The 72,089-nt window shown below is 43.9% G+C and overlaps 2 protein-coding genes and 1 long non-coding RNA gene across 3 annotated transcripts; 1 reads left to right on the top strand and 2 right to left on the bottom strand.

Annotated features, from left to right (window-relative positions):
- Positions 1-33,424: 33,424 nt before the first annotated feature.
- On the bottom strand, positions 33,425-34,594 carry LOC125548302 (F-box protein At5g49610-like). Its single transcript, XM_048711950.1, has one exon. It carries the CDS (start codon positions 34,572-34,574, stop codon positions 33,438-33,440), a length of 1,137 nt encoding a protein of 378 aa, XP_048567907.1. The 5' UTR covers positions 34,575-34,594; the 3' UTR covers positions 33,425-33,437.
- Positions 34,595-35,050: 456 nt separating this feature from the next.
- Positions 35,051-36,811, bottom strand: LOC125548301. The gene is made up of 2 exons (XR_007300980.1): positions 36,485-36,811; positions 35,051-35,752 (listed from the first exon to the last, which is right to left on the bottom strand). It is a non-coding gene; the product is annotated as an uncharacterized LOC125548301 (long non-coding RNA).
- Positions 36,812-46,283: 9,472 nt separating this feature from the next.
- On the top strand, positions 46,284-52,940 carry LOC125548300 (26S proteasome non-ATPase regulatory subunit 10-like). The gene is made up of 11 exons (XM_048711949.1): positions 46,284-46,368; positions 46,451-46,516; positions 46,595-46,786; positions 46,915-47,046; positions 47,823-47,962; positions 48,486-48,569; positions 48,957-49,079; positions 50,287-50,388; positions 50,993-51,172; positions 51,257-51,336; positions 52,722-52,940. Exons 1-11 carry the CDS (start codon positions 46,326-46,328, stop codon positions 52,768-52,770), a joined length of 1,191 nt encoding a protein of 396 aa, XP_048567906.1. The 5' UTR covers positions 46,284-46,325; the 3' UTR covers positions 52,771-52,940.
- Positions 52,941-72,089: the final 19,149 nt, after the last annotated feature.

Genomic DNA, 72,089 nt, shown 5'->3' with positions numbered 1-72,089 from the left:
AATCCTCAATCCAGACTCCAGGGTCTGTTGTTCCATCATATGCCTCTATGTTTACGGGTTTGAATCCCGTTGGAAATTCATAATCCAGGACCTCGTCGGTGAAACATAGGGGGTGTGCGGCACCCCTGTATTTGGGTGTGCCGGATTCTGATAATGGCTTTATTGCATTGCTTATGAGAGCTTGCTTTCTAGGCCCGTAAATGGACCTGGCTGGGCCATGATGCGAATCCTTAAGTGGGTCGCATGCTGGCTTAAGTGCGGCACTACTTGCCGCTTTATGCTCGCCATGGGTCATCTATCCGACCGTGTGGCTTTCTCACTTTTGGAATGCGAGGGCTCTAAGGCCTCCGCGTCGAATTCAGGCAGTAGCTTTCTCTTTGGATAGCTTTTAGTGCGGCGACTGTCGCCGTATTTGTCTGCGGTATTGATTACTTTACTCCATCTGATCCTGAGTGAATCTTCTGAAGTTTTTAGCTTCCGCTTCTGCTTTTTCAGGCTGCGTGCGGTTGCAACGAGCCGTTTGTGGAGGTTCCTCTACTTCGTGGGCTTGTCCGGCGTAGGGTCGTCCGGAATGCCATTTTCGCCGGGGGAGGGATGTTCGGTTTCTCTATCCGGGTTGTCCTGTTGGGACGGTTGCTCTAAGGCATGCTCGTCGTCTACCGGCTCATCCTGCTCTATGGCTGGGTCTTTATCGAGGCGGGGCTTGGGTCGGCGTTTACGCCGACGCTTTGATTGTTTTTCGAGAGATCGATCCCTCTTTCCATCCCCGTTTTCCTCGTTGTTGCTTCCTTTAGGGGTATCCACCATGTACACATCGTGAGATGAGGTGGCTGTCCGATGCCCTATAGGCGTTGGTTCTTGGTTGTCTCCTGCATCGTCGTCCATATCGTCGATGTCTTCATAGTCGAAGTCGAGCATGTCGGTTAAGTCGTCGACAGTGGCTACGAAGTGGGTGGTGGGTGGGTTTTGAATTTCTTCATCATCCGAATCCCATCCTTGCTCCGTAGTCCGGCTAGGGCTCTCCTGATAAAGAGAGAGACTTTAGCGAATTCAGGATGTCGCCGAAGGGCGAGTGCTGAAAGATGTCTGCGGCGGTGAACTCCCTTATCGGCGCCCAATCGGATTCGATCGGCAGGGGCGCGGGAGGCTCGGAGTTCGGAAAGGAATCCGGCTCCTCGGAGTCACGGGCCATGCGGAGTGCGGGGCTGGAGTTCGGCTCGATCGCCTCTGAGATCGTAGCCCCTGAGGCAGCGTCCAACCACTGATCCTCGATCGGCGCAGTAGGCTCCGAATCAATGGTCATAACCGATGCGTGTGCGGCCTCCAAGGCACTGTTCGGCGGCAGAGCTATATCATGCCCATCGAGACAGTGCAACGCGCTTGGCTGTGGCTCGAATCCGTCGAAGATCAAGTCCCCGCGGATGTCAGCCGTGTAGTTTAGGCTTCCAAACCTGACCTGATGGCCAGGGGCGTAGCTTTTGATCTGCTCAAGGTGGCCAAGCGAATTGGCCCGCAGTGCGAAGCCGCCGAAGACGAAGATCTGTCCGGGGAGAAAAGTCTCACCCTGGACTGCATCGTTGTTGATGATCAAAGGAGCCATCGGACCTAAAAGCGACGACACAGAGGAACTCTCAATGAAAGCACCAATGTCGGTGTCAAAACCGGCGGATCTCGGGTAGGGGGTCCCGAACTGTGCGTCTAGGCCGGATGGTAACAGGAGGCAAGGAACATGATGTTTTACCCAGGTTTGGGCCCTCTTGATGGAGGTAAAACCCTACGTCCTACTTGATTAATATTGATGATATGGGTAGTACAAGAGTAGATCTACCACGAGATCAAGGAGGCTAAACCCTAGAAGCTAGCCTATGGTATGATTGTTGTATGATGAAGTTGTCCTACGGACTAAAACCCTCCGGTTTATATAGACACCGGAGAGGGTTAGGGTTACACAAAGCCGGTTACAATGGTAGGAGATCTTGAATATCCGCATCGCCAAGCTTGCCTTCCACGCCAAGGAAAGTCCCATCCGGACACGGGACGAACTCTTCAATCTTGTATCTTCATAGTCCTGGAGTCCGGCTGAAGGTATAGTCCGGCTACCCGAACACCCCCTAATCCAGGACTCCCTCAGTTAGCATTACGCACTGAACTACCACGTAGTCATCAAAACATGTATGACAGATGTTTCCCAACATCTACAGACGATGCTCGAGGTTCAGCACACCGAGCGATGCATTAAGGACATAAGCCTTCTGCGCAGCAATGAGGATAATCCTCAGTTGACGGACCCAGTCCGCACAATTTCTACTATCAACTTTCAACTAAATTTTCTCTAGGAACATATCTTAAACAGTAGAACTAAAGTGTAAGCTACGACTTAATTTGCAAAGACCTTTTGACTATGTTCATGATAATTAAGTTCATCTGATTATCTAATGAACTCCCACTTAGATAGACATCCCTCTAGTCATCTAAGTGATACATGATCCGAGTCAACTAGGCCGTGTCCGATCATCACGTGAGACAGACTAGTCATCATCGGTGAACATCTTCATGTTGATCGTATCTACTATACGACTCATGTTCGACCTTTCGGTCTCTTGTGTTCCGAGGCCATGTCTATACATGCTAGGCTCGTCAAGTTAACCTAAGTGTTTCGCATGTGTAAATCTGGCTTACACCCGTTGTATGTGAACGTTAGAATCTATCACACCCGATCATCATGTGGTGCTTCGAAACAATGAACCTTCGCAACGGTGCACAGTTAGGGGGAACACTTTCTTGAAATTTTAGCGAGGGATCATCTTATTTATGCTACCGTCATTCTAAGCAAATAAGATGTAAACATGACAAACATCACATGAAAATCATAAAGTGACATGATATGGCCAATATCATCTTGCGCCTTTTGATCTCCATCTTCGAGGCGCGGCATGAACACCATCGTCACCGGCATGACACCATGATCTCCATCATCGTGTCTTCATGAAGTTGCCTCACCAACTATTACTTCTACTACTATGGCTAACGGTTAGCAATAAAGTAAAGTAATCACATGGCATTTTCATTGACACATAGGTCATAAATAAATTAAGACAACTCCTATGGCTCCTGCCGGTTGTCATATTCATCGACATGCAAGTCGTGATTCCTATTACAAGAACATGATCAATCTCATACATCACATATATTATTCATCACATCCTTTTGGCCATATCACATCACATAGCATACCCTGCAAAAACAAGTTAGACGTCCTCTAATTGTTGTTGCATGTTTTACGTGGCTGCTATGGGTTTCTAGCAAGAACGTTTCTTACCTACGCAAAACCACAACGGTGATATGCCAATTTATATTTACCCTTCATAAGGACCCTTTTCATCGAATCCGATCCGACTAAAGTGGGAGAGACAGACACCCGCTAGCCACCTTATGCATCAAGTGCATGTCAGTCGGTGGAACCTGTCTCACGTAAGTGTACGTGTAAGGTCGGTCCAGGCCGCTTCATCCCACAATGACGCCGAATCAAGATAAGACTAGTAACGGCAAGAAAATTGAACAAATCATCGCCCACAACTACTTTGTGTTCTACTCGTGCATAGAATCTACGCATAGACCTAGCTCATGATGCCACTGTTGGGGAACGTAGCAATAATTCAAAATTTTCCTACGTGTCACCAAGATCAATCTAGGAGGTGCTAGCAACGAGAGAGAGGGAGTGCATCTTCATACCCTTGAAGATCGCTAAGCGGAAGCGTTACAAGAACGCGGTTGATGGAGTCGTACTCGCGCGATTCAAATCGCGGAAGATCCGATCTAGCGCCGAACGGACGGCGCCTCCGCGTTCAACACACGTACAGCCCGGGGACGTCTCCTCCTTCTTGATCCAGCAAGGGGAGAGGAGAAGTTGAGGGAGAACTCCGGCAGCACGATAGCGTGGTGGTGGAGCTCGTGGTATTCCTGCAGGGCTTCGCCAAGCTCTACGGAGGAGAAGGAAGAGTTGGAGGAGGGAGGGGATGCACCAGGGAAGGGGTGCTATCGGTGTCAAAACCGGCGGATCTCGGGCAGGGGGTCCCGAACTATGCGTCTAGGCCGGATGGTAACATGAGACAAGGGACACGAAGTTTTACATAGGTTCGGGCCCTCTTTATGGAGGTAAAACCCTACGTCCTGCTTGATTAATATTGATGATATGGGTAGTACAAGAGTAGATCTACCACGAGATCGGAGAGGCTAAACCCTAGAAGCTAGCCTATGGTATGATTTTTGTTCTGAATGTTGTCCTACGGACTAAAACCCTCCGGTTTATATAGACACCAGAGAGGGTTAGGGTTACACAAAGTCGGTTACAATGGTAGGAGATCTGCATATCCGTATCGCCAAGCTTGCCTTCCACGCCAAGGAAAGTCCCTTCCGGACACGGGACGAAGTATTCAATCTTGTATCTTCATAGTCCAGGAGTCCGGCTGAAGGTATAGTCCGGCCATCCGGACACCCCCTAATCCAGGACTCCCTCAGTAGCCCCCGAACCAGGCTTCAATGACGATGAGTCCGGCGCGCAGATTGTCTTCGGCATTGCAAGGCGGGTTCTCCTCCAAATTCCGTGTACCTGTTGAATAAAGTCCGGTTTCTTGTAAATGTTGCGCTCCTTGGCTTCTACGCCCAATAATGGTCGTCTCCCACGTGTCAAACGAATATGAAAAGTCTGAGTGTTTTTACATCCACACCCCTAGCCGCGTAAATGAGCCGCCCATTTAAAGGGGACGAGGATTTAGATCCAAACCACACCTTCTCCCCTTCGCGAGTGTTCATCAGAGCGCATCCGACAAAGGTCCATTCCACCATGGCCAGCCGTCGCAACTCCTCCTTTCGCCCTTCTAGCCCTCAGCCTGGATATTGGGAGAGATGCTCCATCCCGCATAGCAAGCTAGTGACGCTCCAGACCAAGGGATTTCTCCCCCCGGCCTATATGGTCCCGGTTCGAGCCGGCCTTGCCATCTATAATGGCGGAGAGCAAGCGGAGAGTGCCCCTAATCCCTCCAAAGGAGAGCGGGTATGCCTTGTCCCTTATTTAATAAGAGGGGTCAGATTTCCAATCCATCCGTTTCTCTGGGGGCTCCTGGAGTTCTATGGCCTCTAGCTACACAATCTTACGCCTGCCTCCGTATTGCATATCGCGGGCTTCGTAGCCCTCTGCAAGTTGTTTTTGGGTGTTGAGGCTCATTTCGGGCTGTGGAAAGAGCTATTCTGCCTTGTGCCCCGTTCTCAGAAGGGGTCAATATATCAAGTGGGCGGAGCCGAAGTGTGGCGCATCGCCGGGGCCGGATATCTATCCGGAACCCCAAAGAAGGTGTCCGAGGACTGGCCTTCGAAATGGTTTTACATAGAGGACGTCCCGCTGCTGGATCCTGTCCGGATCGGCCTCCCTGAGTTCGACGGTGCTCCACTAAAGAAGCGCCTAAGTTGGCGTCCATGGAGCCCTCAGAGGGAAAGTGACAAGGACGTCCGTTACCTGATGAGCCGGATAAGATTGTTAGCTCATTCCGGACTGACCATGATCGGGGTCATGGCCGCATGCATCATGCGAGGGGTGCAGCCGCTACAGTACAGAGGCCACCCCATGTGGGATTTCAACGGGGAGGACGATGCCGCCCGCTACGGCCGCAAGGGACCGGATTCGGCTGCGGCTCTAACAAAGACCTTGTCCGCTTTGTACAAGGGAGAAGAGGAGGAATTTCTCCGCGTCGACCCACAGGGTGGATTCTCTATGTACAATCCCCCAAGCTGGGTAAGTGGTCACATCTACTTGCCCATCCGTTTTATATTCCCATTGTTAAATATTCAATCCAATGACTTCAACGCAGGAACTGTGCCTGGCTGTTAAAGAAATGAACAGCCCTCCTCCACAACCCGAGGACCCAGGACGGTCCCTCAACCCGGCCTCTCAAGAGGATCCGGACTTATCTGTGGAGCCGATTGATGGAGTGTTCCATCAATTGAGCAAGGACAACGCCTTTGTGGCCATTATGGTCGATTACCCAGGGATAATCTCGGCCTCCCAAGTAACTGAGATCGAAGTCCCAGTACCCCGAATAGGGGTCTGCCCTCTCGTGTTTTCAGTTTCCTGATTACGACCGAGCTTTGCAGCGGAGGTTTTTGAGACGGGAGGCCGAACCTGCGGCGACAAGCCAACGAGGGGCCGCAGGGCCCCGTGGGCAGAAAAGAGGTGCAGTCCGGACCGAGACGTCAGCGCAAAGGTATGGCGCGCCCCCTTATCCTAGGAGTTATACCTTCGAGGCATGTTAACACTCGTGCTCTCTTCAGGACAAAGAGACCTCGCCGGACTATATTCGGAGAGGCTGCCAATTGCGCTTCCACCAGCCAGGCTCCAAAGCCTGGTCCGGGGGCAGAGGTGAACACAAGGCGCACACCGGACGCTCCTCCGACGGAGGATGTGGACAGGTTGTCTGCCACCATTCTGAGGTGGAGAGTGCCATGAACCACAGGCGTCGTCGGACAATTCTTCGCGACACTTGTTTCTCCCAAGAGGCATTAGATGCCTTCAATTCGGGAGATGCGTACCTCTGTGCTGCTCAAAATGGTCTAGCCAGAGCCACGGAGCAATATGTAAAAGACATACGAGTAAGAAAATTTTGGTAATTATATATATACCAGTAGCCCCCGAGACTTGAAACAGTTAGAATAACTGATTTAAGGATCATTTGTTATGCAGGTTCTTAAAGAAAAGAATTCCCTACTATCCCAGGAGCTGGAAGAGTGCAAAGCCCAACTTGAGGCGCACTAGCCGCGGCAGGGGAGCCCAAGGAGACCCCCTCTGGTAATATACACTTCGAAAGATAAGTATTTTGCGAAGCACGGCATGGATGCGAATCTGACAAATGAAATTGCAGATGGCGCCGGATTGAATCCGGAAAGGCAACACCTCCTACGCTAGCTGAAGGCTGGTGAGAAGGTGCTGACAAAGGTGAGGCGGGAGAAGAACGATCTCCAAGATGCCAACACCAAGCTGGGCGTCGACCTGAAAGATGTTCGTGCCCAGCTGTCAGACTCCGTTAAGGAGAATCAGTGGCTTCGGCGCGGCATATATAGTAAGTTCTTGAACGAACCTTTGAAAAAAAGTTCGGCGGGGAAGTCGACTAACAGAGTAATGTCTGTAGGTGTGCTAACAGGTCGTCCTGCAGAGGAGATGCCCAGTTCTACGGGTGACCTTCTTCCCGAGCTCTCACAACTGCTCGAGCAAGTTCGGCAGGCGATGTAAGGCGTCGCCCAGGCCTTGTGGCCATCCATCTCCATGCCCGAAGGTCTGGGAGAGCTTGTGGAGAAGCTAAAGGGAGCATGGCGGCGCTTCCGATTGTGGAAGATATCGGCCTGCCGTCAAGGCGCTAGGGAGGCCTGGGCCATGGTGAAGACGCGGTACACAAAGGCTGACCCCAACCACATGGCCGAGGTCGGTCCTGTGGGGCCTGATGGGAAGGAGATCCCTGTAAGCTTAGTATACGGCCAAGTAGAATTGGCCGCAAAGTATTCCCAGCAGGACTGTAAATTAGACAGCCTGCTAGATGGTATTGAAGAGGAATACAATGAGTCAGAATGACTATGTAATTTAATTGACATTTATAATGCCTTCTAGCCGGATTGTAGATCGTTTGTCATGGCCGACCTTTTCACTTCAGCCTCGGGACCTGACGGTCCGGAGTGTGTCCGAATTCCCATGCGGTTATATAAGAACCGGGGAATGCATGGAGACTAGGCGTAGGGATCATTAGTGCGTGAACAGACAAGTGCCCGACTAGTTATGTTATATTACATGGTTAGTAAGAAACATATTCCAGGGAGAATAGTTCCGTTAGGGGTTCCTTTCCCTGGGAGGCATGCCCTAAAGTGCATGCCCATTCTGCGAAAAAGACGCGGAAAAAAGCATCTGGGGGCGCATAAATAAATAAGTGAAAAAAATCATCTTTTAGGTCACCGACCGAATATTCCCTTAAGAACGCTAGCTTTCGGCTTCACCCAGTCTGAGGTACACATCCGGCTGATCCGGCAGTAACAATCGCAGAGGTGCTCCCTTTACCGCCTAGCCGAATAATCGGGAACGTAGGGGTAAGCATAGGATCCAGGCAACCCAGCTTGGCCAAAACTTAAGTCATATCGATGCATATAATGGTGAAATAAAAGGTACATGCGGAAGCGTAACACATGTGTTGGGCATGAAGCCCGTATAAATAAGCTTCTGTTAAAAGAAGCCCCCAGGTTTAATGAGTGCGAATAGCACGTCATTTGATGAGCCTTTAAGGGCTATAAGAGAAAGGAAGGGGAGAAGGAGAGAAATGTAAGAAAGACAGTATATAAAAAATGGATAGAGGAAGGAGACAAACACAAGTTCGGCGCTAGGCATAGAATCTTCGGAGACGGGCTGCGTTCCATGGGTTCGGCTCGAGTCGGTTATCCGATGCATCTCGCAGGCGATACGCTCCACCAGTCAGGACTTGGTAAATTATGAAGGGACCTTCCCACTTGGGCTTGAGTTTGTCCTTTTTCTTGTCCGGCACGCGTAGAACTAATTCACCAACGTTGTAATTTTTGGCCCGTACTTCTCTGCTTTGGTATCTTCGAGCCTCCTGTTGATAGAATGCGGAACGGGCTTTTGCCACGTCACGCTCCTCCTCCAATGCGTCCAAACTGTCCTGCTGATCGAGCTCGGCTTCTCTTTCTTCGTACATGCGCACTCAAGGTGAGTCATGAATTATGTCGCAAGGCAAAACTGCCTCTGCGCCGTAAACCATAAAGAATGGTGTGTATCCGGTGGTGCGATTCGGCATGGTCCGCAGCCCCCAGAGTACGGAGTCGAGCTCCTCTACCCAGTGCGTGTTAGATTCCTTGAGGGACCGCACTAATCTGGGTTTGATGCTGCTCATGATAAGACCATTTGCACGTTTGACCTGGCCGTTAGTTTGTGGGTGATAGACGGAAGCATAATCGAGCTTGATGCCCATGTTTTTGCACCAGAGTTTTACCTCGTCGGCCGTAAATTTCGTGCCGTTATCAGTGATGATGCTGTGGGGGACGCCTTAACGGTGTACAACCCCGGATATAAAGTCTATCACCGGTCCGGATTCGGACGTCTTAACAAGCTTGGCTTCTATCCATTTGGTGAATTTATCCACCATGACCAGTAAGTATTTTTGCTTGTGGGTTCCGCCTTTAAGGGGTCCAACCATGTCAAGCCCCCAGACCGCGAAGGGCCAAGTGATGGGGATAGTTCGGAGGGCGGTGGGTGGCATATGGCTTTGGTTTGCAAAGAGCTGGCAACCGACGCATTGTTGGACTAAGTCCTGGGCGTCTGCCCGGGCCGTCGGCCAATAAAAGCATGTACGGAAGGCCTTGCTTACAAGGGACCGAGCTGCAGCATGATGACCGCCGAGTCCGGCATGAATTTCAGCCAGGAGGTTCCGCCCTTCCTCTTCGGAGATGCACCTTTGAAGGACTCCGGTAGTGCTTTTCTTATAAAGCTCTCCCTCGTGGACTTTGTAGGCTTTGGATCGCCGCACTATGCAGCATGCCTCATTTTGGTCCTCGGGGAGTTCCTGCCTAGTAAGGTAGGCGAGGAATGGTTCTGTCCACGGGGCGATGACGGCCATTATTACGTGGGCTGAAGGTGTTATTTCATTGGCAGAGCCTCTGATTGTGTCAGAATGTTCGGTACCGGGCAGTGCGGTTGGGTCCGGGCTGTTACTGTTCGGCTCCCCTTCCCATACTACGGATGGCTTGAAAAGCCTTTCCAAGAAGATGTTGGGGGGACTACATCGCGTTTTGCGCCGATGCATGCCAGGACATCTGCCGCCTGATTATTTTCCTGGGCTATATGGTGAAATTCAAGCCCTTCGAACCGAGCTGACATTTTTAGGACGGCGTTGCGGTAAGCTGCCATTTTGGATCCTTGGCATCGAAGTCTCCATTTATTTGGGATATTGCGAGGTTCGAGTCACCGCGCACCTCTAGGCGTTGAATGCCCATGGATACTGCCATCCGGAGACCATGTAAAAGGGCCTCATATTCGGTTGCATTGTTGGAGTCTGTGTACATAATATGGAGTACGTATTCAACTGTGTCTCCTGTGGGGGACGTCAAAACGACGCCAGCCCCTAGTCCGGCCAACATCTTGGAGCCGTCGAAATGCATGATCCAATTTGAATATGTGTCGTACTCTTTAGGGAGTTCGGCCTCCGTCCATTCTGCGACGAAGTCGGCCAAAACTTGTGACTTGATGGCTCGCGGTGGCTTGTAAGTTATGTCGAACGGGAGGAGCTCAATGGCCCATTTTGCAATTCGGCCCGTTGTGTCACGGTTGTTTATAATATCGTTAAGTGGTACTTCCGAGGCTACTGTTATTGAACACTCTTGAAAGTAGTATCGTAGCTTCCGGGATGCCATGAATACCGCGTACGCAATCTTTTGATAATGCGGGTACCGTGATTTGCACGGAGTGAGGATAGTGGACACATAATAGACGGGCTTTTGAAGGGGGAATTTGTGTCCGTCCGTTTCTCATTCGACAACGAGCACTGCGCTTACAACCTGATGTGTTGCTGCAATGTACAATAGCATTGGTTCGCCAATGTTTGGCGCGGCCAAGACTGGGTTTGTTGCCAATATGGCTTTTATTTCGTCGAGTCCGGCCGTGGCTGCATCCGTCCATTCGAAGTGTTCGGTGCGCCGAAGGAGGCAGTAGAGGGGTAGGGCCTTTTCTCCCAAGCGGGAGATAAAGTGGCTTAGGGCCGCCACGCATCTGGTTAACTTTTGTATTTGTTTGAGGTCCTTTGGGATATCCAATTGTGACAGAGCTCGGATCTTGGCTGGATTTGCTTCAATTCCTCTACCGGATACAATGAAGCCCAAGAGCTTTCCGGCTGGAACGCCGAAAACGCATTTTTCCGGGTTGAACTTGATGTCGTATGTTCGGAGGTTATCAAATGTGAGCCTCAAGTCGTCTACTAGAGATTCGACATGTCTTTTTTTGATGACCACATCATCTACATATGCCTCCACTGTTTTGCCGATCTGGTTTGCCAGACATGTCTGAATCATGCGCTGATATGTTGCGCCGGCGTTTTTTAGCCCGGAGGGCATTGTGTTGAAGCGGAATGGGCCGTATGGTGTGATAAATGCCGTCGCGGCTTGGTCTGATTCTGCCATCTTGATTTGATGGTAGCCGGAATATGCGTCGAGGAAACACAACGAATCATGTCCTGTGGTAGCGTCGATAATCTGATCGATGCGGGGGAGGGGGAAGGGATCCTTTGGGCAAGCCTTGTTAAGGTCTTTAAAATCAACGCACAGGCGCCAGGATTTGTCCTTCTTTGGTACCATCACTACGTTTGCTAGCCAGTCCGGATGTTTTATATCTCTGATGAATCCGGCCTCCAATAGCTTTGCTAGCTCCTCTCCCATGGCCTGTCTCTTAGGTTCGAAAAAACGCCGAAGAGCTTGTTTGACAGGTTTGAATCCTTTTAGGATATTTAAGCTGTGCTTGGCCAGCCTGCGTGGGATTCCTGGCATGTCTGAAGGGTGCCAGGAGAAAATGTCCCAGTTCTCTCGTAGGAACTCTCGCAGTGAGGCGTCTACATCAGGGTTTAACTGTGCCCTGATGGAAGCTGTTTTATTGGGGTCCGTTGGATGGATCTGGAATTTGACTATTTCGTTGGCCGGTTTAAAGGAGGTGGAATTGGATCTTTTGTCGAGTACCACATCATCCCTATTCACCGTGGAGCGCAGCGCAGTCAGTTCCTCAGCCGCTAGGGCTTCGGATAGTGCCTCGAGGGCCAGTGCGGCTGTCTTGTTTTCGGCGCGGAGTGCTATGTCCGGATCACTAGCGAGAGTGATGATCCCGTTAAGCCCGGGCATCTTGAGCTTCATGTACCCGTAATGGGGTATTGCTTGGAAGATTGTAAATGCTTCCCGCACTAGCAGAGCATGATAACCGCTGCTGAACGGAGCCACATGGAACGTGACCTCTTCGGACCTGTAATTATCCGGCGTGCCGAACACCACATCTAGTGTGATTTTTCCTGTACAGCGCGCTTCCTGACTGGGGATTATTCCTCTAAAGGTTGTGCTGCTCCACTCAATGCGGTTCCAGTCTATTTTCATTTTTTGAAGGGTTTCCTCATAAATGAGGTTTAATCCGCTACCGCCGTCCATGAGTACCTTGGTAAGACGAAAGCCGTCCACTATTGGACTGAGGACCAATGCGGCTCGTGCTCGGGCTGTTCGGAATTTAGGTTCATCGCTGGCGTTAAAGGTAATAGCCGTGTCACTCCATGGATTTATTGTTGCTACTTGGTAGACTTCGGCAAGGCTGCGGAGTGTCCTTTTTCGCATATTATTTGATGTGAAAGTCTCGAAGACTGTTAATACCATATTGGTGTCTCTCGGGTGGCTTTCTGTGGCCTCCGGAATTAGGAGATCTTTGCCAATTTTGGCCACCTGCCGGAGTATCCAACATGCTCTAAGGTTGTGAGTTGGTGTGGCGTCCTCTGTACTATGAATTTTACAGGTTCCATTAAGCCATCCTTCCAGTACGGTTCCATGCCCAGTAGAGGGTTTTTGCTTTTTGGTGTTTGACCCGGGTATCTGGCAATGATGCACCCTTTTATTTCGGACAGGGTTTGTATTCAGGGCCGGATCGTCCCAAAATTTTATTTTGGTTTTCCAGGCGCTTTCCATCGCACAGTATTTTCGTACAATGGACGCCAAGTCAGCGAAGCGTGTAATATCACGGCGACTTATGGCGTTGAGGATTCCCTTGTCCGTGCAATTTTTGAAGAAGATTGAGATTGTGTCTTCCTAGCGGCAGTCCCTTATCCTGTTCCTAACCAGGAGGAATCTGGCCCAATAATGATGTACTGTTTCTTTGGGCTCTTGCCTGATTTGGGACAGATCGCTTATGTTCGGGTGGGTGGGTGGAATTAAATCCGAAGCCTCACCCAATCTGAGGCTCAGAGGCCGAGGAATTTCCGAACTCGAAAATTTGGATTCCTGGATGTTGTCCAATGAATCCAGCCCGTCGCGTGACTCTAAGTTCAGGTCTTGAGTGATATCCTCCCCTCTGCGGGTATCCGGCTTGGACGGATCGGGAATCCGGACGTAGCTAGTCCTTAAGATAGATGAAAGGTCGCCGCACTGTCCCTCTACCACGGCAACGTGATGGGTGACTTGGGGAGAGTTAATCTCTCTCAGATCAGGTTTAGGCCCAATTTGGTCGTAATCCGTAGCGACTCCTAGGGCGGCGATGCGATCCAAGAGCTTGTTTATGGAGGAGAGCTCCATTGGATCTAACTGCTAGGCGAGTTCCGAGCTAACATGAAGATTGTTTTTGATGGCTCAAGAGGTCATCGTCGGCGCAGAAGCCGAACAGGCGGTCATAAGAAAACCACCTAGCCGGAGGGTTTGGCCGACAGCCAAAGCTCCCTTAGCAACGGTGCCGTCTGTAAAGACGGGGTGAGGCATCCTTCCTGATGGCGACGACACAGGGGAACTCTCAATGAAAGCACCAATGTTGGTGTCAAAACCGGCGGATCTCGGGTAGGGGGTCCCGAACTGTGCGTCTAGGCCGGATGGTAACAGGAGACAAGGGACACGAAGTTTTACCCAGGTTCGGGCCCTCTTGATGGAGGTAAAACCCTACGTCCTGCTTGATTAATATTGATGATATGGGTAGTACAAGAGTAGATCTACCACGAGATCAGAGAGGCTAAACCCTAGAAGCTAGCCTATGGTATGATTGTTGTTCTGAATGTTGTCCTACGGACTAAAACCCTCCGGTTTATATAGACACCGGAGAGGGTTAGGGTTACACAAAGTCGGTTACAATGGTAGGAGATCTGCATATCCGTATCGCCTAGCTTGCCTTCCACGCCAAGGAAAGTCCCTTCCGGACATGGGACGAAGTCTTCAATCTTGTATCTTCATAGTCCAGGAGTCCGGCTGAAGGTATAGTCCGGCCATCCGGACACCCCCTAATCCAGGACTCCCTCAGGTGCGGCTTCCCTCTCTCTCCCTCACTATATATAGGGGTAAGGGGGTGGAGGAGGCGCCCTAGGGTTCCCTAGGGGAGGGGCGGCGGCCATAGGGGAAACCCTAGATGGGTTTGGGCGCCCCCAAGCCGGGAGGGGTGGCTGCCCTAGGGGAGGCGCCCCCACCTCTCCAAGTTACGTGAGATGGGGTGGGAGGGGCGCTCAGCCCCTTAGTGGGCTGATGTGCCCCCTCCCCTTGGCCCATAAGGCCCCCAACGCTTGTAGGGGCCTCCGAAACCACTTTCGGACATGCTCGTCGTCACCTGGTACCCCCGGAACAATTCCGGACTCCAATACCCTTCGTCCAATATATCGATCTTCACCTCCGGACCATTCTGGAACTCCTCATCACGTCCGGGATCTCATCCGGGACTCCGAAATACCTTCGGTAACCACATACTATTTCCCATAACAAGTCTAGTGTCACCGAACCTTAAGTGTGTAGACCCTATGGGTTCGAGAACCATGCAGACATGACCGAGACATCTCTCCGGCCAATAACCAATAGCGGGATCTGGATACCCATATTGGCTCCCACGTGTTTCACGATGATATCATCGGATGAACCACGATGTCGGGGATTCAATCAATCCCGTATACAATTCCCTTTGTCTATCGATATGTTACTTGCCCGAGATCCGATCGTCGGTATCCCCATACCTCGTTCAATCTCGTTACCGGCAAGTCTCTTTACTCGTTATGTAACGCATGATCCCGTGGCTAACTCATTAGTCACATTGAGCACATTATGATGATGCATTACCGGGTGGGCCCAGAGATACCTCTCCGTCACACGGAGTGACAAATCCTAGTCTTGATTCGTGCCAACTCAACAGACATGTTTAGAGATACCCGTAGTGTGCCTTTATAGCCACCCAGTTACGTTGTGACGTTTGGCACACCCAAAGCATTCCTACGGTATCCGGGAGTTGCACAATCTCATGGTCTAAGGAAATGATACTTGACATTAGAAAAGCTTTAGCAGACGAACTATACGATCTTGTGCTATGCTTAGGAATGGGTCTTGTCCATCACATCATTCTCCTAATGATGTGATCCCGTTATCAACAACATCCAATTTCCATGGTCAGAAGACCATAACCATCTATTGATCAACGAGCTAGTCAACTAGAGGCTTACTAGGGACATGTTGTGGTCTATGTATTCACACATGTATTACGGTTTCCAGTTAATACAATTATAGCATGAACAATAGACAATTATCATGAACAAGGAAATACAATAATAACCATTTTATTATTGCCTCTAGGGCATATTTCCAACAGTAAGGATAATAGGCAGTGGCATGCACTTGTGATGGAACACTCTAGCATTTCTTTTGCTCCAAATTGTCCAAGAGACAAGCATGGTGAGGGAGGCCATAGCATGCCAATTAGGATTGGTATAGTCGGTTCTCTTGTCCCACCACTCTTTGACGGTTTCGTGGAGGTGCCACGTTGATGTATCCATGTGATGTAAGCCAATCTTCTCGATGATGTCTCTCCAAAGCCTAATCGTGTAGCGGCACTTGAAGAAAAGGTGAGCACCCATTTCCTGCTCCCTCTTGCAAAGAGGGCAGAGGCTGCAATTTGGCCACCCATGCCTCTCCAAGCGATCGGCGGTCCAAATCCTATCTTGCAGTGCCAACCAGGAAAAGAATTTAACCTTGGTAGGAGCCCAAACCTTCCAGACCATGCGGTCCATGGGAGAGAGGGTCAAGCCAAGGAACTAAGCCTTGTATGCGGTAGCCGCCGTGTAGATTCCGTCATTCGCATGTTTCCAAACAATTTCATCTTCGGCTTGTTCATCAAGGTGGAAGTTGTGCACAAGCATCCAAAGAGTGAAAAATTCCCGAATGTGGTTGCCGGAGATAGTTGTGTTGTGGCGGATTTTGGAGATCCACGCATTCCCTCTAAGAGCCTCACGCACCGACCAATTCTTCTGTCTTGATGCCTCGTAGATTAGCGGTGCAATATCCTTGGTCTTGCGACCAAGAAGCCAGGGGGCGTCCCAAAACGGTGTTCTAGCACCGTCACCCACAGTGATGGTGGTAGAGGCATAGAAAAACTGGCGGTCATCCTCGGTGCAAGGATTGCCAAAACCTAGCCACAGCTTGTGGGGCTCCGCCCATTCATACCAAAACCAGCAAAGGCGCAGAGCACGTGCGAACTTGTCGGTATTGAGGACTCCTAATCCACCGTACTCCTTTGGTTGGCACACCACTTGCCAGTTGACCTTGCACTTGGCTCCCGTTGTTTTATCCGCGCCGGACCAAAGGAAAGCCCTCTCAATTTTGTTTAGGTTATGAAGTGATCTTGGTGGCACGATAAGAGGCGTAATAGAGTACACCTCTTGGGAGGAGATGACCGACTTGACGAGGGCCGTGCGTTCGATGGTAGTGATGTTTTGGCCCTCCCAAGTGACCAATTTGCCAGCCTCCTTGTCTTCGAGGTATTGGAAGTCAACATGCTTAAGTTTCCAAACAGAGAGAGGCAACCCCAAGTATTTAATCGGGAAAGATGCCTGTGTGGCTGGTATGCTCTGAAGAATATGGTCAAGGTCAAGGTGATTGCAGCGGATTGGCACGACGGAGCTTTTTTTGGAAGTTGGTGCATAGGCCTGTCACCTCACCAAAGCCTCTCAAGATAGAGGCAAGGTTGTCAATGTCCTTCTTGATAGGAGCCACAAAAACCACCGCGTCGTCAGCATAGAGGGAGGTTCGCACCATGGCCCCTCGCCCACGGATCTTATGCAGGAGACCTTTTCGAGTTGCAAGGTCCAGAATCTTGTGGAGGGGGTCGATCGCAATGACAAAAAGCAGGGGCGAAATGCTTCACTGGAGGGCCGGGAAACCCATTTAAAAGGATCCGAGATGAAGATGTGGATAGAAGTGCGGGAATCCAAGCCCGGAATTTGTCGGGGAACCCCACCCGTTGAAGCAGATCAAGGATGTATTCCCACTTGATTGAGTCAAAAGCCTTCTTGATGTCAAGCTTGAACAGAAGAGCTAGGGTCTTGCACTTGGGCAGGCATCTAGCAAAATTTCGAACACACATGAAGTTATCATGTATGCTTCTTCTCTTGATGAAGGCGCTTTGAGCGTTTGAGACAAGGTCGTTCATGTGTGGGGGGGCAGCCGAAGTGAGAGAACTTTGACAATGATTGTAACATCCCAAATTTTCAATTTGGAATGTTATACACTAGATCATCATTGCATATCATATTTATTGCATTTTGGTTGATCCTAGAAATTTCACGCAACTCAAGGACCCTCGGAGAGAGTTGGGGATTTCGTTATTTTCATATTTGAGTTGTCTCGAATTTTTAAAATAGGATCATTTGATTTTATTTATTTTATCTTGAATTATTTCTATTACAAAGATATGAGAGAGGGAATAAAATGACTTTCCCAAAATAAAGAAATATTGAGGATTTAATAAAAAAATCCAATAAGAATTTATTTTGGTTTTATTTGCTATTTTATTTGAATTTAGGAAAAATGTGTGTTTTCCAAAATTGCATTTAGGCCCCAAATAAATGTATTCCAGCGATTGCCTGTTTTTCTTATGGACCGCCACCCAGGCTCAAAGGGATCATGAGATTATTCATGCTAGAAACTTCCGTGTGCAGCCACAAGCTATTATGGGCTCTAGCGTAGTTCACTAAGTTGTGCAAACTCTTACAGTGGTAGACTAGCAGATGTAGGGGATGTAGGTTGGTACGGTCTACCCGTTCGTAAGGTGCTAGCGCTTCTGAAAGACTATGTCTCGGTCATCCATTTCTCAAACACCATGTAGTGCGAGAAATCCAACGGAGGAGATCGAGTCTTGTGGGGAAAAGTGCGCAAACCTCTGCAGAGTGTATAAACTAATCATGGTTAGCCGTTTCCCCTGTTATGGACATCTTGAGTATCTAGTACCTGGATTATCATGTGAATCTCAACATGTTACTCTGAAATTAATTTTGTTGGGTTTTGTTTAATGATGATGCTTAATTGGGATTGAGAATGCTGTCAACCATTCTCAATGTTTAACAACCACCGTGATAGTTAAATAAAATTTATTCCTTTGCAGTAGGGAAAAATTGGCTTTACGAAAAACTATAACCATAGAGATTTCCACCAGCCAAATATGCATATAGAATAGCCTGATTATTCCATTACTCTCTATGTGTTACTTTGCCAGCATATTCCATGTGCTGACCCGTTTCGGGCTGCAACGTTAATGTTGCAAACTTTTTAGACAATGATTAAGGAGTTTTAGGTCGTGGTTCTATACTCAGTGATGCCGTTGGAGTTGATGGACTCACTTATCTTCCAAGCCTTCCGTTGTTATCGTTATTAGATGGCCTTAAGCCATATTTATTGTAATAAGTTCTCTTTTGAGACACTCGATGTAATAAGTGTGTGATTGCTACTCTGTTATAAATCCTTCAAGTACTGTGTGGTGTCAGCATTACTGATCCAGGGATGACACCTGAGCACAGAGATGGACCATTTGAGGTCTGGTCGCTACAAGATGGTATCAGAGCATACGCTGACTGTAGGACACGACCACTAAGCTAAAGACCTAGATCACTACTCACTCTCCTCTCTTTTCTGACTTCTCATCTTTTCTACTCTTTTGGATGACGGATGCAAGGAACAAGTTCACTCAACCGGATGAAGATACACCCTTTGGACGCCACCTGAAGGAAGTCACTAAATACCTGAACATAGGAGTACCATGCTTCACCGGAACCTACAACTCCACTTTACCTGAAGAGGAGCGCTGGATGATTCAAGTTCAAGTTCCAGGAAGGACGCTCATGCCATTCACTGAGCCCATAGAGTTTTCTTTTGATGCACCAACTTGGAGTCTAGGAAAGAGCATGGCATCTCACATCGCTATGGGACGCATTGGAGAAGTCTACCGCAATGATCTTAAGGATACTATCTACCAGATTTGTGGGCGCCGAGATGAGCAGTGGGAGATGATCAGTACCAGGAAGGATAGATCAGTTGCAGCTTTTATCCAGGAGTTAAACCAGCACATTCGACGTCAGGAAAACCAGATGTGCGCCGACATGATAGATCTGAAGAAGGCAAGGACAAGAATCAAGGAACTGGAGGAAGGACTCAAGGCTACACGTGAACATTATGAAGAGGAAATAGAAGTATTAGTGGAGAAGAATGACGATCTGATCAAGAAGATCAGAATATTTATGGGAGGCCCTACACCAGTAGAAGAAGACGAAGAACCCAAGGAGATTCGCCTGGAAGACTACATCATCATCGACGACACCGACTCGGATCCAGATGATAGCGATGATGACTATGTTGATGAAGCTGGAGCAGATATCATGGAGTCTGCAACCGAAGAATATTTCTAGGAGACCACCTCCTTAGTAGTAGTAGTCCACCATGTAAATATAGTAGTCCGAGCACTTTTGCGGTAGTTAGATCGATTGTAAGCCCTTGTTTGATTGAATGAAGTGAAATTGTTTGCTTTTGCCTCATGAGCATATGGGTAGTGTTTTCTCTTTAGACCCCTCTCTATTCTTAAATCTCATCTTTTCTAAACCCTAAGATGCCTCCAAGACGTGACCCTGGATTTACCTTTCCACCGGAGCTCACTCAGTTGATCCAGCAGGAGAACACATTGATGCAGTTGCTAGTCCAGAATCAGAACCAGGGGAACAACAACAACAACCCACCACCACCACCTGTTGATCACTTAGCCCGTTTTCTTAGGCTCAATCCGCCGGTGTTTTCCAGTGGCACCGAGCCGATAGTGGCAGATGATTGGCTCCGCAAAACAGCTAGAGAGTTGACCACAGCGGGATGCACGGATGCGGAAAAGGTGAAGTTTGCCGCACATCAGCTTGAAGGACCCACAGCATCATGGTGGGAGAATTTCACAGCCACTTTCCCTGTCAACACTGTCACGTGGGACCAGTTTTAGCAGGCGTTTTGAACTGCCCATGTTTCAGCAGGAGCTATGGCCATAAAGAAGCGAGAGTTTCGCAACTTGTGCCAAGGAGGACGGACAGTTGGCCAGTATGTGGAGGACTTTAGTAAATTAGCATGTTATGCCCCAGATGATGTTTCTACGGATGCAGCTAAGCAGGAGAAGTTTCTGGAAGGACTGAATGATGAGTTGAGCATGCAGTTGATGGTAGCAACCTTCAACAACTACCAGGAATTGGTAGATCATGCTCTTATGATTGAAGGGAAGCAGCAGCAGATTGATAATCGCAAGAGGAAGTATGGACAAGGGAAGCACAATTTAGTAGCTCAGCAGAAGCCACGTTTTACCCCTAGACCGGGAGGACATTTTCAGCATACCCATGGAGGAGGTAGCTCGCACAATCACAATGGCACCAAGAATGGTAATGGGGATGGAGGAAGTAACGGCCAGAATCGCACCAACCCATCGACCCCAGCCAAGAGAGACCTGAGCCAAGTCACTTGTTTTAAGTGCCAGAAGACCGGACATTATGCCAATGAATGTCCTGAATCACAGAATGGAAACGGCAATGGAAGCTCTGGGAAGAAGCTGGACCCTTTCAACAGGGGATAGGTGAACCACGTTAACGTGGAGGAGGTTGAATAGCAGCCGGATGCAGTAATCGGTAAGTTTTTGGTTAAGTCATTTACTGCACTTGTTCTTTTCGATACGGGTGCATCGCATTCATACATATCAAGAGGATTTGTGGATAAGTATAAACTGCCAACCCAAGCCCTTAGGTCACCCATGTTAGTAACCTCGCCTGGAGCAGAATATATGGCTAGCCTATGGTGTGATCGGTTGCCATTAAGGATTGGAAACTACGTATTTCCCTTGGACCTAATAGTGTTGGAATCTCAAGGATTGGATGTGATATTAGGCATGGATTGGTTGTCGAAGTATGGTGGAAACATCGATTGCGCCAGTAAGTCAATCTTGCTTACCACCCCAGAAGGGAGAAGGATCAAGTATGTATCCCGGCATGTGCCGAAGAGGACTCAAGTAAATTGTTTAACAGGAGTTGTGCATGAGGAAGTACCAGTAGTGAAGGATTTCCCCGAAGTATTTCCAGAAGAGTTGCCAGGCATGCCACCGGATAGAGATATTGAGTTTTTGATTGAGCTTTTGCCAGGCACAGGGCCAATATCAAAGAGACCATATAGGATGCCTGCAAAGGATTTGGTGGAAATTAAGAAGCAAATTAAGGAGTTACTAGATAAAGGATATATTCGCCCAAGTTCTTCACCTTGGGGATCGCCAGTACTTCTAGTGGAAAAGAAGGATGGATCGTTAAGGATGGTTGTTGATTATCGAGGTTTGAATGAAGTAACCATCAAGAACAAGTACCCACTACCAATGATCAATGATCTGTTTGATCGATTGCAAGGAGCTAAGGTATTTTCCAAGATCGATCTGCGATCAGGATACCACCAGTTGAAGATTCGAGAATAGGATATACCCAAGACAGCTTTTACCACCAGGTATGGGCTGTACGAGGATACCGTTATGTCATTTGGTCTGACTAACGCACCTGCATGATGAACATGATGAACAAAGTGTTTATGGAGTTCTTGGATAAGTTCGCCGTAGTGTTCATTGATGATATCCTGGTTTACTCGAAGAATGAAGAGGAGCATAAGGAGCATTTGCGTTTGGTGCTTGGTAAACTCAGAGAACATCAACTATATGCCAAGTTCAGCAAATGTGAGTTTTGGTTGAAGGAAGTTGGATTTCTCGGACACGTTATATCTGGAGAAGGTATAGCAGTAGATCCCACTAAAGTTGATACCGTGACCAAGTGGGAAGCGCCAACCACAGTTGGAGAGATCTGGAGTTTTCTTGGACTCGGAGGATACTACCGGAGGTTTATTGAGAATTTCTCAAAAATTGCTAAGCCTATGATGGAGTTGTTGAAGAAGGATACCAAGTTCGTATGGACTGAGGAATGTGAGGCTAGTTTTCAGGAGTTGAAGAAACGTTTGGTTACCTCACCAGTGTTGATTTTACTGGATCATACCAAGGATTATGAGGTGTATTGTGACGCTTCACGTCGAGGACTTGGAGCAGTTCTTATGCAGGAAGGAAGAGTTGTTTCATATGCCTCACGACAGCTTAAGCCTCATGAGTTGAATTATGCTACGCATGATTTGGACTTAGCAGCCGTAGTGCATGCATTGAAGACTTGGAGACATTTTCTGATTGGAAACCATTGCGAGGTGTACACGGATCACAAGAGTTTGAAGTATATTTTCACACAGAAGGAGTTGAATCTCAGACAAAGGAGATGGTTGGAGCTCATCAAGGACTATGATATGAAATTGCATTATCACCCCGGAAAGGCTAACGTAGTAGCTGACGCGTTAAGCCGTAAGAGTCATGTCAACACCCTAATGATGGGAGATTTACCAAGGGAGTTAGCCGAAAATCTTCGAGAGCTATGTTTGGAAATAGTCCCGAAGGGCTATGTAGCAGCATTGGAGATTCAGTCTACGTTGATGGATAAGATCAGAGAAGCCCAAAAGACTGACAAGGAGATTGCTTCTATTAAGGAGAAAATGAGCAAAGGAAAAGCTAAGGGATTTCGTGAGGATGAGCACGATACCTTATGGTTTGAAGACCGTATCTATGTACCAAATGATTCGGAGATCAAGAAGTTAATCTTACAGGAGGCCCATGATTCACCATATTCGATTCACCCAGGAAGTACCAAGATGTATTTGGATTTGAAGGATATATTCTGGTGGACCGGAATGAAGAAGGATATTGCGGAATATGTAGCGGTTTGTGATGTATGTCAGAGAGTAAAGGCAGAGCATCAGAAGCCAGCAGGATTATTACAGCCATTGCCGATACCCGAATGGAAGTGGGATAAGTTAGGCATGGATTTTATTACAGGATTGCCAAGAATACATTCAGGCTATGACTCGATATGGGTTGTACTTGATCGTTTGACAAAGGTAGCTCATTTCATTCCAGTAAAGACTACCTATACCAGTGCAAAGTTGGCAAAGATATATATGACCAGAATCGTTTGTCTGCATGGAGTTCCAAGGAGCATAGTATCAGATAGAGGAACCCAATTTACCTCAAAGTTCTGGAATCAGTTGCATGAAACTTTGGGAACCAGACTGGAGTTTAGCACAGCTTTCCACCCGCAGACAGATGGACAGACTGAGAGAGTCAATCAGATTTTGGAGGATATGCTGAGAGCTTGTGCGCTAGATTACAGATCTAGTTGGGACGAGAATTTGCCGTATGCAGAGTTCTCTTACAACAACAGCTATCAATCCAGTTTGAAGATGGCCCCTTTCAAAGCCTTGTACGGAAGGAGGTGCAGGACCCCCATTGTCCTGGGATGAAGTTGGAGACCGCTAGTTGTTTGGGCCGGATCTGATAAGGGAGTCTGAACAGAAAGTGAAATTGATTCGCGATAGGCTCAAGGTAGCTCAATCCAGGCAGAAGAGTTATGCAGATTCTAACCGCAAGGAGACAGTTTACGAAGTCGGAGACCAAGTTTATCTTCGAGTATCACCACTTCGAGGAGTTAAGCGCTTTGGAGTTAAGGTAAAGTTAGCGCCACGTTTTGTAGGCCCATACAAAGTTTTGGAGCGTATGGGAGAAGTAGCCTACAAGTTGGAATTACCTGAAGGATTATCAGGAGTTCACGACGTGTTCCACGTTTCCCAGTTGAAGAAGTGCCACGCAGAGATGGCTGATATACTGCTGAGAGATACAGTACCACTGGAAGTGATTCAGTTCGACAATGATTTGACCTATGAGGAGAAACCCGTTAAGATTCTGGAGTATGCCAGTCGAGTCAACCGCAGTAAGGTTATCAAATTTTGCAAGGTCCAGTGTGGCCACCACACGAAGGATGAAGCCACCTGGGAACGAGAGGAAGATTTGCTGAAGGACCACCTCACCTATTTTCTAGCCAACCCGAATCTCGAGGGCGAGATTCATCTTAAGGGGGGTAGGTTTGTAACATTCCAAATTTTCAATTTGGAATGTTATACACTAGATCATCATTGCATATCATACTTATTGCATTTTGGTTGATCCTAGAAATTTCACGCAACTCAAGGACCCTCGGAGAGAGTTGGGGATTTCGTTATTTTCATATTCGAGTTGTCTCAAATTTTGAAAATAGGATCATTTGATTTTATTTATTTTATCTTCAATTATTTCTATTACAAAGATATGAGAGAGGGAATAAAATGACTTTCCCAAAATAAAGAAATATTGAGGATTTAATAAAAAATCAAATAAGAATTTATTTTGGTTTTATTTGCTATTTTATTTGAATTTAGGAAAAATGTGCGTTTTTCAAAAATGCATTTAGGCCCCAAATAAATGTTCATCCTGTGCGGCTTGATTTTAGAAGCGGGGAAAATTTATTTCGGGATTTTTGGAGTCTGTTTAGTATTTCTTTTATTTTTTTTCCGAGCGTAATTATTTAAAAAAAAAGAAAAAAAAATCGAACCGACCTTGGGCCGTAACCGGCAAGGACTCCTCCTGGCCGGGCCTTTTTATAGCGCCCTGAGGCCCCAGCCGAAGCCCAAGCCGCGCCCTCACCCTAACCCTAACCCTAGCCGCCGCCGCCTGCCCGCGCCGCCGCCCCGCCGCGCCGCTATTCGCCGGAGTCGCCGGAGGTAGTTTTTTTCGCCTCCGGTTTTTCTTGAAAAACCGTTCGGTTTTCCGACGGTTTGCTCGTTTTTTTAGTTTCGTTCTTTTTAATAGATCAGCTTTTCCGGTTTATTTAAATAGCGAGCGTTTGCCCGTTCGTTCGTTTTAACAAACGTTCGTCATTTTTCTTTTCCTCGGATTAAATCCGTGATTTTTGTGATCGTGATTTCTGATCCGATTTTCGTTTTAGTTTAACTTTTCGCTCATTTATCGGAATCAGGCGATTCAAGCGCCTGGAGTTTCGTCTCGAAACCCTCTTTCCGTTTAACCAACTCAAACAAGTTTTGCCACTGTAAAAATTGTCCTAGATTCAGAATAGTAAACAGAGCCTTTTTCTTTTGTCGTTTGTCTTTCGTTGCTTCGTTTGGTTTGATTCTTTTTACCAACCTGAGTTCTTAAGTTGAACTTTCTGGTTAGGTCTCTTATTTGAGTTTTACTTGTGCATTAGTTGAGTACTTATTGTATGCTTGTTTATTTGTGATAGAGTACCCGGAGTGCGCCGCTTGCTACTTCGAATCGCTAGGTTTCCCGGATCATCAGCAAGACAAGTAACACTTTGATCATGCTTTCCAACTACCCAGTTTTATTGCATTAGATCAATCCTCACACATTGCATGATTAGGATCTAATTAAATTGTGGGTTTGGGAAGTAGTTGAGGTAGTACCTATTACCCGTTATTATCAAACCTTTGGGAGTTACTTCTACGTTTGCTTATTATGCCATGCTATGCTAGTAAACGTGGATTGGGTGAGTGTATCCATGACGGATGTGAGATTGTTAATTAATGGTTTACTTAAGGTGGCAACTTAAATACACATCTGGGTGGATTGAGGCACCTGGTGAAGGAAATATGCCCTAGAGGCAATAATAAAGTTATTATTTATTTCCTTATAATCATGATAAATGTTTATTATTCATGCTAGAATTGTATTAACCGGAAACATAATACATGTGTGAATACATAGACAAACAAAGTGTCACTAGTATGCCTCTACTTGACTAGCTCGTTAATCAAAGATGGTTATGTTTCCTAACCATGAACAATGAGTTGTTATTTGATTAACGAGGTCACATCATTAGTTGAATGATCTGATTGACATGACCCATTCCATTAGCTTAGCACACGATCGTTTAGTATGTTGCTATTGCTTTCTTCATGACTTATACATGTTCCTATAACTATGAGATTATGCAACTCCCGTTTGCCGGAGGAACACTTTGGGTGCTACCAAACGTCACAACGTAACTGGGTGATTATAAAGGAGCATTACAGGTGTCTCCGAAGGTAGATGTTGGGTTGGCGTATATCGAGATTAGGATTTGTCACTCCGATTGTCGGAGAGGTATCTCTGGCCCTCTCGGTAACACATCACATAAGCCTTGCAAGCATTACAACTAATATGTTAGTTGTGAGATGATGTATTACGGAACGAGTAAAGAGACTTGCCGATAACGAGATTGAACTAGGTATTGGATACCGACGATCGAATCTCGGGCAAGTAACATACCGATGACAAAGGGAACAACGTATGTTGTTATGCGGTCTGACCGATAAAGATCTTCGTAGAATATGTAGGAGCCAATATGGGCATCCAGGTCCCGCTATTGGTTATTGACCGGAGACGTGTCTCGGTCATGTCTACATTGTTCTCGAACCCGTAGGGTCCGCACGCTTAAGGTTACGATGACAGTTACATTATGAGTTTATGCATTTTGATGTACCGAAGGTTGTTCGGAGTCCCGGATGTGATCACGGACATGACGAGGAGTCTCGAAATGGTCGAGACGTAAAGATTGATATATTGGAAGCCTATGTTTGGACATCGGAAGTGTTCCGGGTGAAATCGGGATTTTACCGGGTTACCGGGAGGTTACCGGAACCCCCCGGGAGCCATATGGGCCTACATGGGCCTTAGTGGAAAGGAGAAAGGGGCAGCCCAAGGTGGCTGTGCCACTTCCCCCTCCCCTAGTCCTATTAGGACTAGGAGAAGGTGGCCGGCCCCCCTCTCTCTCTTTCCCCCCTTGGGAATCCTACTTGGAATAGGATTGGGGGGGGAGTCCTACTCCCGGAAGGAGTAGGACTCCTCCTGCGCCTCCCTCCTTGGCCGGCCAGCCTCCCCCCTCTACTCCTTTATATACGGAGGCAGGGGACACCTCTAGACACACAAGTTGATCCACGTGATCTATTCCTTAGCCGTGTGCGGTGCCCCCTGCCACCATATACCTCGATAATACTGTAGCGGAGTTTAGGCGAAGCCCTGCTGCTGTAGAACATCAAGATCGTCACCACGCCATCGTGCTGACGAAACTCTGCCTCGACACTTTGCTGGATCGGAGTCCGGGGATCGTCATCGAGCTGAACGTGTGCTCGAACTCGGAGGTGCCGTAGATTCGGTGCTTGATCGGTTGGATCGTGAAGACGTACGACTACTTCCTCTACGTCGTGTCATCGCTTCCGCAGTCGGTCTGCGTTGGGTACGTAGACAACACTCTCCCCCTCGTTGCTATGCATCACATGATCTTGCGTGTGCGTAGGAAATTTTTTGAAATTACTACGAAACCCAACACCTGGGTATTCCAGCGATTGCCTGTTTTTCTTATGGACCGCCACCCAGGCTCAAAGGGATCATGAGATTATTCATGCTAGAAACTTCCGTGTGCAGCCACAAGCTATTAATGGGCTCTAGCGTAGTTCACTAAGTTGTGCAAACTCTTACAGTGGTAGACTAGCAGATGTAGGGGATGTAGGTTGGTACGGTCTACCCGTTCGTAAGGTGCTAGCGCTTCTCAAAGACTATGTCTCGGTCATCCGTTTCTCAAACACCATGTAGTGCGAGAAATCCAACGGATGAGATCGAGTCTTGTGGGAAAAAGTGCGCAAACCTCTGCAGAGTGTATAAACTAATCATGGTTAGCCGTGTCCCCGGTTATGGACATCTTGAGTATCTAGTACCTGGATTATCATGTGAATCTCAACATGTTACTCTGAAATTAATTTTGTTGGGTTTTGTTTAATGATGATGCTTAATTGGGATTGAGAATGCTGTCAACCATTCTCAATGTTTAACAACCACCGTGATAGTTAAATAAAATTTATTCCTTTGCAGTAGGGAAAAATTGGCTTTACGCAAAACTGTAACCATAGAGATTTCCACCAGCCAAATATGCATATAGAATAGCCTGATTATTCCATTACTCTCTATGTGTTACTTTGCCAGCATATTCCATGTGCTGACCCGTTTCGGGCTGCAACGTTAATGTTGCAGACTTTTCAGACGACGATTAAGGAGTTTTAGTTCGTGGTTCTATACTCAGTGATGCCGTTGGAGTTGATGGACTCACTTATCTTCCAAGACTTCCGCTATTATCGTTATTAGATGGCCTTAAGCCATATTTATTGTAATAAGTTCTCTTTTGAGACACTCGATGTAATAAGTGTGTGATTGCTACTCTGTTATAAATCCTTCAAGTACTGTGTGGTGTCAGCATTACTGATCCAGGGATGACACCTGAGCATAGAGATTGGACCGTTTGAGGTCTGGTCGCTACAATGATTTTGGCAATGGCGTGGACAAGGCTAATAGGTCTGTAATCAGAGATGCCTTCGCATCCTCCTTCTTGGGCAAGAGAACGACATTGGCGGAATTGAGCCATTGCAAGTTGGAGGTGTGTAGGGAATCGAAGCGTTGAATAACCCTCATGACCGAATGCTTGATGATTCCCCAACACTTTTTAAAGAAGGTCCCCGTGAAGCCATCTGGTCCAGGTGCCTTATTGCCAGGCATCTCCTTAATGGCCTCCCACACCTCTTCCTCCGTGATGGTATTGCCAAGGTCATGTAAGTCATGGGGCTCGGTGCCGAGCTCCTCCCAATTAAAATCTTTGTTGCACGTGCCTCTCCTCCCCATGACCTCAGAGAAGTGGTCATGGATGATCTTCTCTTTTACCTCATGTTCAGTCACCCACCCTTGTGCATGTTTGATACGATGAATGTGGTTTTTTCGTCTTTGGGAATTAATGGGGCGATGAAAGAATCTGGTGTTTGCATCACCATCCCTCAGATTTGAATTCCTGGCACATTGGCTTTTCCTAGCCCTCTCAAGCACCGCCAAACTAATAACCCTCCGCTTGAGCCTAGAACGTAACTCACGTTCCTCGGGAGAAAGAATCCGCTCTTCTTGTGCAATGTCGAGGCGAAGAATCACAAGCAGGGCTGCATGTAGTTGAATCTTAGCCTTGGAAAAGAGCTTCTTGCTCCACTCAGAGAGCCGAGTCGCAGTTTTCTTGAGCCTATGGTGCAAGACTTGGTAAGGCTCCGTGTGACCCACGTGCTCGTCCCATGCCTTCTGAACCACCTTGTTGAATCCAGGCAAAGATACCCAGAAATTCTCAAATTTGAAGGACCGCGGCCTTCTGGGGCCCCTGTCATCCGCGAGAAGGAGCGGACAATGATCGGAAAGGGAGGACGACAAAGCGTGCAAGACATGGGTGTTGAATGTCGTATCCCATTCCGCATTGCAGAAGAAGGAGTCAAGCTTGCAAAGCGTTGGGTTGTCCCGCTCATTACTCCACGTGAAGCGTCTATTCTAAAGATGGATTTCCTTGAGCTCGCAGGACTGCAAAGTAGCGCGGAACCGGTTAATCCTACTTCGATTAACATTTATCTTGTTTTTGTCACGTGCACGATAGATCTGATTGAAGTCTCCCACAGCAAGCCAACCAACACTAGCCAAAGGCTTGTGGGCTTTCCCGACCGCCTCAACACCAGGAATATGCTTAAACGTCGACATTACAATATTGGAGAGGATCACAACTGTATTCTATGTGGGTTGCAAATTGAGGAAACCATGGAATATTTGTTCTTTGAATGCCACTTCAGTGCTGAATGCTGAACTAGTCTTGGTCTTTCTTGGGCACAAGGAGCTTCAAGGGTACAAACGGTCACTATGGCCAAAATCAGTTGGGACCGACCTCTCTTTATGGAGTTGTTCTTACTTGCGGCTTGGAGCATATGGAAGGAACGCAATAACAAACACTTCAGGGGGATTGCACCAACAAAAACATCTTGGTTGGACAGACTTAAGAAGGACTTCTCTCTCCTTACCTATAGGGTCAAGGAAAAGCATAAACATCTCATCCCCCTCATCCTTTCCTCAATAGCTTAGTACTCTCCCCACCCCCCAAAATGGGGGGTTGATAAATGTAAAGATGCCATGTAAATTGTACAAATTTTAATAATACAGGTTACAACAGTAGGAGGTTCTCCTACTGTTCACGGTTCAAAAAAAAGGCTTGTGGGCGGTAAGTTCGGCGAAGAAGTCGTCCTTGCAAGCATAGTCTGTGGGACCATAGACGAAAGTGAGTTTGTAACACATGTCGATCGCACGGATGCGGACCATGCCGGAGAGACAATAGGTCCAAGTTGAGATAACGGAGACGTCTAGAACATTGTCGTCCCACAATAAAAGGATCCCTCCCCTAGTCCCAGTGGTCGGGCGTTGCGCGAATTTTTTGAGTCTGTTACCACCAAGGAAGGCGGCAACAAACTTGTCAACACTGGCAAGCTTCGTCTCTTGTAAGCACACGAGTTGACACGAGGAGGCGGCGATCGTTGCACTGACCGTTGCCCGCCTAGCTGAGCAGTTTAAACCACGGACGTTCCAACTGAGCGTGTTGATTGGCTATATCAGCATGGGACACACCATCGTGCACATAAACCTGACGGTCCTGACCATGTAGCAAGAAAGGACACAGAACGTAGCCATTGAAATAGCTGTCCAACTGGAGCAGTACAACACCGCATGTAGCCCAACACAAGGCAACACCATGCACCCCTGATACAACACACACACCTAAAAACAAAAGCAACAGAGCCACACCACGACACATTACTTAGTTGGACTAACATAATCAACTAAAACAGCCCAACTTAGCCCAAGCATGCAGACTGGGAGATCAAGCCGTGGCCGGCTGCGATCCCACGACTTCCTGTGCTAGATGGCCCTCTTGAGCAAGCTCCAGCGCACCCTCACCACCATGGTCCAGCAGTGCGTCCTCGACACCGTTGACAGCAGCAGCATCAAGGTGGAAGAACTCCCTCATGGCCATGATCACCTCTGGAGCCAGCTGCTCCTTAAACTTGGCTGTGAAGTCGTTCAAGGTAGCCTCAGTAACGTCTTCTCCGTCTCTTGTGATTCCCATTGTGCGACAGACGAGCTTCCCCGCCACCTTGGCTGCTGGAGCTGCACCAAACACCTGCACCCGCTTGTTTGATCCTTTGTAGCGAGAGGCCGCCCTTGTTGGAGATTTTAACTCCTGCCAGCGTCTTCCGTCAAGCCACTGGAGGGCTGGGACGAGGCGACGCAGGCGGGGCAAGGATGCCCAGCTGCCGCTCCTCGAAGATGGGCGCCAGGGTCTCCTCTCCGTCTTGTGCGGCGCGACGGTGCACCGGGGAGGGGGTACGCCTTATGGTGCCGACGCAGACCAGCGGCGGCGTTGGTGATGACTGGAAGCCAGGTGCACCATCGCCTCAGGCAAGCATGGGCTCGAGCAGAGGCTGGCTATGAGTCGCACCCAACAGGGGGAGCTCCTGGTCTCGTCACGTTTAGAAGCAGGGCTTAGCGGCAGGACAGTGGTTGGGGAGAGCAGCGGAGACACCGATGGAGTGCGCTCATCTTGGGATTGCTGCGTGGAGGAGCGAGGCGAGGCATGACAGACGGGGCTGCGCCCTCGCGCAAGCTGTTGCGCCGGCAGCTGGACGGGCAGCAGCTCAAGGTCACGAGTTGGCACACCACTACCCGATCCCGAGCCTTGCAGAACTGCAGCAGAGCCGGGGCACCCAGTGTGTGAAATGTAACCGCATCCTAATACATGCAGTAACAACTAGTAGCTGATGAGAGGGGGCTTTCAACACACTTTACAACCGCAGTTACAACAGGAAAGCGGCGGCGTGGGACCTGACCTGATAACCCTTTCCTCCGCTTATCACTACAGATTCTCCTTGCGCTTATGTCAAGGTTGAATATCAGAAGAAGCATCAATCAATTCCCTTAAATAGTTAGCAGCTAAAGATATGTTGTTACAGATAACTCCTAACGATGCAATAGGAAGACAAAATTATAGCACATTTCAATGCCTAACCAGGCGCGATGGGTTCATGACTAAAAATCAGGTGCGAGTTGCTGGTCAACAAAGAGGATAAGCTGCCTTTTTTCAACGTCACCTACAACAAAACCTGGAATCACGAAACTAATGCTGAACACTCATATAGTACTACGAAGACATGGAACAATCTCAAGACAACCTTGATAAAAGGCCAAGTCAATTCTTCATCAGTAAAGAAAAACAGAGACGCGAGGCAAACCAATTGGCAAATATTTCAAACACTGACCAAAATGACTTGATAATTTTAGCATCGACATGCACAGTAGCCACTCCTGCCCAAAAGGATATCCAAAGAAAAATAAATTTCATGCAACCATGTGACAGTCAGAGCTTCTTGATCACAGCTTTGTATACATCAACAAAGAAGCTAGTGGATTTGGATTCACAACACCTATCGATTAAAACAGGAGCCAAGTGAAGCATTATTTCCTTAAATGGTCATGAATAAAAATCATGTGCAACTTGCTGGTCAACACAGAGGATAATTTGCCTTAATTCCATGCTCAGCTACAACAAAACCTGGAACCACGAAACTAATATATATTTGCTGAACATTTACTATGAAGACATGGGATAATCTCCAAAAAACAAGACAATATCAAGAAAAGGCCAAGTCAATTCTTCATCAGTAATCAGCTAAGAACAGGCAGATCGATTGACATATTTCAGACACTGACAAAAATGACTTGGTAATTTTAGCATCAACCTGCACAGTAGCCACTTCTCCCAAAAGGATATCCAAAGAAAAATAAATTTCATGCAACCATGTAATAGTCAGAGCTTCTTGATCATAAGTTGATAACTCTGTGCACATCAACAAAGAAACAATTGAATTCATACTACCTATTGCTTAAAGTGGAACCAAATGAAACAATATTTCCTTAAATGGTTAGCAACTAAAATGAAATGATAGATAATTGCTTACAATGATAAGAAGCTAATGTGAAATAATGGATATAATTCCAAACGATGAACCAGAAAGTAGGATTTATAACAGAATATTTCATTATAGAACCATATGGAATGGATTCTTGAACAAGAAGAATAACAACAGAACTCACTGCTAGGTTGAGTACAAAATGCAGTCATTTATTCAATTTACGTGCGGTGTTTCAAGCCCTTATAGACATATAGAGACAAAAGGCAGGTAGATTGCCACATAGTAAGAACTGAGAAGACCACTAGATAAAAGAGTAAACTAATCCTTCAGTTCAAAACAATAGAAACATCACATATAATAGTTCGCACATATTTGAAACACATATCAAAATGACTTGCTAATTTTAGAATTAACATGCACAGTAGTCACTGCCTTCAACATGAAAGGGTGACAGAACAAGCATAGATTGCACGGAACTACATAAGAATAACAGTTTCTTGATCATATAACTTTATATGTATCAACAAAGGAGCTAATGGAACATACGGGTCCAACTCATGCATATTGTAGCTTATGAGGATACAAACGTTTAGGTCATTAAGAAGAACCCACTCACTCAACAGCCCTCAGATGAAAGGTGGAGCATTCACAACATAACTCTCTAGCGCCGGAAAGAATGTATGCGGAACAAGAGTTTGTTTGAGCTGAAGTTGAGTAAGACAGAGGTCTTCACGGTAGAAACTTCCAACCAACTTGCCATCCATGTTAATCTGAAACAGCCCATTGCCAAATCGTGATAGCACGAGCAACTCACCATTGCCATCGGGCACAACCACAATCAACATATCGCCATGCTTCACCCTAACCTGCCTCATGTCACACTGCATCTTGATCTCCTCAAACGGCAATTCAAAGCGGTATTTTAAGGTCCAGATCTCGCTTTCGTAGTCCTGCATCATCCATATGCCAATGATTTTGTCTTTGTCATTAGAGCAGGCCACGCCGAGAATGCCATCCATTTCAAACATGCCAGCAAATAGGCCATCGCTGCTAGGAACGACTGGACCACGCATCCGCCGGAATGACTCAGCTGTGGTGTCGAATGCCATTATCACTTTGGCTGCACTCTCATACTGCTGCAGGTGCCAATGCAGGCTACCACGGGAGAGAACAGCACTGGAACACATTTCATCCACCTCCGGCAGCCATCCGATGTTCTTCAGTGGATGGACGGAGCCCAATGCGAAGATGTAGCATGCATCAGTCGCCGGATCTTCATCTCTCGGGCAGACGAGTACTCGGTACTCGCCAGTCGGGCCGTGCCGATACATCCCCAGAGCCAGAGGCACGAAACCAGAAAGCGTCGGCAAGCAAGCAAACTGACGAGTGGCCGGGTTGCAGACACAGAACCTTGGAACACCCCTGCCATAGTCGGTGAGGAGGAGTAGACCGTCACAGGAGGCTTCCAGACTGGAGTCGTCGTCAAGCCGGGCGACGGGTTGGAGCTGGGCGGCGGCGGCGCCCCGGTTGTCGAAGGCGAGTAAGCTTTGGCCGCCGTGGTATTCCTGGAAGGCGATGGGGAGGTTGGGCTGACGGGCGTGGTGGGCGGCGAGGAAGTCGCGGGCGGAGGTGGCGCTGCGCCAGGCGCGGCAGACGGCGCGGCAGCGGAGGAGGGATTTTGGGGGCAGGCGGACGAGGATCTCCCATACCACGACCTCTTCCGGGAGGCCGCCATGGGGAGGAGTCGCTGCTGCCGTCGCCATGGCCGCCGCGCTGGGTGGCGGCGGAGGTAGGTCAGGAGAATGTATCCAGTGCAACGAGCTAACTCGTGTAACGAATGCACCAGCTGCACATGACCCGTCAGATTGGAATCAAAGGGACAGGATCTGGGCTGCTGGTACATTTTACAAAGGGAACCTTGTAGTATTATTGAATGCTACGAATAGTACTGCCCAATCCTGTATTGATGTACCAATCTGAGCCAGAAAATATCCTGCTGTTGTTTGCGGAGACGTGATCAAACCGAACTTTTTTGTTTGACCAAGTTGAAAAATCATTTTCTTAAGTTTTAAAAAGAGATTTTCTTCAGTAGTCTTGGTTACTGTGACCAATCCATTAGTAGTGAGAGTAAATTTTGACACACTTGTTCTACACATGCAATACTCACCTTTGAACTGATGCAACGAGTATATATAACAAAAAAAACTGAACGAACTACACCTGCAAACAGTGATTTTCTTCTAATAGACACAGATTTAATGGATACACTCATCTGTGAGGTTTCTAGTTACAACCGTACATTACATAGCTTAACTGTATCCATCAAGTGTGATTGTCAGGTAACATATCTCAAGGCTTAACACTAACCTAAACGAGCAAGCTTATCAAAATACCCAAACCACACAAACCAACCCCAGTTACATCAACTCACGGCTTAACACTAATCATGGATTGCATGGTGCCATCCCCTCTGGTTCCCGTTGCACTTCACTGAATATGTACTGGCTCTGAAACTCCAAGTACGAACAATACAACTGCCTGGTAGAAAGAAACATGATTCTATCATATAAGGGGTAGCCTGCAGTCCAAAGAACAATTCAGGAAAAAAAACAGAACTTAAGCGATCCAGGCAAGGCCATGCTAAGATCAAAAGTGATTTGGTTGGACAACAATTGTCTTTATAATGCTGAAAAACTAAGACATATTTGCAGAATTAAATCTTGTTTGTCTATTAGAAGTGTCTCACTTGCTAAAGTACAGAGCAAGAATTTCTGATGATGATGCTAAAAATATCTATTACAGATGAACATCTTCTCACTTATCTTCCAAGTTTCAGATGATGATGCTGAACATGTTCTCAATTATCTTCCAAGTTTCAGATGATGAATGATGCTGAACATGTTCTCACTTATCTTCAAAGTTTCAGATGCTGCTGTTGCTGCTGCAGTACAGAGCAACAACACACATGAGAAAAAGGAATTGTGCTCAATACACATAATAATAAGGTTGCGCTAATTGGCCAAATAGTCACATGAGCACAATGTATAGCAGTTGTCTGCAAAATGAAGTTACACATAAATACAAATCAAATCTTGAAATCTATGTGAAGCTAGGCTTAGCAATTCCCTTTCTAGGTCATACAATCAACTTCCTGAAGCTAACAGTAAGGCTCATTCAGAGTTACATGGAATAATTATACAGAACTGGATAAACCAATCATATGCATGCTTCAACAAAACGCCTGCAAATGTGAGCTTCTAGTTCTAGGTAATCATTTTTCACGTAAAAACTATTGCGTGTACACATCACAGGAAAAAGTAGTAATTGACATCACAGAAAAAAGGTAGTAATGAACAAACTCTTGCCGTGTACACGGGCTCACAGGTAATCATTTTTCACATACATATTCAGTCGTTCATGTACGACTTTAGTATAAATTGAGCGAAGTACTTGACTAATTATCAGAGCAGACATAGCACATCTATATTCCACTCTAACAATTGTAATTAGTGATAAAATTTCACCATTATGGTTGCATCTCGTACATAAATTCAGTGCCCATACTGTCCAATTTCTGAAATGGGTTCAAACGAATTGGGGCAACTGAGGAGGAATCAGAAGAACCAATATGGCTGCCCATGAATAATATAAGAACGAAATACAGTGCACATACCTCGGATCGTTGAGCTGTAATGGCGGATGGACGGATCCTATGCAGCAGTACGGTCCATCCACAGAGCTACAACCTCGCGTCGCTACATAGGCGCAATCACACCGAGCCGCCGCTCAACTACATGGTTTGGATCCTGGGCGCTGGTGTTTCAACGCCGGCGGTCCCAGAGGGAGAGGGAGTTCTCGAGGAAGAGGAGAGGGAGACGCCAAGTCACCCAATTTTTCTGCTAACCCTAGCTGAACCTAGCGCCTGGTTCAGTGGTGCAGAAGATGGCGAAAGGGGAAGACACAAAGTGGAGTTTGGAGGTTGTTTGGCTCGATTTTGCTACACTTCAAGGCCCCTTTGCAAAATGTACCAGCACCCACATCTTTGATTGATCCTGTCCCTCATATTCCAATCTGACGGCTCATGTGCAGCCGGCGCATCTGGTGCACGAGTTGGCTCGTTGCACTGGATACGTTCTCGGTAGGTCAGATCCAGGTCTTTCTCAATCTCAACACAGATGCATCATTTGGGCTAGCTCGTAAACGGGCTGGGCTTAGCTGAACTTCGTTTGCAAGCTTTTGCCGTATAAAAAGCTGCTTAAGACAGATTTTTTTCCTTTTATTTTTAAACACAGTACAAACGCAAACGCTCATACATACGCACATATAATCACCCCTATGAACGCACGCTTGCACACCCTATCCCCATGAACACCTCCGAGAGACTGAGCTCTGATGGGCTGAGGATACCACTGTTGTCATAACCACCCAACCATATGTTGGTCCACAATATTTTTTGCTTTTGAATTTTCCTTACGACAGTTTCTTATTGAATTTCCTTGTGACAGTTTGATACCATAGAAGCCTGCCGATATCATCCTTTCCTTGGTGGCATGCTATCGTACCTTAGCTTTATATAGAAGACAGGGATTAGTTACAAGAGATACTGGGAATGATATATGAAAGACAATGGCAAATTGAACGGTGGTGAGGATATGTACTGGTGAAACCTCTGCCGTCCATCACCTGCATTGAGATTCATGTTAGCTTTGTATAGCTATAATCTGAGGGATCTTTTCATGAGCAATACACAAGGTTGCAGAGAGAAATGCAAGTGATTTTGTCAAGTCGTCTCAGCTTTCTTACAGGAGAGAGGGCAAGAGAGTGGAGAGAAGGACCCTTGCATCCATTCTCTCTCCATGCAAAATATGTTTATGTAATTTCAATGACATGTTTTAAGTGATTGATATATTTTAAACCAAATCTCGGTTTTACAAGTTTTTATACACATTTGAATTCGTAGCCGGAAGATCTTCAAAACATAATCAATCTTTGATATATCTCGATAACTTATTCTCATTGTTTCAGTTAGATTTGAAATCAGTTTCATACACATTACACTCTTCCATATTTGAAACAATTCCATACATTGAAACAATCAATTTCACATATTAGAAGATAGTTAAGTTATTTCATTTTACTAAGGGAGCCGCTACGCGTCGGCCGGCGGATGTATTAGAAAACATCCGCCGCATGAAGCTTCGCTGGATCAGCGTCCCGATAGCCGTCGGATCTAACCACCGCGCGCGCGTGACCACCTCCTTACGTCCTGCAACAACACATCAGTTTCGGAAACAGATTCCCCTGTCCGCGGGGCGAACTAGTCCTTCGGCGCAAAATCCACCGTCTCGTGAGCCATCCGATGAACCTTGTATTTCTGCAACAAGACTCTTGTTGCAAAATCTCCACTTATATAATTTTCTGTAACAAGACACTTGTTGCAAAAACTTCTCTCTCTAATTTCTTGCAACAAGACCCATGTTGCAAAACCCTCTCTTCCCTAATTTCGGTAACATGATCCTTGTTACAAAAATTACAACAACATCTACCGCCGCGGCTAATTTTCTGCAACAAGACTCATGTTTAAAAAATTGCAACATCTCTTAGTGCGTTCCGCACAGCACAGTCGTCGTTCGCTATTGTTCCGCAACAACGCGGTTGTTGCAGAAACTTGTCTCAGGACAGCGACGAGATTGATGTTGCAAGAGGCACAACTACCATCTCGTCCTCGGCGCTCCGGCCACCGGTGCCCGTGTGAGCCGCGAGGCCATCCCAGGACTGGGTGACGCTGCTGCTAGAAGCTGACTTGGGGAGAGAGAGAGGGAGCTTGATTTTGGGAAGGAATATGTGTGAGAAGAAGAACGACGTTGGAAAAGATAAGGTTGGTTATTTTAATTGATCCAACGGCGCATCAAGCGGCGGATGCAGCGCTTTTATCAGTCGGTTGATGCTAATCTTTTCCCTTTTACTAATTTCATCGACTTCAATGAACTAATTTCACTCATTTCAAAAAACTAGTTTTGATTTATTTCAAAAACTGATTTTAACACTTTAAAGAAACTGATTTCACTCATTTTACAAAACTGCTTTCACTGATTCAAAAAAAATCACCCATTTCATTTATTTCCACAATCCAATTCCACTCATGTCAAATAACTAATGTCATTTAGATTTCACAAATATTAGATACACTAAAATAAGTTGCTTTACAGACACATTGAATATGTTTCATATGTTGGAAATAATCCATTTGACACATAGAAACAATAAATTACATATATTTGAAGTAACTCATTTCACATATTAAAAAAATAGTTTCAAATGTTTCATAAAACTAATTTTATTCATTTCAAATAAAATCACATGTTTCAAAAAGTGCATTTTTTAAATGACTTAAATCTTTTTTAATGAGTGAAATTAGATAATTGAAATGAGTGGAATCTGTTTTTCTAATGAGTGATTTTATTTTCAAATAATTGAAATTTGTTTCTTGAAATAGTTGAAATCAATTTCACATATTTGAAGTTGAGTGCAATCAGTTTGTTGAAATGGGTGAAACCATCGGGTTTTTTTTAAATCATTGAAATACGTTTCTCAAACTCTACTTATTTGAATATGTTGAAGTATGACTAAAACAATGAAAGTTAATATAGTTTGAAATGTATCCAATATTGGTATTGTGTTAAAGGTTTCGTCATGAGGAATTCATATATACAAAAGATCAGAAAAAGAATTTTGTTTCCAAAGATATCGCCCATCTATTTTTTTTCACAAATGTACTAAAATGTATGAACTTTTTGTGGGGATAGATCACGTGCCAGCATGCCACTCTCCCATACTCACTCATTTGCCTCCTGACAAAAAGTGGTGTTGTGGTCTATAGACAAGGCAACATCAGTTGACATACTCAGAGAGATACAAAGGAATATTGTGGGAATACGTATGGAAGGAAAAAAAAGTACACACGCATCTAATAGAAAATGAATGGTTGATGCTTGACTGTAACGTACCACCACCATTAGAAACCACTTTGCGGTCTTACACTTCATCCAACTTCTTACATCACTGCATGGCCCGTTGAGAGTTGAGAGAGGCACCCGCTATCGACCCCAATCCCCTACCCTCTATGCAATATCGGGCAAAGTAGAGATGGGAGAGGTGCATGGCGTCGGTTGTAGGTCTAGGTTTTGTCCTACTCGTGTGGTGTCGGGAGATATGTCATCGCCGAGTTCGAGCAGATGTTGCGTCTTGTAGCGGTTGCTATCCAGAAACCATATGAGTTACTCTTATGATTTATTGGTGGCTTTATGGCATATCGACATGTTTTGGAAAAAAGACATGTGCATTGATTGCCTTACTCCTCCCATTTGAAAAATATATGTTCTCTTAAATAACCCATAAATGAAGGGAGCATTGGATTTATTAGAGTAATATAGAGACATTTTAAAGTGTGAATATTACTATTTCCAACAAATGGCGGATAACCCACAACCTTTGCATTAATCAATGTATCAATCAATCCGAATATTACTCGGGTTGTGTGAGCAACATCTTAGTTTAAAACTTATTTAGGCCAATTAAACTACTCCTACTTCTAGTTAGGTATAACATGGAGTAATGGGGCATCAAAAGTAAATGCATAAAAGAAACTAGCATATTCTTAGTGAGAATACATATGCATAGCTTCTAACATTGTACATACTTCTAATGAGAAGACAATGATTGCTTAATCTCCAGTACACCAAGATACTTGACATATCATTCTCCTATATAGTGTGGTGAATCAAAGACCAAGCTAAGACACGAGTACCTAACAATCTTCAATGCCCTTAGTTGTTCTTCTTGTTTTGAATTAATTGCGTCGATGTGCTTCAACATATGCATACAAAACGGAAATAAATATGTTCATGCCAAACCAATGGATACATTGAATTTTTGATAAACACATGAACAAAAAAAGAACAACCTATAAGTTTTTTATTCTTCATAGGAATGATGGCTATATTTCTTTGGAAAATCAAATAGATGGATTGGTTTGCTTGTCTACCACATTGTTTGATAGGCCTCTCACCCCTTGCGGTAAACATACAGATACACGGTACATGGTTTGCTTAATTATTTTCAGTAAGAACTTAACATTATTAAATCCGTTACTTCATGATTAACTTGAATTTAAATACATGCGAATTTGACACTTAATGATCCACCAGTGAACCAAGAAATGGATAGTGCATGGAAATAAGACTGCTATGTGGTAACTATTCATCACACTAGGCTATAAGTTTTCTTCACCCAGGGTGCAGAATAAGTTTTCTATTCATCACCCAGGGTGCAGAATAAGTTTTCTTCACCCGAGGTAATCTTACGATCATTTCATAATTAAATTACGTTTGGAATTTAAATTAGTTACATTTCTATTGACTCACTACGTAAAATTTGACATAAGAAAATAAAAATATAGGTCATAAGACAAGAAAATTTGCAGTTTATGTGTATTTTAGACTATATTTTTACGTTTGTAATTTCACATAACATAAAATATTTTTTACGGCGGTTATATATTTTCTTACGGTCTCTTTTTGCGTCGGAAATAAGACAAAACTTGCGGAACGTAAAATTACGATGCATTGATCGTAAAATAGAGAGGGGTGAAAAATAACTATTCCTCACCCAGGGTGACGAATAGTACATTGAGATGTGTGCATGTGTAATTAGTATTAGCACTGATGGGTCAACCATGTTAGGAAAGAATTATTACAAATTATTGCTTCATATGGACACTTAATGCCTAGATTAAACAAGATAGAGAAAAAAAAACAATTAATGGTCCATTAAGACCATGCATGCTGCATGGTACGTGCCCAACTTTATTTCTTATACGTGCATTTCTTTCTTTTTACATAAATATAGGAAGTCATATACATAATTAGATACATACGTATATGATTGTCTTGGGAACAGAAGGTATGGTTATCTTTTGTCTCCATGGGAAAATACACATGAACGTCTTCAAGCTTTTTCCAAAATGGATATTTTTTTTGGGTATGTGCGTACCAATCATACTTCTCTTCATACCCCGGATGTGAGATTTGTACCCCGGTTATTCAAATACCTATGCATGCCATAATTCATGTAGTCGGGTATATATGTAGCCATATTTTACTGTATATATACGTTGACAGGAATACCTACAACAGTTTTCTACACTTTTTCATATAGCCAGGTATATACGTGTGCAGACACATTGGGTATACTGTTTTATTTAAGTACGTTGGGTATATACTAGAAGATTTATGTGAGCATGTCATATAAAGTATGTGGATACACTAGGAGTTTTTTTTGTTACGAAGGTATACTAGGAGTTCATTGGGTATATTTTACATAGCAGGGTATCTATATAGCCATATTTTATGCAGCTGGAATATACGTACCCGCGTATGTACATCGTCAGTAGGTACCAATACAAGTATTAGATAGTTAGAAAATAAATTATTGGGTATATACATACCACGTATGTAAATAATTTCATTAGTAGGTATTCGATACCCATATTAGATAGTTAGGAAACAAAAATGAAATATAATAGTTCAAAAAAATATTGAGTATATACAGTGGTATGTATTAGATATTTAGGAAACAAAAATACGCACATTAGATAACCATAGCAGTTCAAATAAAATAAAAAATTAATACGATTTATTATATGGCAAGTCTTGCATGCCTAATAATTAGGAAACAAAAATAAATCGTAACTATGGAAAGTCTTGCATGAAGAATGGGTAGGAAACTAACTAAATATATCATGGTTTCCAAAACAATCGGTAAAATAGATTGGGGCACCTAAGTGCCTGGGCACCTAGCTGGTTTTCATTAATGCCTTGCGGATTCAAATGCATTAAATTTTGCATGCAAGATTTTCCATATGTGATACTAGCACGCATGCATTTGTTTCCAAACAATACATTCATCCATAACTTCCCTTGCATGCATGATCGTCCTTTGATTCTGTCCAAAATAAAAATATATACCTTAGTAGAGACGACATGCTTGATATAACCAAGGTACGGTAGATGGAAATGATATACCAATGGAATATACAAAATCAAAGGGCATGCGTATGGAGAACTGCTGGAGATACATGGTACGTTGGGCTCAAAGGATATACGTAGGTATGCCATACTCTCCACTATCTATGAAGAACTGATGGAGATATACATGATGTTGGGCTCGATGAAAAAAATATACCCACATACGTCTGGTCGAATACTGTGGGTATATAATACTTGTAATTTTCTTAAACGTCTTAAACATCTCTGGGTATATGATACCTTCAATTCTTAAAATATTTACATTGAGTCGGAAGTTTTTGTATGGACGTTATATTCTATTCCCGAAAAAAATAGACGTTATATCCTAATTACTAGATAGACATTTTGTATGATATATTCATCGTACGTATCACATACTCTCTACTGTGTAAAAGAACTGATGGTCATATCATTATTTATTTATTGTGTTGTTTAATAATTTCTAGGCATGTCGATAGTTTTGCTAGTTTTCTTGTTATATCATTTTTTATATATTGTAAATATGGCAACTGTTCTTTATATATTTTAAATATGTCACACTTATTTACTTTTATAATGTAAAATGCATTGGATATGACATACCCACAATATTTAAAAATATATGTGGGTATTCGATTCCTTGGAATGCTTTTCGAAAGTGACAAAAAAATGCATTGCATTTTTATACGATAGTTTTTTAATAGGTATCTGATAATAAAAGCGGAAAATGTTTCAGCCACGAGACAACTGTGGGTATGTGAAATTTATGGATATGCATGAGATATTTGGTCTAATATGTGAACTATGAATTATTCTCCTTAAACACATCACTACCATTTTGTTTAAATTAGATAATATTGAAAAAATACGTCCCACATAACAGTACCATATACCTCCTATTAAGACATGCACGAAAAAAAAAATTCCATATACCTAAGAACATGAATGTATACAAATCATGAGGCATTTATTTCTGATTTCTCTCTCCTATTTCTATTAATGACTCCAAATATGCAACGTCGCCATGCATGTTATTCTCTTTCCTTTTTCAATTGTTCCATGCATGGTGTGCATGAGCCTTATTTATGGTATACAATTAGCGATTAATGCATTAATACAGATACCCGTTGCACTAGCACACATCTAAATGCAATCAAACGGTGGAAAGGCAAGGAGCCTGGGCACCTAGGTGTCCCAAACCGCCGTATATATATACCTCTCAGAATATTACATGCATCGTTCAACAGTTTGAGCCTCCTATTGTCAAAATTGTGTAGTTTAAGGGATAAAGAGTGAGCCGGGAAGAGGAATAAAGGGAGCATGTAAGATCAGTGGGAATAGGAATATTGAGGGGATCCTATAGCTCAATTTGTTTTCCTATATTGGAGGTAACAAGCTTTGCGTTTCACTAGTGCCTCATATTCCTATTGTTATTAGGTACTACTTCCTCTTCCTTTTGGCTTGCACAATTATGTTCTGTGAGAAACAATAATGTGCCAATGCATAGGTTTAGAATATGTGGTGCTGGGAGTGAGTCCGGAAGAGGATGAAAAGAAGGTCCGAGGGCATTGCACATGGGAATAATAGGACAGTTGAAACTCACGCAGACATCTATGACAAGCCTTGCCCATTACTGTTCATAATCAATAAATAAGCATGCCCCCAATGGTTTTTAACATCCTTGAAGCACCAGTAGCATGGAGTATGTCACTAGAAATTATACCATTTAAACATCCCAAGCATTCCATTATAAGGACAAACAATTTGGTTACACGGGATGACCAGGGATTCTGGCAGTGTGTCTATTCCTCATACACGTCTTAAAAAAGAGTTTATATGCAAATATGGTAAGGGTGGCTTAGCAGCATCGGGTAAATACCTAGCGCTACAGCTAATGGGCTTAGCAGTACCATGGGTCATGTGCAATGCGCTACTGCTAAGCCATCCTTACCCTCTTCCTCCCGCTCGTTCCTCACTCTCTCCACCGCAGCCGCTCCACCTCCCATCGTCGCCGTCGTTCCCACATTGTCGCCGTCCCTGGCCTCGATAAGCCTCCTCCCTCCTTCTCCTCCCTCCACCTCCTCTCTCCTCCCTCCTCCCTCCTTCTCCCTCCACCTCCTCTCTCCTCCCTCCTCCCTCCTCCCACCACCGACCCTTTGTCCTCACCGCCGCTGCCGCCCCTCTCCTCCCTCCTCCCTTCTCTCGCTTAACATCTCCTAGCGGGATGCTATGCACAACAAGGTTGGTATAGAGGGCACAGTGGGGTGATGAACAGACGTGAGCTCGCTCTAGAGTTTGAACATCATTTAGGCATTTTGCTTAATTCATATAAATTCAACCACGCCTCATGTGACGAAGTGTTATATATATGAAATTTGACCAGCATCATGTCTACTTCCTGTTTATGCAACTTTCAACTATAATAATATTGCCAACCCACTGTTTCATCCAGTTTAAAAGTGCATGATGATGTTGTAGGCAGAAAAGTATAAATCTTGTATAGTTTGTAAATTTTGAACTTTAGCTCCATTTTAAACAAGTTATATATGCAAATTGCTCTAAATTATGTCTACTATTTGAATATGTAACTTGCTGCCATGTTGAAACTTGATAACTTGTTGATACGTTGCATTTAGTGCATATGGCAATTGTGGCATTGATTATATGACTTGAAACTTGGATAAATTCATATTTTGTTTTGAACCAAAGAAACTAGCGTGAAGAAGCGAGGAGGTGCACGAAGAAGGATAACCAGAGCCTCAAGAGCAACCTACAGAAGACCACCAAGGTATATATGTTTCTGACTTAAAGATGAAGAGCTTGTACTTGACCATCAATGAGTATGATTTTGGACATGTATTGCTGTGGAGAAAATGGATATTTGGACATGTATTGCTTGTCTATTTTGGACATGTGTATGATTTAGTTAGTAACCACTTTGCGGTATTACACTTCATCCAACTTCTAAGCTCGATGCATGACCCGTTGAGAGTCGAGAGAGGTACCTGCTACCGGCCCCAATCCCCTACCCACTCCGCGACATCGGCCGATTTCACAGAGACGGGAGAGGTGCATGACGTCGGTTGTAGGTCTAGGTTTTGTCCTACTCGGTTGTAGGTCTAGTGTTCGTTGTACTATCATGATTGTAGGTGAATAGACCGAAAATTTTCCAGGAAAAAAAGGATGACGATGCTAAAAAAATCCACCTAAAAAAAGGTACTAGTTTATGAGAAAACTCGTGTTGGTTCTCTAGAACAAATCCGTGTGTACACCAACGGTGCGGGAGCAAATTATTTCCGCGTACACTTATCCAGAGGCCATTTCCATTTCCATATCGCCCGCGCGGACTTGGCGCGTGCGCCTCCCTTCTTTCCCGCCCCGCGCCCCCCCCCACCAACCCCAAAAACCCTACCAACTCCTCCACCACCCCACCCTCACCAACCGCTCGCCATGGCGCCGCCGCCGCCTCGCCGCTCTGCTCCCATGTTCCCCGGTAAGCGTCGCGGCACCTCCTCTGTCCTGATCACCCCGTCCTTGTTAAAAACCTAACAAATAACAAACCCGCCGCACCGCAGCCGGCGGTACGACGCGGAGCATGCTCCTCCAGGCGGCGTACGACGGCGACCTCCGCTCCTTCAAGAGTACTCTCTCTCTCTCTCTCTCTCTCTCTCTCTGCGCGCGCACGGGCTCTGATTTTCGTGTGATCCGACGGGTTGCAGGCCACGCGAGGGCGCTGGACAAGGGCAGGGGCCGCCTCAGGGAGACGGTGGAGGCGGTGACCGTGGAAGGAGGCGACGAGGCACTGGAGGGCGTCGGGGCGCTGCACCTCGCCGCCGCCAGGGGGAACCTGGAGATGTGCGCCTACTTGGTCGAGGAGCTGCGCGTGGACGTGAACGCCGTCGACAACGGAGGTCGGCCCATCTCTTTCTCTGATCTCTGTCAACAAAATGCATCCTCACGCACGTCTGGTTCTTGATCTTTGGTGCGCACTGTGAACACGTGTTTCTGATGAATAAATTCAATTGTCATATATTGACAGGTAGAACGCCTCTGATTCATGCTATGTACGGTGAGAGGGTGGGCACTTTCAAGTATCTTCTTGATCATGGTGCCAATCCAGACAGAGTTGACCCCAATGGATTTGCCCCTCTACATTCTGCTGCTGGATCAGGTCCCTCTCCAAGTCCATGAACCATATCTCTGTTTGTGCATCTGTGGACACATAGGATCTATTTGCCCTTGATTCATGATAGGTTTTCTTTTACTGTGCTAATAAGTGAATTATCTTTGAGCCTTGTGGTTGAATTGTGCTGAAAGAAACATCCAAATTTATATCATTATATGTGGGCGATGGTCTATCTTTTGGGTGGTCCGGTGGCCTTTGTATTTGTTATTCACCAGAGTAAATTGCATGATAGGTCCTTTCTCTGTGACGCAATTGCTTCAAGGTTCTCCATAAATTTCAAAATTGGATTTTGTGTCCTCAAAGTCATATAAGTGGAGCAAGTAGGTCCAAAAGCCTTTTCCCTTGAATATACATGTTATCCTCCTTCTCTTTTCATAAGGGATGGTGTACATAGGTTTTTTTGGGGGGGTGGGGGCACCAACTCGTTGACCTGCTCCAACGATACATGCAAATCTAGGGACCTACAGTCCAGTTTGCACTATTGTTTTCTTGAACGTGTTGGAGAAAGGCAGTTTCGTCTATTAAGAATAAGAAGTATGATTGCATATATCAATACCAAGGTTTGCAAAGATTTAAACAGTTACTGGTCCTCTCCATTTTATCAAGTGTAAATATTATCTCTGACCGTTCTCCCCTTCATTGCACTGTTGTACCACACGCTGAGGATAAACTGGGATCTCAAGGCTTCGGGAAAGAAATGTATTATCGCTAAAATTGCTTGTCCACTTATGTAATAACTACCTGGTTTTTCCTTTATTCAGGATATTGTGAAATGGTAAAGCTATTACTTGCAAGAGGAGCTTGCACCGACCCGGTAACTTGCTGTGGGACACCACTTCATATTGCTGCTACTGAAGGGCAAGACTGTGCTATGAAGATTTTACTTGGCCACAATGCAGATGTAAGTTTATGGCATACTAATTCTGCCTGAACATTCATAGCATTGTATGCAATCTAAAAAGTTGGTCTGAGGCGTAGTTTCCTCTTCACCAAAGAAATACGGTTCCATCAGAGTTGTACAGTTCTATCATTTTTGGTTTTGCCAAGCTCCAACTTTTATGCAATGAACAATTTATTCTGAGAACAATTTTCCTTTGGTGTATTTGCAAATCTCCATAATAGATTATTCTCTATCATGTATTGTCCCTCCTTTTTAAGTGCCATTTGGAATTGAATAAAGTGTACTAGTGAATACTTGGCCAGGAACTAAACACAAGATATTCCATAACCATATGTTGACAATGTTCTGATTCATTTTCCAATGCCATGGAAACCGCTCTCTCTGCTCTCTCTGTTTTTACTGAAATTTGCCATGTTAATATTGCTCTATGTATTCACCATTCTATCTGTAGTTTAATTTTCCTGTATCCCTTGTATCAATAGATATAAGTGTAGGAACTAACATGCTTAATGTCTCTCTCCAGTACAACAAGATGATAAATGGTATGACACCTCTCTATTTTGCTATAAATGTCTCCTCGGTGAAATGTGCAAAACTCCTGATTCAGGTATGATAACTTTAACTTAGCTTTGCCTGTCCCTGGAATCGTATATTGGAGGTGTTTTTGCTTCCAACATTTAAAAGTTCCAGCTTAGTGAACTTTAGCTTTGTTTGCATGGGATTTGGTTCGTGACCATAGGCTACCACATGGCATGCCGTCCTGTTTAGCCCTGCAGTGCACTTATCAGTGTCTGTCTTTTAACCTTTATTTCTGAAACTGTGACCATCAACTAGCTGCCACAAATGTGATGACAATGAAGCAAAAATCCCAGTACTCACTTCATGCTTGCAAATAAAGTAGCCTTGGCCTTGCTATTTCACTTCTGAAATTGCACATAAAAATATGATGCGTGACTGAGACATCTTGAGAACTGATTAACTTTTTCCCATATAGGCTGGTGGTGTTGCCAATGGAGATTTTATCTTAACCGCTTTAGCTGATGCTCCAAGAAATGGATCAGCGGAGTGCTTGAATTGCCTACTGGGGTTTGCTGGTGAATGGCGTGCTCGTAATGATGTAAGTAAGATTATCTCTTTGCTACTGTACTCGTGCACTTTGAACCTTGCAGTTTTTTTAACAAGGCAGCAAGTTTTGCTTCAAGGAAATCTTGTATATTCAAGAGGAAATTGCCAAACCAGAAGTGTGATATTACTACTTTGTTGCAAAATTTACTTATTTCATTATCATGTACTCCCTCTGTCCCAACATAAGTAACTCAACTTTAGTACGGAGGGAGTATATTCTAAAATAAATTGTCAAAAAGTTGGTGCTTGCTTGACTAAATGCATCCTGCAGTGATAGTTTTTCCTGACTGGAATGATACTGGTAGAAATTATTTCCTGTAACTGACCTGATCCCCTGTGTGATTGGAGCATCAGCAGAATAACTAGCTCTGCATAAATCAATGTTAAATCTGCTGATTATGTCAGCAGCATGCCTCCTCAAGTTGGCTAATGACTTGGCTCAAAATAATTTCGTATTCATACAGTTTATTTCATTCATTCTACCAAAGAAAAGATCAAGTTGTTGAAATGGCACTGTTGCATATCCTGTCTGAAAGCTGCTCTGAAATGTTTCAAAGAAATTGGTATCTCTTGTGTCTTACTTAGACATGGAGTACTTGGGTGCAGTAAAGGTAGGTCATGTAAAAGTAGTATGTCCAGTTCTCATGCACTGCTGCTTGAGCAGTGTATTATTATTTGACATTTATTTACATTGTTGGCCTTGTAAATATTTCGGGAACAAAACAAAGGCATGAATCAGGAGAAAATATGGCATTAGCCGAGTTACAAATTTCTCGGCAAATCCTTTTTTACCGACTGTGCACAAGAGGTGATTACCTGTAGTTATGTGGAAATTGGCTAAAGAGTATTTACAAGATATAAGATGGGGTGGACTGACATGGCAAGCGAGGTTGCGTAGATGTAGGATGTGCAATGCTGATATTAGTAGTTACTGAAAGGAAGTATTGCCAATTCGTGATAATGCGGGCAGCAAGTAATCTTTAGTACAATACTGAACATGGTTGCCAGTCGATTGTCATGAGTACTTGAATGTGGAAACACTATATCTGCTATCATAGCAATGATGAGCAGAAGATTTCTATGTAAATCAACAATCTTTTTTCTTGAAATCTTTACATCACAGTTTTAGATAGTTGCTTTAGAATTATTATGCGTTCCAATGCATCAAATCAACTTTCGATTAAATCTTGATGATTCAGGAGGAGCCTGTGGATAGAAAGAAAGTAGCAGAATTGAAGTCACAAGGGAGCAAGGCAGTTGCAAGAAAGGATTTTCTTTCTGCAGCAGAAGCCTACAGTATGGTACATTATGGCATCATATTTCTCAGCGTCTATCCTTTTCCAGCCTCCAATTTTTTACTGCGCAAATCATAACGACTTACACAGATACTCCTGTCCACTCTCATGTCATAATGCTCAGTTTGACTCTTTAGAAGTTTATGCAATTGGCTCAAACTTACTCCCTCTGTCCCATAATACAAGAACGTTTTTTACACTACACTAGTGTAAAAAACGTTCTTATATTATGGGACAGAGGGAGTAGTAAACTGGATTAAATTGGTAAGAAATGCAACTTAAACTATACGTATGTTTTAAAGTGCAGACTAGAAATTTCCTTGCAAAGCATTTGAACTCTTCGCTTAAGTGTTACAGAAGAAGTATATTTTTTATGGTGTTGGTTTCCCAACTTGTTATTTCTGGTTTTTTCATCTGATCCATGCATGAATGTCCTGCACAACCATTTAGAACTGAAGTTAGGTAAACTAAACCTTGTATATGTACATATATGTGCGGCAATGTGTGTATTTCTTCTTTGAGTATTTTCAGTTCCTATTTCAGTGTTCACAAAGTTGTAATTTACAAACGTAATCTGCTATTAACTGTTGTTTTAACATGTTCGATGTAGGCACTGGAGCTTGATCCTGATGATGCGACGTTGTTCTCAAACAGGAGCCTTTGCTGGCTTCACATAGGCAAAGGAGGCAAGCCTTTGCTCAGTTTACTGGATGCTTATGAATGCAAAAAGAGGCGGCCTGATTGGTCGAAGGCCTTCTACAGGGAGAGCAAAGCTCTAGCGTTACTGAAGGTTGGATAGAAAATACAGCAGCTTGACTTTTTCTTTCGGCTTTGCAAATCTTTCATAATCATTGAACTGGTCCCGTATCATCAGGACTACAAGGGTGCATGCGATGCGCTTCTGAACGTATTGAAGATGGACCCAGGGAATGCTGAAATCGAGGACGGATTGCGGTATTACCCTATCTTTCCTTCAGTTACAGCATATCTATCTTATGGTGATAACTCTTGCACTGGAGGCTAATTGTCTATGAAGCGCTTGCCTCATGACATCACATGGTTACCTTGAAAGTTTAACTTTGTGTAACGTAGGATTGGACTTTTGTATCCCATTTTAAGTTTGTTCGGGGATTTTAGGAAGGCGGCTGCTACAGATCATCCGGCTAGCAAACCGTCCGATTAGGCGCATTTGGCCCGTCAGATCATATCAACTCAGCCACCCATTCATCCTTCTCCTCTCGTCTTGCATCCAGCAGCCCCCGCTGGTGCGACACCCGCCTAGCAAACTGTGATGATGCAAAGAGAAAACCGGCGACTGAAGCACTGACGCACCTGCTGTCGCCGGCGACCTCGCAGCAGCGGCGATGCTGCGACCCCGATGAGTGCAGCGCCGCCCACAGTCCCGTTGCATCCCTCGCCCACACAACAATGACGGTGCTGTAGAAGTTGCAACTTCATGATAGCACTGCATGATGCATGCAAAGCTACAGCGCAGCACCATGGCTACGTCGATGCTCCATTGGAGCTCCATGGAAGCATTGTGTAGCGCAGAAAAAGCTCCAACGCAAGTACCCATGGCAATGCTCCATTGCAGCACCGCTCTCAGACCATCGTCAGACCGTCGACGTAACATGACTTGCAGCAGTCGTGGATGTGCTGCAGCACGAGCCGCGGTCTCTCGCTGCACCGACCGCCTTGCAGCAGCTCACGCACGCCTTGTTGCTTTGTAGCAGTCAACGCCGGTGAGGATGCCCCACTTCTCACGGCAATGACAGATGCAGCCGACAGCTGTTGCAGCACCGACGAGTGCTGCATCGCAATCACCGGCGACTTCAATGCGTGCTGCACAGAAGCACCGGTGTTCTGTGGTAGCATTCATGGCGGAGAGAGCGGGAGGTTAGAGACGAAGAAGGAAGAACGCGTTTTGGGGGAGATGCGAAACAGGTGGCTCACGCATGCTGGTCTCCAGGGAGATAAGGTTGGCAGTTGGTGGGCCTCATGAGAACGTGGATGTGCTTCCAGGCCAACTCATGCGAGTTTGCATGCAAGCGAAGTGCTCCGTACGATCTTGTTCAATCGGACGCCTCACGGCGCAGCGAGAAATCAGCCGGTTTAAGTTATTCCTTTTAGGAAGCATCGACGTTTACTTAAAAAACCTTCAATGCCTCTGCATGTCGGACATGTAGTTTTATCTTTTAAGCATTCCCTTCATTGCTAGTGTTCTCTTTTATGATTTTATCCTCGAATGAGGATTTTAGAGATTTTGAGAAGTACTCACAACATTCCGCGTTAATTGCATTTGCAACAAGCATAGCTCTAACAGTTCATGAAATGTGCAGGAAAGCTATGGAATCCTTGAAGGTGTCTCAAAGCACCAAGGCCAAGTGACCTATACACCCAGCTCAGAAAAAAGTGATCTATACACAGCTGTTCATGAAAATACAGTAGCTCCAAACACATGCACACATTTTGTAGCCTTGTGGGAAAGATACATGGACTTCTTGGATCATTATCCTCCTTGTGTAAGTTAAGTGATGAGTGCTAAAGCATTTCGGAGGTTTCTGTCTGGTGTTGTGATGATGTATTTGCTTTTGCCATGTATTTGAGGGTGGAGGGCTCCATGAATCTCCTCTAGTTAAACTTAAGAGAACGGTGTGATAGCTCCCGGGTGTCCCTACACCCTCATGAGCAGTAAAATCAAAAAAATAAAAATAAACCAAAATAAAAAAATCTGAAATTTTGTGACATCAAATATGCTTAAACGTTTTATGTGCTTGCAAATTACCGTGCACACACTCGACAAAGGCATAGGCTTTAACATTGCTACCTTTGCTATTATAATTATTTTGCTTGGTCTGCACGGTATAATAGCTTTGATGCTATCCTAGAGTTTGGTGATTATTGTTGATAGCTCTGCTATTATAATTATTTGATTGCTAGGATATGGTGGGTTTAGATTATTAGTATAGTTTTGATTCTTACACCCAGTATTATAACCATTGCAAACGATGAAGTTGAAATCATTCATCTCAATATCAGTGAAAGCATTTGTAGGAAAAAAAATTATGTCTTTAATCATACCTTTAGGCTCATCGATTGTTTTCTGTAAGCTCTTCATTCTTTTCTTCGGTGATTGAATTTACCTTTCTAAAAATTAATCACTTAATCACTCAACATGCCACATCTAGAAGTTTCTTTGCACCAGCGTGACATGCTTTCTCATGAAAGTTCCTCCTGCAGCAGTATCTAGCATGTATTTGGATAAAGGATATAAAGCATTATTATAATACATGGGGAATTAATCATTCTTCCATGATGGTTTGGATAATAGACAAGTATAGTTGGAGCTTGGAGCCTTGGACGATGAGTTTGGTGAAGGAGAAGAGTTATCAAATTTTTTTAGGGAAGACCATCATGGCTAGCTTTATTAATTAAACAAAGGGATTACATCATCTACCAGCACGGACATAAGGCAGTCCGGAGGTTCGACTGTCCAACTAGAAGAAACCTTATTACAGTAACTGAAATTAGCTAGCACATGAGCCGCTTTATTACACGAGCGATAACAATGCATAAAGACAACCTTCTCGATAGAAGAAGCAACATCCACACACTCCATGAATATTGTTGTCGCCGCATCCCACCATCTGGATTGACCATCACAGAAATTGATAAGATTCAAAGAATCTGACTCTGCCTCAACACGGGGGAATCCAAGAGAGTTTGCGAGTATTAGACCATCACACATTGCCAAAGATTCAGTGGTAATAGCATCTGCCGCATGATCAATAACTTTGCACTGAGCGGCAAGGAAATTACCTTTTTCATCTCGGATAATTGCTGATGTTGCTCCTGATCCCTCATTAGCAAAGAAAGCTGCATCAACATTCAATTTCACAGACCTAGGGCCAGGTTTAACCCACCTCCTTTCCCTGTCTCCACTCGGTTTATAATTAGCTTCCTAGAAATTGTTTGTAATTGCCAAGACTGACATATGCCATCACATGGGGGTGGAGGGTTACTATTATGTGTGTGTTGACGTCTAATCCACCATAAGAACCAACAGCCCACCACAAGTACTTGCTTGATGTTCAAATTTGGTTTAATTGGCAGTGGCTTATTTTGCATCAAAAGGAGGTGCTCCATGGTCACAGACCCGGATTTATCTATTTCCTTTGCCTCTTCCACCAAATCTGCAATGCCCAGGTTACTCTAGAGCTCTTTTGCGTGATCACAATCAAACAAGAGGTGTCGAATGTCCTCTGCATCTTGATGGCAGATTGGACATGCCCCATCTGAACCAATGTGCCTATTAGTGAAGATTGACTTTAGCGGGATAATTCCTTGAAGAATGCGCCAACAAAAAATCTGAACCTTCCGTGGAACTTTGATCTTCCACATTGTACTCCATATTTTTGGTGTATTTGATCCCCCGGGCTGGGCCAATACATTTGCACGGGCCTGAAAAGTTTTAGTCCATTGTATTTCATATGCAAATTTTACTGTAAAGTAACCTCTACGGTCTGGATTCCATGCAATGAAGTCGTCAAACGATCCATAATTCAGCGGAATTTGTAGTATCATTTGAACATCTACTGGGTTGAATATGCTTTTGATTAAATCCTCATCCCACTCTCCTGAAGTTAGATCAATAAGATCATTGACCGAGGATAACACAGTTTGTCCACGCCTTGTGATCACTTTCCGGTCCTCACTCGATGGGATCCAGGGGTCCCTCCAAATATTAACATTTGCACCAGTCCCTATCCTCCATATGTACCCCAACTTAAAAGTTTCTAGGCCCTTCATTATGCTTTGCCATGTAAATGACGCACCACTCTTCAAGGTAGCTTCAAGTAAATTTCCATTGGGGAAATTGATACGTCTCCAACGTATCTATAATTTTTGATTGCTCCATGCTATATTATATTCTGTTTTGGACATTATTGGGGGCTTTATTATACACTTTTATATTATTTTTGGGACTAACCTATTAACCGGAGTCCTAGCCCAGAATTGTTGTTTTTTTGCCTATTTTAGGGTTTCGAAGAAAAGGAATATCAAATGGAGTCCAAACGGAATGAAACCTTCGGGAACGTGATTTTTGGAACGAACAAGATCCAGGAGACTTGGACCCTACGTCAAGCAACCAACAGGGAGGCCACGAGGTAGGGGGCGCGCCTTCCCCCCCCCCCCCCCCAGCGCGCCCTCCACCCTCGTGGGCCCCCTGTTGCTCCACTGACATACTCCTCCTCCTATATATACCTATGTACCCCCAAACGATCAGAGACGGAGCCAAAACCCTAATTCCACCGTCGTAACTTTCTGTATCCACGAGATCCCATCTTGGGGCCCGTTCCGAAGCTCCGCCGGAGGGGGCATCAATCACGGAGGGCTTCTACATCAACACCATAGCCTCTCCGATGAAGTGTGAGCAGTTTACTTCAGACCTACGAGTCCATAGTTATTAGCTAGATGGCTTCTTCTCTCTTTTTGGATCTCAATACAAAGTTCTCCCCTCTCTTGTGGAGATATATTCGATGTAATCTTCTTTTGCGGTGTGTTTGTTGAGATCGATGAATTGTGGGTTTATGATCAAGTTTATCTATGAACAATATTTATCATATCTCACTCTCGTAAGTGACCGTGTAGGGATTGACAACCCCTTATCGCGTTGGTTGCGAGGATTTATTTGTTTTGTGTAGGTGCGAGGGACTCGCGCATAGCCTCAAACTGGATTGATACCTTGGCTCTCAAAACTGAGGGAAATACTGACGCTACTTTGCTGCACCACCCTTTCCTCTTCAAGTGAAAACCAACGCAAGTGCTCAAGAGGTAGCAAGAAGGATTATTGGCGCCGTTGCTGGGGAGGTTCGCGCAAGTCAAGATTTGACTCCCGACAACGAGGAATTTCTGGCGCCATTGCCGGGGAGGTCTACGCAAAAGTCAACATACCAAGTACCCATCACAAACCCTTATCTGCCGCATTGCATTATTTGCCATTTGCCTCTCATTTTCCTCTCCCCCACTTCACCCTTGCCATTTTATTCGCCCTCTCTCTCTCTATCCTCTCTCTCTTTTTCTCGCTCGCCTTTCTTCCGCCATGTCTGAATCAAAAAGGGTTTGGGGTTCTCTCCCGAGTTTTAGTACTTTGGACAACCCTTCTATTCTCGCTAAGCTTATAAATAAGGATACTATGGAAAAACCTATCGGAGTTATGAATGAGAATCTTAATAATTTTGATGAAGATGATTCCGGAATTTTTCGCTATTTACTTGATGAATCTTTGAAATATGCTTGGTATAGACTATTAAGGATCAGGGCTAGCTATGTGCCTCAATACCAAATTGAAATTTACTTAAAAAGCTTTTATATTGCCCTTCCTTCTTCTTTTAAGCATGTCTTAGATTCTATATTTGAAGAAGGCTTTCTTGAAGGGGATTCCGTAGACACTTATGAGAAGATTAAAACCATATTTGGGCACCCCATGAATGAGAAAGTTGAATCTACATCTCTTTTGCTCTCTTACCAAAACGAATCTATCAAAGAGATGAAGGCTAGCTTAGATACAAATTTCCGTAACATACTTAATCTTTCTTCTACCATTAATGGCCATGTGCTTTATAAAAATAGAAAGATTAATTCCATAGATAGCAAGTTTGCTCTTTTCTTCCCTAAAACCAAAGATGGCAATACCTAAATCTATCCTTGCTTTTTATGCCTAGCTAGGGGCGTTAAACGATAGCGCTTGTTGGGAGGCAACCCAATTTTATTTTTATTCCTTGCTTTTTGCTCCTGTTTAGTAATAAATAATTTATCTAGCCTCTGTTTTGGTTGTGTTTTTTGTGTTTAATTAGTGCTTGTGCCAAGTAGAACCGTTGGGAAGACTTGGGGAAAGTCTTGTTAATCTTGCTGTAAAAAACAGAAACTTTAGCGCTCACGAGAACTGCTGCCATTTTTAGTTGGAAAGTGATATTTAGTTAATTATTTTTGCAGATGATTAATAGATAAATTCCTCACGTCCATAAATTTATTTTAGAATTTTTGGGTCCCAGATCTTGCGCTAGCTACAGATTACTACAGACTGTTCTGTTTTTGACAGATTCTGTTTTTTGTGTGTTGTTTGCTTATTGTGATGAATCTATGGTTAGTAAAATAGTTTATAAACCATAGAGAAGTTGTAATACAGTAGGTTTAACACCAATATAAATAAAGAATGAGTTCATTACAGTACCTTGAAGTGGTGTTTTGTTTTCTTTCGCTAACGGAGCTCACGAGATTTTCTACTTTAAGTTTTGTGCTGTGAAGTTTTCAAGTTTTGGGTAAAGATTTGATGGTTTATGGAACAAGGAGTGGCAAGAGCCTAAGCTTGGGGATGCCCATGGAACCCCCAAGATAATCTAAGGACACCTAAAAGCCAAAGCTTGGGGATGCCCCGGAAGGCATCCCCTCTTTCGTCTACTTCTATCGGTAACTTTACTTGGAGCTATATTTTTATTCACCACATGATATGTGTTTTGCTTGGAGCGTCTTGTATGATTTGAGTCTTTATTTGTTAGTTTACCACAATAATATTTTCTGCACACACCTTTTAAGAGAGACACACATGATTCAGAAATTATTAGAATACTCTATGTGCTTCACTTATATCTTTTGAGTTATATAGTTTTGCTCTAGTACTTCACTTATATCTTTTTAAAGCACGGTGGTGGATTTGTTTTATATAAACTATTGATCTCTCATGCTTCACTTAGATTATTTTGAGAGTCTTAAATGTCATGGTAATTTGCTTAAATAATCCTAATATGCTAGCTATACAAGATTAATAATAAGATCCTCTTATGAGTGTGTTGAATACTAAGAAAAGTTTGATACTTGATAATTGTTTTGAGATATGGAGATGGTGATATTAAATTGTGCTAGTTGAGTAGTTGTGAATTTGATAAATACTTGTGTTAAAGTTTGTGATTCCCGTAGCATGCACGTATGGTGAACCGTTATGTGATGAAGTCGGAGCATGATTTATTTATTGATTGTCTTCCTTATGAGTGGCGGTCGGGGACGAGCGATGGTCTTTTCCTACCAATCTATCACCCTAGGAGCATGCGCGTAATACTTTGCTTTGATAACTTGTAGATTTTTGCAATAAGTATATGAATTCTTTATGACTAATGTTGAGTCCATGGATCATACGCACTCACCCTTCCACCATTGCTAGCCTCTCTAATACCGCGCACCTTTCGCCGGTATCATACACCCACCATATATCTTCCTCAAAATAGCCACCATACCTACCTATCATGACATTTCCATAGCAATTCCGAGATATATTTCCATGCAACTTTCCACCGTTCCGTTTACTATGACACGCTCCATCATTGTCATATTGCTTTGCATGATCATGTAGTTGACATTGTATTTATGGCAAAGCCACCATTCATAATTCTTTCATACATGTCACTCATGAGTCATTGCATATCTTGGTACACCGCCGGAGGCATTCATATAGAGTCATATCTTGTTCTAAGTATCGAGTTGTAATTCTTGAGTTGTAAGAAAATAAAAGTGTGATGATCATCATTATTAGAGCATTGTCCCAGTGAGGAAAGGATGATGGAGACTATGATTCCCCCACAAGTCAGGATGAGACTGCGGACGAAAAAAAAGAAAAGGCCCAAATAAGAAAATGAGAGAAAAATAGAGAAGGGACAATGCTACTATCCTTTTACCACACTTGCGCTTCAAAGTAGCACCATGATCTTCATGATAGAGAGTCTCTTGTTTTGTCACTTTCATATACTAGTGGGAATTTTTCATTATAGAACTTGGCTTGCATATTCCAATGATGGGCTTCCTCAAATTGCCCTAGGTCTTCGTGAGCAAGCAAGTTGGATGCACACCCACTTAGTTTCTTTTTGAGCTTTCATATACTTATAGCTCTAGTGCATCCGTTGCATGGCAATCCCTACTCAGTCACATTGATATCTATTGATGGGCATCTCCATAGCCCGTTGATACGCCTAGTTGATATGAGACTATCTTCTCCGTTTTTGTCTTTTCCACAACCACCATTCTATTCCACCTAAGTGCTATGTCCATGGCTCGCGCTCATGTATTGCGTGAAAATTGAAAAAGTTTGAGAACACCAAAAGTATGAAAAAATTGCTTGGCTTGTCATCGGGGTTGTGCATGATTTAAATACTTTGTGTGGTGAAGATAGAGTATAGCCAGACTATATGATTTTGTAGGGATAACTTTCTTTGGCCATGTTATTTTGAGAAGACATAATTGCTTAGTTAGTATGCTTGAAGTATTATTATTTCTATGTCAATATTAAACTTTTGTGTTGAATCTTTCGGATCTGAATATTCATACCACAATTAAAAAGAATTACATTGAAAATATGCCAAGTAGCATTCCACATCAAAAATTCTGTTTTTATCATTTACCTACTCGAGGACGAGCAGGAATTAAGCTTGGGGATGCTTGATACGTCTCCAACGTATCTATAATTTTTTATTGCTCCATGCTATATTATCTTCTGTTTTGGACATTATTGGGCTTTATTATACACTTTTATATTATTTTTGGGACTAACCTATTAACCGGAGGCCCAGCCCAGAATTGCTGTTTTTTTTTCCTATTTTAGGGTTTCGAAGAAAAGGAATATCAAACGGAGTCCAAACGGAATGAAACCTTCGGGAACGTGATTTTTGGAACGAGAAGCAATCTAGAAGACTTGGAGTAGACGTCAGGGAAGCTTCGAGGTGGCCACAAGGCAGGGAGGCGCGCCCTACACCCCTAGGCGCGCCCCCACCCTCATGGGCCCCTCGTGGCTCCCCTGAACGACTTCTTTCGCCTATATATCAATATACCCTAAAAACATCAGGGAGCAGAATAGATCAGGAGTTCTGCCGCCAGAAGCCTCCGTAGCCACCGAAAACCAATCTAGACCCGTTTCGGCACCCTGCCAGAGGGGGGAATCCCTCTCCGGTGGCCATCTTTATCATCCCGGCGCTCTCCATGACGAGGAGGGAGTAGTTCACCCTTGGGGCTAAGGGTATGTACCAGTAGCTATGTGTTTGATCTCTCTCTCTCTCTCGTGTTCTTGAGGTGGTACGATCTTGATGTATCGCGAGCTTTGCTATTATAGTTGGATCTTATGATGTTTCTCCCCCTCTACTCTCTTGTAATGAATTGACTTTTCCCTTTGAAGTTATCTTATCGGACTGAGTCTTTAAGGATTTGAGAACACTTGATGTATGTCTTGCATGTGCTTATCTGTGCTGACAATGGGATATCACGTGAGCCAGTTGATGTATGTTTTGGTGATCAACTTGCGAGTTCCGTGACCTCGTGAACTTATGCATAGGGGTTGGCACACGTTTTCGTCTTGACTCTCCGGTAGAAACTTTGGGGCACTCTTTGAAATTCTTTGTGTTGGTTGAATAGATGAATCTGAGATTGTGTGATGCATATCTATAATCATACCCACGATACTTGAGGTGACATTGGAGTATCTAGGTGACATTAGGGTTTTGGTTGATTTGTGTCTTAAGGTGTTATTCTAGTACGAACTCTATGATAGATCGAACGGAAAGAATAGCTTCATGTTATTTTACTACGGACTCTTGAATAGATCGATCAGAAAGGATAACTTTGAGGTGGTTTCGTACCCTACCATAATCTCTTCGTTTGTTCTCCGCTATTAGTGACTTTGGAGTGACTCTTTGTTGCATGTTGAGGGATAGTTATATGATCCAATTATGTTATTATTGTTGAGAGAACTTGCATTAGTGAAAGTATGAACCCTAGGCCTTGTTTCAACGCATTGCAATACCGTTTACGCTCACTTTTACCATTTGCTACCTTGTTGTTTTTATATTTTTTCAAATTAAAAAAACCATTATCTACTATCCATATTGCACTTGGATCACCATCTCTTCGCCGAACTAGTGCACCTATACAATTTACCATTGTATTGGGTGTGTTGGGGACACAAGAGACTCTTTGTTATTTGGTTGTGGGGTTGCTTGAGAGAGACCATCTACATCCTACACCTCCCACGGATTGATAAACCTTAGGTCATCCACTTGAGGGAAATTTGCTACTGTCCTACAAACCTCTGCACTTGGAGGCCCAACAACGTCTACAAGAAGAAGGTTGTGTAGTAGGCATCAGAGTGGAGTCAAATTTGAAATCCTCAGTGAAGCCATCTTCGCGAAGATCGTCTTCAGAGCACAGAAGTGTGAGACTCTTCCATGCGAAGATCGTCTTCAGAACAGAGAAGTGTGAGACTCTTCCATAATCTTCATCTGATGTGTTCACATGTCATAGTCTTCAATGTGAATCTCTTCACAGACCACCAATGTCTTCAATGTCTTCACACATTTTTAGGGGTCATCTCTAGTAGGTAAACCGAATCAATGAGGGACTACTACCTGTGTTATCCTGCAATTCTCACAAACACATTAGTCCTTCAACCAAGTTTGTCGTCAATACTCCAAAACCAACTAGGGGTGGCACTAGATGCACTTACAACATCCACACTATTCAGCCAAGGATGATGAAGGCCTCATCGGCCACCATCGCTCGGGGCCGCTGATACGTCTCCGGCGTATCTACTTTTCCAAACACTTTTGCCCTTGTTTTGGACTCTAACTTGCATGATTTGAATGGAACTAACCCGGACTAACATTGTTTTCAGCAGAAGTGCCATGGTGTTATTTTTGTGCAGAAATAAAAGTTCTCGGAATGACCTGAAAATCAACAGAGAATTATTTTGGGATATATAAAAAATAATGAAAGAAAGATCCACGTCTGGGGGCCCACCACCTATCCACGAGGGTGGGGGCGTGCCCTACCCCCCTGGGCGCGCCCCCTGCCTCGTGGGCCCCCTGATGCTCCACCGACCTCAACCCTGACTCCATATATTCTCTTTTGGGAAGAGAAAACCAGAGAGAAGGATTCATCGCGTTTTACGATACGGAGCCGCCGCCAAGCCCTAAACTCTCTCGGGAGGGCTGATCTGGAGTCCGTTCGGGGCTTCCGGAGAGGGGAATCCGTCGCCATCATCATCATCAACCATCCTCCATCACCAATTTCATGATGCTCACCGCCGTGCGTGAGTAATTCCATCGTAGGCTTGCTGGACGGTGATGGGTTGGATGGGATCTATCATGTAATCGAGTTAGTTTTGTTAGGGTTTGATCCCTAGTGTCCACTATGTTCTGAGATTGATGTTGCTATGACTTTGCTATGCTTAATGCTTGTCACTAGGGCCCGAGTGCCATGATTTCAGATCTAACCTATTATGTTTTCATCAATATATGATGTTCTTGATCCTATCTTGCAAGTCTATAGTCACCTATTATGTGTTATGATCCGTTAACCCCGAAGTGACAATAATCGGGATACTTACCGGTGATGACCGTAGTTTGAGGAGTTCATGTATTCACTATGTGTTAATGCTTTGTTCCGGTTCTCTATTAAAAGGAGGCCTTAATATCCCTTAGTTTCCGTAAGGACCCCGCTGCCACGGGAGGGTAGGACAAAAGATGTCATGCAAGTTCTTTTCCATAAGCACGTATGACTATGTTCGGAATACATGCCTACATTATATCAATGAACTGGAGCTAGTTCTGTGTCACCCTAGGTTATGACTGTTACATGATGAACCACATCCGGCATAATTCTCCATCACTGATCCATTGCCTACGAGCTTTCCATATATTGTTCTTCGCTTATTTACTTTCCCGTTGCTATTGCTATCATCACTACAAAATACCAAAAACATTACTTTTACTATTGTTACCTTTTGCTACCGTTACCACTACTATCATATTACTTTGCTACTAAATACTTTGCTGCAGATATTAAGTTTCCAGGTGTGGTTGAATTGACAACTCGGCTGCTAATACTTGACAGTATTCTTTGGCTCCCCTTGTGTTGGATCAATAAATTCGGGTTGAATACTTTACCCTCAAAACTGTTGCGATCCCCTATACTTGTGGGTTATCAAGACTATTTTCTGGCGCCGTTGCCGGGGAGCATAGCTCTATTCTTTGAGTCACTTGGGATTTATATCTGCTTATCATTATGAAGAACTTGAAAGAAAAACCAAGATTTATCCCTCAACTACGAGGGGAGGTAAGGAACTGCCATCTAGCTCTGCACTTGATTCACCTTCTGTTTTGAGTAAGCTTGCGACACCTACACCTACTCTGCTATTCGTTCTGATATGTCGCATGTTATTGATGATGCCACTTCTGCTATGCATGATACTTATGATGAAACTACTTCTATGCTTGATACTACTGTGCCACTTGGTAAATTTCTTGATGAACAACTTGCTAGAGCTAGAGAAATTCAAAATATTGAATCTGATGATACTGATGAAAGTGATGATGAAGAAACACTTGTTATTCCTAAGGGTTATGTTTTTGATCAAGAAGCTTCTTTAGCTATTTTAGCTTGCAAAAATAGAAATGAACTCAAAAGGTTATTAGCTAAATGGAGTAAGCAATCTCTAAATGCTAGAATGAAACCTGACCCTGCTTTTGCAACTTCACCATATCTTTGTTACTGATAAGGATTATGAATTCTCTGTTGATCCTAATATAATTACTTTGGTTGAATCTGATCCTTTTCATGGTTATGAATCTAAAACTATTGTGGCGCATCTTACTAAATGAAATGATATAGCTACCCTGTTTACTAAAGATGAGAGAACTCGCTACTTTTATATCCTTCAAATATTTCCGGTCTCATTAAAGGGTGATGCTAATACATGGTTTAATTCTCTTGATCCTGGTTGTGTGCATAGTCCCCAGGATATGATTTATTACTTCTCTGCTAAATATTTCCCTACTCATAAGAAACAAGTTGCTTTAAGGGATATATATATAATTTTGTGCAAATTGAAGAAGAGAGTCTCCCACAAGCTTGGGGGAGGCTTCTCCAATTACTTAATGCTTTGCCTGATCATCCTATTAAGAAAAATGAAATACTTGATATCTTTTATAATGGACTAACCGATGCTTCCAGAGATTACCTGATAGTTGTGTTGGTTCTGTCTTCAGGGAAAGAACACCGGATGAAGCTGAAATTATATTGAATAATATGTTGACAAATGAAAATAATTGGACACCTCCGGAGCCAATTCCTGAGCCTATTCCTAAACCAACTCCGAAGAAGAGGGGTATTCTATTTCTCAGTCCTGAAGATATGCAAGAGGCAAAGAAATCTATGAAAGAGAAAGGTATTAAAGCTTAAGATGTTAAGAATTTACCTCCTATTGAAGAAATACATGGTCTTAATTTACCGCCTGTTGAAGAAACATATAATCTTAATCCATTACCTATTGAAGAAACTCATGGTCTTGATAACCCGACACAGGTAGTAAAGGTAAATTCTCTCTCAAGATATGATAAAGATGAAATCCCATTTACTAAATTTGCTAGCCTGTGCTTAGATGAGTTTGATAAATTTATGGCTAAGGAAAAGATTTTAATGCTTATTTTGGTATAACAATTGAAATACAATTCAAATATGCTTGAACACTTGGGTGATTATATGGCTAATGTTAAAAGTGAACTTAAACTTATTAGTAAACATGCTTCTATGGTTACCACTCAAGTAGAACAAGTACTTAAAGCTCAAAATGATTTGCTCAATGAATTGAATAGTAAAGATAATGATAATGCTGTTAGAGTGGCTACTAGAACTGGTAGAATGACTCAAGGGGAAAACCTTTGTATCTTGGAAAAGGCCACCCAAAGAGAATTGAGCAAGATTCTCAGAGAAATAATATAGATGTACCTAGTTCTTCTAAAAAGAAGAAAAAGAAAAGTGATAGGACTGTGCATGCTTCTAGTGAACCTATTACTGAAACACCTGAGAATCCAAATGATATTTCTATTTCTGATGCTGAAACTCAATCTGGTAATGAACCTGAAACTAGTGATAATGTTAATGATATGTTCCTAATGATGCTCAACCTAGTAATGATAATGACATAGAAATTGAACCTGTTGTTGAATCTTGATAAGCCACAATCAAAGAATCAACGCTATGATAAAACAGAATTTGTTGCTAGGAAACATGGTAAAGAAAGAGAGCCTTGGGTTCAGAAACCATGCCTTTTCCTCCCAAAACATCCAAGAAAAAGGAAGATGAGGATTTTGAGCGCTTTGCTAAAATGATTAGACCTATCTTTTTGCGTATGCGATTGACTGATATGCTCAAAACCAATCCTTATGCTAAGTACATGAAAGATATTATTACAAATAAAAGAAAGATACAGGAAGCTGAAATTTCCACATGCTTGCTAATTACACTTTTAAGGGTGGAATACCAAAGAAACTTGGAGATCCCGGTACCAACTATACCATGCTCCATTAAAAGAAATTATGTTAAAACTGCTTTATGTGATCTTGGAGTCGGTGTTAGTGTTATGCCTTCTCTCTTTATATCCTAGACTTGATTTGAATAAGTTGACACCTACTGAAATATTTTGCAAATGGCTGATAAATCAACTGCTATACCTGTCGGTATTTGTGAGGATGTGCCTGTTGTAGTTGCAAACATTACTATTTTAACGGACTTTGTTATTCTTGATATTCCCGAGGACGATAGTATGTCTATTATTCTTGGAAGACCCTTTTTGAATACTGCAGGGGCTGTTATTGATTGCACTAAAGGCAATGTCACTATTCATGTTAATGGTAATGAGCATACGGTACACTTTCCGAGGAAACAACCTCAAGTTCATAGTATCAACTCTATTGGAAAAATTCCATCGATTATATTTGGAGGTTTTGAATTTCCTCTCCGTACTGTCAAGAAGAAATATGATATTCTTATTATTGGGGATGTGCATATCCCCGTTGAGGTAACATAGTGTTATTCGAAATTTCTCCAGTTCCATGTTATTCGGAATGAGTTCGTTAACAAGACTTGATCAACCTTGTTAGTGGATTCCTTTTGATGATCATGAGATGGATGAAACTAGAAGGCACAACCTTCTGTACCCCACTTTTACTTTCTGATATTTATATTAAATAAAATAAAAATAAATATTTTCCTGTCTGTTATCTGATTATCCGTGCAATATAAAATACCTCGAAAATAAAAGTTTCTTCAAATGCCCTGAAATTTAAATATGTTTTTTCTAGAATATTTGAGAATATTTGGCACAAAGAACACGGAGGGGCCAACCACCTGCCCACGAGGGTGGAGGGGCGCCCTACCCCTTGGGCGCCCCCCTACCTCGTGGGCCCACAGTGGCCCTCCTCCACTTATCCTTTCACCCATACACTCCTTCTTCCTCCCAAACACGAATATCCAGCTCAAACCCGAGTCCAAGCTCGTTTTGCTACCATTTTCGATCTCCTTTGCTCAAAGCACCTCTCACAAAACTGCTTGGGGAGATTGTTCCTTGGTATGTGACTCATCCATTGGTCCAATTAGTTTTTGTTCTAGTGCTTTATTCATTGCAAATTTTTGTTGCTTAGGTGACCCTGTTCTTGAGCTTGCATGTCAAATTTATATGGTCAAAAGTAGTTTTGATGCATGATATAGGCTCTAGGCACTTGTAGGAGTAGTTGCTATCAATATTATTGAGTTTGGTTTACTTTTATTTTGAAGTTACTAAAAAATTTCAGAATTTTTCAGAGGAAGAAATATGCTTAGGATAATGTTCCAAGGTGGTTCTTCAAGGAAGCAAGGACCCAGGCTTGCAATGCGTGATGCTGATGACGAGCCACCAAGAGACGCTCCAGTGCGTCCTTGTGAATGGCCTTCTGAGAACTTTATGGATCGAGCGGGAATTAAGGAAGAATTCAACGCATATTTTCGTAACGCTAATCTTGTGAGCTTCGAGGAAGAGAAGTGCAGCCAATATCACAACCTCACCAGTACCTTTGCGAGGAGGTTCGAATTTTCAACTTCACGTAATTCTCCAACTATCCTGTTTGATCTTTATGATAATTCTTTCACTATGGACTTAGAGGATTTTACCACTGCTTGTAAACTTCCACAATGGGGGAGTATAAGGGATCCTCGCAAATCTGAATTTAGAGATTTTCTTGCTAGTATAATTGTGGGAGAATCTAGAGATATAACACAAGCTACCATAGGGAGCATTCACTTTCCAGCTATGCATTATTTTCCTCTCTTCATAGGTAGATGCATTAATGGTAAAGATGAGGCATGTCACATGTGTGTCCCTGACCTCAGTATTCTTCGGAGTGCTGTGTTAGGAGACAAATCTTATAATTTGGGAGCCATTGTTGCACATAGGTTGCATCTTAATAGATTTAATGGAGATTTCTTTGGTGGAATTTATGCAACCCGCATAGCTAATTTTCTTGGTATAGCCATACGCGAAGATGATATTGAATTACCTCCTGCTCATCTAGATTTTAATGCTATGGTTCACCACCAGTTTGTCGAGAGGAACGAATCACCTCTCCAGTATCGACTAGTCTTTGACAGACGTCGTGTTGTCCGTATTACTCTCCCTGCTCCTGCCTTCTTTGATTATCAGGCAAGAGGAAGTTATACTATTACCATAGAGGAGGCAGATGAGTACGAGAGGAGAGCGGAGGCCGCTCATCGCCACGCTGCAGCTCAGCAAGCGATAGCCGCTGCATCGCAGTACGACCCCAGCTACTATTATGGATATCCGCCAGGCCAGCCGTGGCCATAGACCAACTTAGGCCAAAAGCCTAAGCTTGGGGGAGTACGTATTTCCCACCGACATTACATTTATGTTCACACACTCATTGCTAGATGTCGGTGCTCACACTTTTTCATTGTATCATCCACGCTAGTTTATTTCCCTTTTTATGCTTTCTTCTTGTGTGTTTAATAAACCTTAAGAAAAACCAAAAAAATTAGTTGTAGGTTTTAATCAGTTTAATTTCCATGCTTGTAGTAGTAATTAAAAAGAAGAAAACCCAAAAATATTTCCTGTTCTTCTTTTGCTTGTTGGGAGCTTTCCCATGTAAATAGTTTTATTTCTTTTCTTTTCTTTGGGGGTTGATAGGAGAAGACCATGATTAAATTGTTAAAGTGGCTCTTATTTGCATTATTGTTGATCTGACAAAACAGCCCGTATTGCCTTGTCTTCTCCTATTCATTGAATGCCTGTAGATTCCAGCTTAGTCCAATGCACGTGCACTATTATTATTATTCACATCGTTCGGTCGTGCAAGTGAAAGGCAATTATGATGATATATGATGGACTGGCTGAGATGAGAAAAGCTGGTATGAACTCGACCTCTTTTGTTTTTGTAAATATGATTAGTTCATCGTTCCTGATTCAGCCTATTATGAATAAACATGTTTGCAATGACAACTAGAGATCATAGTTTCTTGTGCCATGCTTGATTAGCTATGAGTTATAATGGTTTACCTTGCGTGCCAATATGCTATTGAGATGTTTATGATGTGGTATGACAGGGTGGTATCCTCCTCTAAATGATTTAAGTGACTTGACTTGGCGCATGTTCACGCATGTAGTTGAAACAAAATCAACATAGCCTTCACGATATTTATGTTCATGGTGGATTATATCCTACTCATGCTTGCATTCAGTGTTGATTAATTTTAATGCATGTTCATGACTGTTGTCGCTCTCTAGCTGGTCGCTTCCCAGTATTTTGCTAGCCTTCACCTGTACTAAGCGGGAATACTGCTTATGCATCCAATCCCTTAAACCCCAAAGTTATTCCATATGAGTCCACCACACCTACCTATATACGATATCTACCTGCCGTTCCAAGTAAATTTGTATGTGCCAAATTCTAAACCTTCAAATAATATCTTGTTTTGTATGCTCTAATAGCTCATATATCAACTAGGGTTGTCTGTATCTTCCATGTTAGGCGGGTTATTCTCAAGAAGAGTGGACTCCGCTCCTCACTCACGAGATAAATGGCTCGTCACCGGGATGCCCAGTCCCATGCTTTATGCAAACTAAATCAAAATAATTGCAAACAAAACTCCCCCTGGGACTCTTGTTAGTTGGAGGCACTCGTTGTTTGGAGCAAGCCATGGATTGATGCTTGTTGGTGGAAGGGGGAGTATAAACTTTGCCATTCTGTTTGGGAACCGCCTATAATGTGTGTACCATGGAAGATATCACCATCTCTTGGTTGTTATGTTGACAATGAAAGTATACCGCTCAAAATATTATTCACCTCTGTTTCAAAACCGAGCTCTGGCACCTCTACAAATCCCTGCTTCCCTCTACGAAGGGCCTATATATTTACTTTTATGCTGAGTCATCATCCTCTAATTAAAAAGCACCAGTTGGAGAGCACTGCTGTCATTTACATTCATTATTGTTAATTTACATTGAGTATGACTTGACTGGATCTCTTTTACCATGAATTACAATGTCTAGTCAGTCCTTGGTCTTTAAAGGTGCTCTGCATTTATGTTTTGCGGTCTCAAGAGTATTATATTATGATTGTTTTGAGAAAGTGTTGTCATCCGAGATTTTTTATTATGGCTCGCTAGTTGATTATGCTATTGATATGAGTAAACTTGAGACCTATGCGTTATTGCAAATGTGGTTAGTTATAATCTTTGCTGAAAACTTGAATGTTGGCTCTACATATTTACAACAACAAGAGCAAACAGAGTGTGTAAAAGTTTTTCTTTATCACTTTCAGTTTGTCAACTAAATTGCTTGAGGACAAGCAAAGGTTTAAGCTTGGGGGAGTTGATACGTCTCCGTCGTATCTACTTTTCCAAACACTTTTGCCCTTGTTTTGGACTCTAACTTGCATGATTTGAATGGAACTAACCCGGACTGACGTTGTTTTCAGCAGAATTACCATGGTGTTATTTGTGTGCAGAAACAAACATTCTCGGAATGACCTGAAACTTCAGGGAGCGACTTTTCAGAATATATGAAAAATACCTGCAAAAGATGAAGGCCAGGGGGCCCACGACCTGTCCATGGGGGTGGGGGCGCACCTGCCCCCCTAGGGCGCGCCCCCTACCTCGTGGGCCCCCTGTTGCTTCTCCGACTCCGAATCCAACTCCATATATTGTGTTTCGAGGAGAAAAAAATCAGAGAGAAGAAATCATCGCGTTTTACGATACGGAGCCACCGCCAAGCCCTAAAACCTCTCGGGAGGGCTGATCTGGAGTCCGTTCGGGGCTCCGGAGAAGGGAATCCGTCGCCATCGTCATCATCAACCATCCACCATCACCAATTTCATGATGCTCACCGCCGTGCGTGAGTAATTCCATCGTAGGCTTGTTGGATGGTGATGGGTTGGATGGGATCTATCATGTAATCGAGTTAGTTTTGTTAGGGTTTGATCCCTAGTGTCCACTATGTTCTGAGATTGATGTTGCTATGACTTTGCTATGCTTAATGCTTGTCACTAGGGCCCGAGTGCCATGATTTTAGATCTGAACCTATTATGTTTTCATCAATATATGAGTGTTCTTGATCCTATCTTGCAAGTCTATAGTCAGCTATTATGTGTTATGATCCGTTAACCCCGAAGTGACAATAATCAGGATAATTACCGGTGATGACCATAGTTGAGGAGTTCATGTATTCACTATGTGTTAATGCTTTGTTCCGGTTCTCTATTAAAAGGAGGCCTTAATATCCCTTAGTTTCCGTAAGGACCCCGCTGCCACGGGAGGGTAGGACAAAAGATGTCATACAAGTTCTTTTCCATAAGCACGTATGACTATATTCGGAATACATGCCTACATTACATTGACGAACTGGAGCTAGTTCTGTGTCACCCTAGGTTATGACTGTTACATGATGAACCACATCCGGCATAATTCTCCATCACCGATCCATTGCCTACGAGCTTTCCATATATTGTTCTTCCCTTATTTACTTTCCCGTTGCTATTGCTATCATCACTACAAAATACAAAAAACATTACTTTTACCATGGTTACCTTTTGCTACCGTTATCACTACTATCATATTACTTTGCTACTAAACACTTTGCTGCAGATATTAAGTTTCCAGGTGTGGTTGAATTGACAACTCATCTGCTAATACTTGAGAATATTCTTTGGCTCCCCTTGTGTCGAATCAATAAATTTGGGTTGAATACTCTACCCTCAAAAATTGTTGCGATCCACTATACTTGTGGGTTATCAGAGATCATCATCGGGCACATCGTCTGGTTCCTCTTGATCTTCAGCTTCCCCCGTTGCAGCATCACTGTATTCAGGGGGCACATAGTTGTCATCGTCCTCTTCTTCTTCGCTGTCTTCCATCATAACCCCTATTTCTCCATGCATCGTCCAAACATTATAGTGTGGCATGAAACCTTTATAAAGCAGGTGGGTGTGAAGGATTTTCTTGTTAGAGTAAGACCTCGTATTCCCACAATCAGGGCATGGACAACACATAAAACCATTCTGCTTGTTTGCCTCAACCACTTCGAGAAATTTACGCACGCCCTTAATGTACTCGGAGGTGTGTCTATCACCGTACATCCATTGCCGGTTCATCTGCGTGCATTATATATAATTATGTGTGTCAAAATTAAGAACATTAGACAAGTATCTATCTAAAGTAAGATTTTTTTTCTTTTAGAAAGAAGATAAGAACAAGAGGCTCACCACGGTGGTGCCGGCGACGAGATCAGCGCGGGCGATAGACGGCGGTGAAGACGAGGACGGGGTGTGATGGACCGCTAAACCTAGACA

The sequence above is a fragment of the Triticum urartu genome, chromosome 3 (genome assembly GCF_003073215.2).
Source record: "Triticum urartu cultivar G1812 chromosome 3, Tu2.1, whole genome shotgun sequence".
In the NCBI taxonomy this organism is placed as follows: Eukaryota; Viridiplantae; Streptophyta; class Magnoliopsida; order Poales; family Poaceae; genus Triticum; species Triticum urartu.
This window is presented reverse-complemented; position numbering and strand designations above follow the sequence as displayed.

What these genes read in the sequence shown, in the direction of transcription:
- LOC125548300 (XM_048711949.1), top strand. Translation starts at nt 46,326, where the DNA reads ATGGCGCCGCCGCCGCCTCGCCGCTCTGCTCCCATGTTCCCCG. An exon ending in CAGCAGAAGCCTACAGTATG is followed by an intron (nt 50,389 to 50,992) that starts GTACATTATGGC and finishes TGTTCGATGTAG; the next exon opens with GCACTGGAGCTTGATCCTGA. An exon ending in GAAATCGAGGACGGATTGCG is followed by an intron (nt 51,337 to 52,721) that starts GTATTACCCTAT and finishes TGAAATGTGCAG; the next exon opens with GAAAGCTATGGAATCCTTGA.
- LOC125548302 (XM_048711950.1), bottom strand. Translation starts at nt 34,574, where the DNA reads ATGGCGACGGCAGCAGCGACTCCTCCCCATGGCGGCCTCCCGGAAGAG.